Below are 60,948 nucleotides of genomic sequence, written 5' to 3' on the forward strand. Positions count from 1 at the left end.
AAGCTATGCTGTAGGTATCTGCTTTAAACCCTGAGTCCTGGAGACCAGCAGAGACAAAGCTCAGATTTCTGAAGTGTGACATCAATGCAGATAGCCACTGAGCACGGGCACCCACCCGACCCACGATGATGGGGGAGAGGGAGGAGTTCTTATTCACAGGTGAACAACTTCATGCTTGAACATAAGAAAGAGTTCTCTAGTGAACTTCCAGTGTCTTCTACATGAGCAGTTGATGCGGATTTCGGTCAGGACTCAGGGGACTTCTGTCCCTGGGGTCACCTCACTTGGTCCCTCTGTCCTGCCTCACATTCGGGCATCCTGTTCCACCCTCAACTTGTCCTCCCTCTTTCTTGGGGGGCTTTGCTCTTAGAGAGACTTTCTGACATGTTAGTGTCCTCACGTGATGGTTTTTGTGCTTTTCCCATTTATTGGAAGTCACTTTAGTTCTTTGCTGAGAATCAGGATTGGTCTTGCAGTTTAGCTCCTGGTCTGGGTTGTTAACAAACTGTGAAATCAAGACCTTACACACCTTGAAGAAGTGTAAATAAGAGTCAAGGAGGAAAGCCCCGTATGCCCTCCTCCTCCCCCACGGTTCCTTTACCCTCTGAAGGGGACAGGGTGAGGGTAAGGGGGATGCAGCACAGTGGGTGAGGGAGGCACCTGCTCACTGAGACACATCTGCATCCAAATGCTCCATTGGGAAGGGAGGTCTTCAGCTGAGGCCATCCCTGTGTGTGTGTGGGGTCCATCTGGAGGGTCCTGGGCTATGACTGCAGATGGGCACATGTGCATGACTGACCTGTGTTCTGGGGCCCTGCTTTACTGAGTCAGTGGCTAAAAGCCACAAGGTGGAGGAAGAGGGGGTTCAGCTCAACCACCACATCTAGACAGGGTCTCCCCTTGAGGCTGAAGGGGACAGGATCTGCCTGGACACCTCCAAGGAGCATCCTTTGGGCAATCAGCTCCCCCTTTGAGGGAAGGGACCAGCAGGAATGAATGCCTGACCTGCTCCTCATCTTCCACCTGAGTCCCAGTTTTGCCGCCTCCTGTGTAATACATCAGGTCCAACCTTCTCTCTCCCACAGGTGTCCCGTCTTCCACTGAGACTCCCACCCCAGGTGAGTCCATCTGCCTCCTCACTTCTAGGTGACCCTCCCTCCTTGCTCCTGTTCACAGCTCCAGCTGGGAGCTCTGAGAGGGTCTGTGGAGTGTTCTGGCAGCAGAGCCCACAGAGTGTCCATCCTCTTTCCTAGCCTGGAGGGACAGGGCAGTGCCAGCTCTGACCTGAGTGTTGAGCAGCAGTCAGGCAGCTCCTGGGCCACTGCTCCTGGACACCTCCTCTGCCAAGACTCACGTGGGAGGGAGCACAGGGATTTTTCATGTCATATACCTCAGGCATGTTCTGAGAAATTCTTTTAACCAGAGACCCATCCTTCAGAAAAGCCTGTAGCTTCCCCTGGGACTGTGTACCTCATTGCCATGGTGGAGGTGATTCAGGTCACGGCCTTGCTCACTGAGACTCTCTAGAACGGCCTTGTCCTCCCCCAGGCACAGAGCTTCTCTGACCACTTGTGCCTGATTCCAGCACCAGGTCCCTACCCAACCTCCACTCCACACCCCCTGCCTTCTAAGGTGGCTGTGTTTTCCTTCCCAGGTTGGTGGCCTAGAACAACTCCCATCTATGGTAAGCATTTTTAGATTAAGTTCAACCTTGACATCCCACCCCCTGCTTCCTAATCTGATCTTGTTTTCTTTTCCAGATTGGTGGACTACAACAACTCCTTACTATGGTAAGCATTTTTTAATCAGTGTAACCTTGGCTCCACACCCTTTGCCCTCTATCTGATTTTGTTTTCCATTTCCATTTCAGATTGGTGGCATCCAACAACTACTCCCCCTGGTAAGCACATTTGACTAAGTCAAGGCTTTGAACTCTAAGTGACAGCTCAGATTTGGGGGATTCTTGGACTTTGCATGAAGTCTCTGGCTGCTTACCACCTCTTCCACTGTGAAGGGCTCCCTTCACCCAGCTGTTGTGCATTGTGCTGTAAAAGGGACTGAGTCAGGATGCTTTTGCTGTCAAGTGACAGGAGCCCAAGTCAAAATCAGCTAGAAAGAATGTGTTGACTCATTGTGTAAGATGTGTGTTTATAGATCAGGGGTTTCAGGTAGAGCTAGATCTAGAAGTTTCTGAGGTGCCTGTTCCCCTCGAGTTTCTTAGGCACACTCTTTCCATGTGCGGGGTTCACTCTCAGCTTGCTTTTTGCGTGTAGGGGAACAATGGTTGTTTCAGGCCCAAATCTATATCCCACTAGGTGAACGAGCCCATCAGGCTCCATAGGTCTGACCAGTTTCTCCCAGGGGGATTCATATTGAACTTGGTGGCTCCAGATCCCTCTGCAGAGCCACCTCTTTGTGTTGGGATGGTCCGGGATATTATGTCCTCCTTCAGAGTTGTAGTTTCCTTGGGGAGATGTGGATAATGTGGGTACCAGACTCTTTTTGAAATCTGTAGTATGAAGCTTTGGGGATTTTTTTAGTAGTAAATTTCTTCTGTATGTAAATTTATTAAACAAACAAAAACAAACCCCAAAACCAGAGCAGCAGCAGAGAAAGCCCTCCCCAAGGAGAGCTCTGCTTTCCTCTAAGCTCTCTGCTGAGAGCCTGTTGTCATCCCCCTTCCTGTTGACACCTTTGCTCTCCCAGGTGTCCTCCCGTGTCTGTGCGCTGCTCCCCAGCTGTCCTCTGTCCCTGAGTGAGAGCCTGAGCTGTCAGTGGAGTGTCCATGGAGGAGTGCAGAGGCCTCCCCATGTCCTCCAAACCTGTTCACCTGTCTCCCCTAGGGACCTAGGAGCCCAGCTCCTCCTGCCTGTGGCTCTGTGATAAGACCGGGGTCCTGGACCCAGCAAGCCAGGGTCGGGAAAGCGCCCACACTTTCATCGCTCCTCCACCCTGACAGCTTGGCTTCCCCGGTCTTCTGAGAGGGTGACAAATAGTGGGCTCTCCTGTTCTCACACCAAACCCACATCAGCAAATTCACACCCTCCACGGGGACATTCCTGAGCTGTGTGAAGCTCCCTGAAGGTCCCCTTGGGCTCAGGGCCCAGGGCGCTGCACAGGTCCATGGGCCTGGAGATGACCACTGTTTGCCGTTAATGAAGCAGAGGGGCCATGTGGGCTCTGAGAACCAGGAAGCTTTTCTCCCTCAGAGGAGAGACTGGGAGACAGTTGATGGTGGCCTGAAGGACTCGTCCAGGGCCTGCTCCTCTTTTTTACATTTCCTAATACAGATATTTATATCTCTATAAACTAACAATTGACTCTGGATACAAGAATATGCATGTATTCACATATTGCATTGTATGTGTGTATGTGTAGGTATACCCACCTACATAGAGGTGTGTATATGGAGCTCACAATGACATTATTTCCCTGTTGTTACCTTATTTTGATAGTATCTATACATAAAGTAAAATTTGTGTTTTTCCTTTTATTTGCCTCCATATTTGGAATTGATTCCAGGGCTTTGCACATGATAGGTTATTCCTTTACCTTTAAAAAATATCACCAGCCCAAATTTACCATTTTAGATTGTATCCATTTAAAATTTTTTCATTTACCTTTTTTAAATTGTGCAATTCCGTGATATTGAGTACATCCACAGGATTGTGCAACCATTACCACTGTCTAGTTCCAGAACTTTCATCATCCCCAGCTAAAACCCCACCGACCTGCCCAGCTCTTGCTCTTTCCCACTTCTGGTAGCACAGCTCTGCTCTGGGTGTCTGGATTTGCCTCCCTGGTTATTTCCCGTGAATGGAAGCCCTGGCATTCTTGGCTGCCTTATTCCATTCAGCAGGTTTTCACTTGCGTTTGGCATGTAGGAGCATGTCTTTTCTTTTCACTGCCAGAAGCCACTCCGTGGTATGAATATGCCACCATTGTTGCCCCCACGTTCTGTTTACCCATTCACCTGTGGATGGACACAGGTCGTCTCTACCTGTTGGCTGTGTAAATAGTGCTGCCAGAGCAGGCACATACAATTTTTGTTGGGTTGCCTGTTCCTGGTTCCTGTGGGTATAGACCTAGAAGTGGGTTGTCTATGTGGGTCCTATGCTGATTCACTGTGTCTCTTGTGGGGACATTGAACCGTTTTCTGCAGCTGCTGGAGTGTTGCTGTTCCCACTGGCAGTGTCTGAGGGCTTGGTCTTTCCATATGTCCCCAACAGTGGCCATAACGTATCTTGTTCATCATGGTGTCCTGGATGGAGTGAGGTGGTATCTCATTGGGATTATTCCCCCCAGTACTGGGGTTTAAACCCAGGGCCTGATGCACGCCAGGCAGACAATTTACCACTGAGCCACATCCCCAGACCTCTCTTAGGGATTTTGACAGCACTTCCCTAATGACAAATGATGCCCATCTCTAGGAACAACTGATTTCGGGTTCGACCTGAGACTAGTGAATGGAGGTCACCGGTGTCAAGGCCGGGTGGAGGTCCTGTACAGAGGCTCCTGGGGCACCGTGTGCGATGATGGCTGGGACATCAATGATGCCAACATGGTGTGCAGGCAGCTGGGCTGTGGCTGGGCTGTGTCTGCCCCTGTGCGTGCCCAGTTTGGTCAGGGCTCAGGGCCAATTGTCCTGGATGACGTGGCCTGCTCTGGGCATGAGTCCTACCTGTGGAACTGCCGCCACCGAGGTTGGCTCTCCCATAAGTGTGTCCATGCTGAGGACGCCGGAGTCATCTGCTCCGGTGACAATTCTCTAGAGTCGTGTGTGGTTTTGCTGACGCAAAGGCTCCTTTGAACTGCGTCCTCTCACCCTGAGCTTCTCTGGGAGATAGTGGTTCCCCTGAGACCTGCCCAGGGTCACTGGTGTCTGGCCTTGGTTGGTGTTCTGTGGCTTCTTTCTTAGTTTGGTCCCTACAGCAGCCAGGGGTTGAAACTCCTGGAGCCTGTTAGCACAAATTCCCCCAGGGCTGCAGTTTGGAGACCGGCCCTGGGGGGGGGGGTGTTCAGGTCTCCCAAGGAGCATTTCTGAGAGAGAAGGAAGGAAATTGCTCCAGCATTTTTCTTGCTCATCATTGTGTGGCTCCTTGCAACACATCTGGTCCGTGGGATTGACTCACGTTCTCTTCTCTTTCCTGTGGGAACTACAAATTCTCCTACTAGTGTGTCCCCAGCCCCTCTTCTGGGATTGCATTTCCTCTGTGCAATTCTGGAAGGAGGAGGAGTGGGACAGAGGCGGTGCTCTCAGGAGGGGGTAGACAATTCCTCCCAGGTGGCTGAGCCAGGTGCTGCGGGCTCATCATTTTTCCTTCTTGTTCTGACAGTGTATTCCTGCGGAGGCTTCCTGGCCCAATCCTCAGGAAACTTTTCTAGCCCATTCTACCCAGGGAACTATCCAAACAATGCCAGGTGTGTGTGGGACATTGAGGTCCCGAACAACTATCTGGTGACTGTCATCTTCATAGATGTCCGGTGAGTGCGTGGGTGCCAGCAGAATGAGTTGGGGACCCCACAGACATTTAGAGAGAGAAGACATGGGCGATTCAGGGGCGAGGCTTGTCCAGGGATAGGTTTTATTACTAGTTGTTTTTGACCTAGAACAGCAGCAGCCCATGGGGAGGGGGGCCTGGAGCCAAGATCCCTGCAGTGACAAGGGCTCTGGTTTCAAGTCCCAGGTCTGTCACTAATTTGCTGTGTGACTATGAGAAATTACTCAACCTTCCCAAGGGTCAACCCAAGGAGGGGAATAATATATTTTCCTTTCCCTGGTGATTCCGGGACAGGTGCAAGAATATGTGTAAACACTTGGAAAATGTCACCCAGTGGGAGTAATGGGGAACAATGCAAATCCTCCCCTTAACAACTGCACCCCATTTGGGACCCTTCCCTGGCCTCTCCCCCTCTTCCCGTGATCAGGTGGAGGGGGGGAGCCCGCTGGGACGCCAGGTGGCCTCTTCCTCATCCAATTGCAAGTGGGAATCATTGTTCTAAGCAGAAGGGGACGTCACCAAAAGCATGTTAATATATGATCTATTCAGAGAGGGGGTGGCCAAGCTGACCAGGAGGAGGAACCCTTAATGTGCAGAATCCTGGACACGGGGAACCATGACTTCTCCTCCAGCAGCCATTGCAGAACAAAATAGTTCTCCCTCTTGAGTTCTACTTACAGAGAAGTTGGAAGTCTCTGCTTTAGAAATCCATTTGGGGTTTTGCAAAAGGTATATTATCTGGATCTCACTACAATACAAGGGCTGCATCTCAACCTGACTGGTTCTTTAGCCATCATCTCAATAGCATCGACGGCCACCATTCAGTGACATCTTAGAAAGCACTTGTCCTCAGGCTGTATCACTGGACCCTCACAACAGCCCCCTTCCATGTGCAGGGACAGGTTTACCCAATATTTATTTATTCAATTACTTGTTTCCATCACTATGAACTCACGGATATTTGTTTTTATTTATTTATTTACATTTAAAAAAATTGGTTCATGTTAGTTTTACACGACCGTAGAATGCATTTTGACATATTATACATACATGGAGTATAACTCCCCATTCTGGTGGTTGTACACGACGTGGGGTTACACTGGTCGTGCATTCATTCAGGAATATGTCCAATCCTTCTACTATCTTTCACATTTCCATCCCTGCTCCCTTCCCTTCATTCCTCTTTAATCCAATGAACTTCTGTTCTTCCCTCCCCCTATTGTGTGTTGGCACCTGCATATCAGAGAACATTTCGGCCTTTGATTTTTGGGATTGGCTTATTTCACTTAGCATAATAGTCTTTAGTTCCATCCATTCACCAGCAAATGCCTTAATTTCATTCTCCTTTATGGCTGAGTAATATTCCATTATGTATATATACCACATTTTATTTATCCATTCATCTGTTGAAGGGCACCTAGGCTGGTTTCATAGCTTAGCTATTGTGAATTAAGCTGCTGTAAACATTGATGTAGCTGTAAACATTGATGTAGCAGCAGCCCATTGATGTAGCTGCATCACTATATATAGTATGCTGATTTTAAGTCCTTTGAGTATATGCTGAGGAATGGGATAACTGTTAAATGGCGGTTCCCTTCCAAGTTTTCTGAGGAATCTCCATACTGCTTTTCAGAGTGGTCGCACCAATTTGCAGCCCCACCAGCCATGTATGAGTGTGCCTTTCCCCCAACATCCTTGCCAACATTCACTGTTACTTGTATTGGACGTTTGTTTTATTCTGGGGGAGCTGGGAATCCTTTGATGGAAGAAAGATGGTCTAAATTAGGATGTGAATCCTTCCTTTTACGATTTAGAGGGTTGCAGAGAGGCTGCAGATTTCATATGTGCCACCTCAAAAAGCTGAACACAGATCCAAGCAGAGTGGTCATGGGGAGACAGACCCCCTCGATTTAAGAAAATCAATGATGAGCTTTGTCAGAGTCCCTAGCGCACACCTCCCCTCCCGCCAGGCATGAACCCCTGTGTCCAGTTGCAGACGAGGTGGGGCTAACGTTGTGTGCTCTGTCCCCGTAGACTTGAAGGAGGCTGCAACTACGACTACATTGAGGTTTTCGACGGCCCCGCCAGCAGCTCCCCGCTCATCGCCAAGGTGTGTGATGGGGCCACGGGCTCCTTCACGTCCTCCTCCAACTTCTTGTCAGTCCGCTTCATCAGTGATGGCAGCGTCACGCGGAGGGGGTTCCAGGCTGCATTCTACTCCATCCCTTCCAACGACAGCACCAGTAAGTGCCCCGGGGAGTGCAGGGTGAGGAGGGGGGAGGTCCCTGGGAGCCTTCTGCGGCTCAGCTCCCCTCTGGTTGTGAAATAAGAAATTAGAGCAGCCCCAGCAGCCCCCCAGGCTCGATTTCCTGCGGGGAGAGGCCACGTGCAGGAGGTTTTGGGATTCTGGCTGCCTGAAATGAGGTCAGCAGTCAGCTCTGACTGACGAGAGGTGGACGGACCTTATGAAGTCAGCAGGGACTAAGTAGAAGGCACAAGAGGGTGCTCTCAGCAAATGAGAAGTCAGTGCCCAAGGCAGAGTGACCACTCCGCTGGAAGTTTTGTGACCATCCCGAGTATGAGACACTGGTCATGTCCTGAGACCTAACACATTTGGCTTCTATCTGAAGATGGATGCAGCTGCTCATAGGCACTTCCAGGAAAGGCCATATGGTGCTGATTTAGGATGTTATATGAACTACTGTAAACCTTGGCCAAGGACGGGGCAAGGTGACGTCCAAGGCTTTTTATGTAGTTAGGATTGAAAGCATTGGCTTTCTTCATATCTAAATGACTTTACTCCATGACTTCTCTGCAATTTGACTGTAGTTGCTTTACTTTGTGGGTAATTGGTAACTTGGCAATTCGTTTCGGTTATTTAAAATCCCGCCTGCAACACTCCGTTAGAGAAACCCCAAGTGTCCTCATGGAGCTTTACTGAGCTTGGGGCTGGGTGGAGCCCGAGGTTGCAGTGAAGCATATTCTGTGCAGGTATCCTACATACTGACCAACTGGGTCACCATCTTTATCTGTCCACCTGTATCTGGGAAGAGCACCCAGTAGGACTGGAGGGGTTTGGGGGAGCTGACCAAGTGCATGATCTTCCCTTGTCCCTCAGGTCTGTTCTGTCTGCCGAATCACATGCAAGCCAGTGTGAACAGGGACTACCTCCAGTCCCTGGGCTATTCTGCCAGGGACCTTGTCATTTCTGGATGGAATGGGAGCTACAGATGTCAGCCCCAGATAACTTGGAGCCACGTGATATTCACAATTCCCTACACAGGCTGTGGAACCCTCAAGCACGTAAGCCCGGGGCTGCCTCTGTTTCCTGTTTAGCTGCTTCCTTACAGCGATCAGTGCTAAGCGTCTTGAACACTGGGAATCCAGAATTGCTATCATAGTATAACCAGAACGTAATCAGAATAAAGGAAGATAGACATCTCTGGTACGTGATATAGCTGCAACTACCTCCAAGTAGGAGGAGGAAGCTCTGCAGGTTGTGCCTCCAGCTGTGTCCAACAGGGGGGCACCTGGCAGGCTGTCACTCACATTAGTGATCCCCAGAGCAGCTCCGAGGGGCAGTTCTGGGTTTTGTAGGGCCTGAAGCCTATACAGTGTAGGGTTGAGGTGAGCGAGAGCAGCAGGGTTGTCATTGAGCAAAGAATGCAAATGTATTTTACTTTCCTAAGTTTTACGAAAACTTAGGAAACACATTGCAAACCCATTGCTAAGCTTTGGCAGAGGCCTGTGAACTCATTGGCTTCACAATGAATCGATCTCTGGAGCTTTGGTTGTTGAGCTGTCACCATCTAGGGTGACCCGCCATCCTGGATTGTCCAAGACTTTACCGATTTTAGCATAAGATGTTCCTTGTTTCAGGAAACCCCTCAATCCTGGGCAAACTGGGATGATTGTCCTCCTACAGGTTTTAGATTCTGTGATTTGTCTCTTTCCCCAAATTTTCATTAAGTAGTTTCCTATTGTCATCCACTTTAAAAATGCTGAACATAATTCATATGGCTGATTGTGACAACTGTTGGTACTGAATTATAAAGTAAAAAAAAAATTTTCCTTTTAGAAAATGGAAAGAGAAAATATAATGTGCTTCTTGAGCAGATCGATCCATAGAGCTCTTTCCTATGGCTCTTCCCCAGGTCTGGGCCCAGAGTGAAGCCTCTCTGGCACCCCCTACTGGCTTAGATGACTTGCCCCAAGCTCTTGGTCTGGGGAAAAGGAAAGGAACTGATCAGAGAGGAGAGGAAGGGCCGAGAGGTGCCGAGAACCACAATAAGTATCTTCTTAAGCTTTTCTCTTTTCCCATGTTTCACCTGGAAGAGACATATTCAGAGTTCTGCAACTGCAGGCAGGACGTGGCAGATTTTCCAACACATTCCATTCTGAAGGACAATTAAATTTGAATATTTGAGCTGCACAGACGCTGGCTTCAGAAGGGACTTTGTTCAGTGTCCCAGCCAGCCAGGAATGGAGTTTTGGCCCTCGATAGGCTCATGACTAACACAGAAAATCTCTCTCTCTCTCTGCTTTAGACCTTCTGCTTAGACCATTATCATGTTATTTCCCCTGCCCTTTCATGCAAAAGCACTTGTGGCATGCTGGGAAGCGTAGCATAGGGGACCCAGAGAGATTTACTTCAGACCTGTTCCTCAGGCGGGGAGGAAGTCCTGCAGACTGCAGCCTAGTGATGGCACGTTTGTGCTCACCTGGCTGGGGCCAGATGATCTCGACCCTGGAGCTTCTTGGGGACCTTGTCCACCTGTGTCCTCTTGGCCATTCAGCTGCCCCATGCTCCACTCATTACAATACTTCTGCTGGGTCTCTGGCTCCTGTCTCTTCCATTCACTCCATAGGTCCCTAGAGATGCTGCTGAAGCTATTGGTGATACACTGCCAAGCCCTGGGGGGATATATATATATATATATATATATATATATATATATATATATATATATATACATGCCTCATCTTTTCCTTGAAATTCTCACAGGCCCCCAGGTGAAAGGCCACTCTCTGTAGATGGTGGGCACATGAAATGGCAGGAGGCACCAACATTCTTATGAACATGCTGCTTAGCTGCTTAGTGAAAGGCATGGTAGCAGACGGTCCTGTGGTACAGGTGGGCGGGACAGGAAGGAGTCCAGGGTTTCCAGGACCCACTTGGTTGTCCCTATGAGCCTCAAAGGAGTCCCAACCTCAGAGGTCAAGAGCTGCAGTTCTGGATCTCTGTGGCTTCCAGCTCCCACGGAATTCATCACCACGTGGTGGTAGTTACCAATCAACCAAAGCAGAAAGCAGTTAACACCGAGCTCACCGAAGTGTGCCCCTCCCCTCAACAAGTCTGTGACTATCTTCTCTGAGACCCCAGCAACAGTGGGCATGAAGCAGAACTTTCTGTTCTGAGCCCTAAGCCGTGGAATCCAAGCCGACTTGGCTAGTGGCATGGCAGGTCAAGGTACCACCCAGACACGCCCATTGTGCCATGAGGAGGAGCTCCAAGAGGTGCCAACCACTGGCCCACACTGAGGTCCCCATCGTGTGGCAGGGGAAGCAGGGATGGTGCAGGGAGGGGGTCTTGCTCGTTGAGCCGGGTATCCAGCCCTGGTGAAAATCACCATGGCACTATGCATGTGCCATCTCTGTGGCTGTGGAAGGGTTTGACATCTCATTGGCACTGCCTTCTCATTCTAACCCTGAAAATCAGCAGTGAGATGCCCTCAGCAGGTGACACATGCCTGACTCTGCTCTCCAACATGCCTCTCCTAGGTAGACAATGACACCATCAACTATTCCAACGTCCTCAAAGCAGCTGTGACAAATGGCATCATCAAAAGGAAGAAGGACCTCCTCATTCATGTCAGCTGCAAGATGCTGCAGAACACCTGGGTCCACACCATGTACATCACCAACGACACCATCCAGGTCAAGGAAGTGCAGTACGGCAACTTCGATGTGAACATTTCCTTCTACACATCCCCCTCTTTCTCCTACCCTGTGACCAGCAGCCCGTACTTAGTGGATCTGGACCAGAATCTGTACCTTCAGGCTGAGATCCTCCATTCGGACGCCTCGCTGGCCTTGTTTGTGGACACCTGTGTGGCTTCCCCAAACCCCAACGACTTCTCATCTCTGACTTACGTTCTCATCCGAAGTGGGTAAGGACTGTCTTTCTGGGCAAGATTTAACCCTTTGCCTGAAAAGTCAAACAATGAGTAGCCCTGAAGCTCTGAGGACTCCAGATTTTGGTTAACCAGAGTTCTTAGGAGTTCAAGTGCAGACAGATCTCATGCTGTATGCAGTCACATCATGTGGCTTTTACCCTTGAGGTGCTTTTGTGCTGTGTCCTGGGCCACATCCTGACCTACCCCATCTCCTGCTTACATGTTAGAATGGAAGAACCCACCAGTGGTCAGGTTGGCTGTCCACTGGGATTAAGCCCCAGGTGACCCAACTCTAGCCTGAGGGTTAGAAAGCCCTACAAGCAGTGGGGAAATCATTGGATGTGGAGCAGACCAAGGTGGAAGTATGTGCCTCTGGGCCAGTTTCCTCATCTGTCAACGGGGGACGGTGACGTTCACATCAGAAGGCTACTGGGTGGACTACATGGAAAAGAGTGGATGGGCTCCTAGCATAGAGTGGGCCCAGCAGGTGGTCCACAGAATTGTTACACCAGAGGCAGCGGGAGGTCCTCATGACCTCCCTCAGCCCAGGAAGTTCTGCGGTCCAGCTCAGGGAGATCTGCTCTCCCCTGCTCCAGCTTCCCTGCATGAGGTGTGCTGGAGCTGGGGGTTAACTCCTCTGCACTCCTGCAGGGCTCCCAACCAATCCCCATTCGGTAGTCTCTGCTGGCGGGTGGCATGGCACCTCTTGATTTACACCTTGTAGCCATTGCTTCCAAGAGAAGTTACGCTAACAGGGTAAGGGGTGCTGCTAGGCATCTCACTTCCCTGAGGTCCTAAGACACATCGCTTTCCAGGCACAATTTGAACATAGTTCAGTAGACAGAAATTGAAGCTCGTCTTTTCATAGCCACCCCCTCAGTAGCAAAGATGGGGAGAAGGCTTACCCAGAACCCCATTCCTCAAATAGTAACAAAGTGGCATTTCAAGTGGTGTAAAGTGGTCAAAATTAATGCAATTGATGAGTGATTTAGTTCCCCCTGGCCAAAGGATTCTTGTCTATGGTGACATTCTGCCATATACATGATTGATGGAGTATGCTTGGAGAATGGAGGGCTGCACTTGGGGGAAAGTGTCCCCAATGGGCCTGGAGCACAGGAGTCACCTGGCCCTCAACCACATTATCCACCTGTAGGCCCATGAGGATTAACTGGGCTCAGACTTTTCCTGTCCACACACATTCTCCTTATTTGGTCACACTTGGTATCTTGCATTTTTATTTTATTTTAAATTTTGTCCTTGTATTTTAAACAATTTCCCCAGGTGATTCTGAAGAGCAGCCTGGGCTATACAGCTCTGGCCCCCACAGAGCCCCAGACTGGCAGGGTTTTATGGGAAATGCAGTTATTGGCCTGGCAGCTCCCAGGTTACCCTGACCTTCCACAAATGTCCCACCTCTGAATGGACCCCTGGGTATTTTCTCTCACCCTGGTGGCTAAGACGGCTGCTATGGAAACAGAAATCTGGGTATCTGAGACCAGCTGAGTTGAAAACAGAGGTAGGAAGAAAGCTTTGGAAGTGGAAATAGGAGGGTAAGCAGACGCAGGGCCAGGACTTCAGGACAGCCTGGCTGCTCTGTCACCAGCCCAGGCCAGCTTTCCTTGCCTCTTCTCTCTTGCCCCATCACATGGTACCAGCGAGATGCTTCCTCACCCATTTCTTAGCAAAGTTCCTTAAGCAAAGACTCAGGTTGCTTTCCTTCTAGCACCAACCAGCTGGGAGGAGGCGCCTGTGGGATCAGGAAGTGCTTGATCCTGGGGGAGGGTCCTGGAGCTACTCGGGCCAGTGTGGAAAGCATAGCTACATGGGTCCCAGTGGCTCACGAGGGGCAGACCCTGGGAGTGGGAGGGCCAGGCAGGTCAGGGAATGTCAGCAGTACCCAGTGTGCAGCCCAGTGTCACCTTGCAGGGCCCTGCAACCAGAAGAGGAATGAAGTCATTTTCTTTCCTGGCCTATCTCTGACCTGCTTATGGGCTCCACATTTGAGCCATTTCCCTGACTTACCCAGCTTGTAGGGGGCCATGGAGCACATGGTCATTGGGACTGGGCTTTACCACATTGGGCACTGTGGGGCTTGCTTGTCTATCTGGAAACTCCAGGGGTATTTTCTAGTTAAAGATGCTGGAGATGTACCAGAGCCACCGGGATCTGTCAGCACGCCTCTGGAGGCCTGGGCTTCTGGGAGTTCTGCTCCCAGAGTCAGGATGAATCCTGGGCCCTGGTGAGAGCTAACAAGTTTCCTTTCTCTTCTCCCAGGTGTGTAAGGGATGAAACCTACCAAACCTACTACTCGCCATCATCCCGCATCGCCCGCTTTAAATTCAGTTCCTTCCACTTCCTGAACCGCTTCCCCACAGTGTACCTGCAGTGTAAACTGGTGGTGTGCAGAGCGTACGACTACTCTTCGCGCTGCTACAGAGGCTGTGTGGTGAGATCCAAGAGGGATGTGGGCTCCTACCAGGAAAAAGTGGATGTCGTCCTGGGACCCATCCAGCTGCAGCCCCCTACCAAAGAGAAGAATCAGCCACCCTCAGACTCCACTTCCAACCAGCGTCCAAGGCCATGACTCCCCAGGACTTGGGAAGCTTCTGCCGGTTCCCACTCAAATTGAGCACCTATTATGTGCCAGGCACTGTGCTATGCCTGGCCACACAGAGTAGAATTAGACCTGGTTGCTATCTTCCCCCAGGGCTCTAGGTCTTTGGGGCCCATGTGTAGGGCTTGGGCAGAGTTCTGACCTGGAAACAGACAGACCTGGTCCCTGTCTCCTCTGGGTCTGAACTGCCAGAACACACACTTCTCATCTGTAAGGTGAAAATGCTAGCACTTGTCTCTTAGGACTGTTGAGAGGGTTCAATAAAGTAATGTTAATCAAACTGCCTTGGCCCCTGCTTGGTGTGAGTCGCTGAGTGCTGGGTGAACAGTAGTTTTTGTGATGATCACCACTGTTACCCAGAGGAACAGCGTTAGTGACAATCTCATTCCTCCTGATGATAATAATGTAACACTGGGCGTGTTGAAATCAGGTCTGGGCAGCTGTGGAGACACAGCAGCAGCAGGGCTTCGTAGGGACTGCTGGCAGGGTGTGGCACTGCACAAGCCGGATCCTGTTCCCCCCTAGAGCAGGGAGTACAGTCTCTGCCCTGCTGTTTGGTCAGGGAGGTGGATGAAGCAGGGCTCGCTGCGGGCTTCTCAGGATATCTTCCCAGATTGGAGACAGGTCAGCAGATGTGCTGGCCATGGTGACAGGGGCAGGAATGGGGCAGTAGTGGCCACGAATCCTCTTCACGATCAAGGTGCCCACCTTGGGTGGGTGTCTGACAGCTCCTTCTCTTCCTGCCTTGGGTTAAGCCCATCCCCGTGGCCTGCTGGTTCTAGACTCTTTCCTTACTTATTCATTTAGTGCATTTATCTACTGAAGGCCTACTGTGCGCCAGGAGGCAAGAAAATAAACAGATAAAGATTAAAATGTTACACTCCAGTGGGGCAGGATGCAATCACCTGATGGGGTCGGAGCTACGGAGATGAGCGGGGCAGGAGGGGCTGGGCCGGGCCAGCTCTCCTCTTACTCGACTCCAGCAGCCACCGCAGTGGGGCAGGTTCTGTCCGCCTCTTGCCTGGGTTCTTGCAACCATTCCGAAAATACCCCACCCCCTCCCCTCCGGTCTTGTTCTCCCAAAGCCCAGCTCTCAGTTCCTACCCCAAACCCCTTCCCCGACTCCGTGGCTAACAAGACTGCGAAATAAATCTCTCAGCTTGAACTCAACGGCCATCTGGGGCGTGGCCTTCCCCTTGGCAACTTGCTTGATTTCTCTGCCCTTCCCACAGAACAGCTCTAGGGGGGTCACCGCCCTGCCTTGCCTGCCCTCTCGGGGTCCTCTAGGCTCCGTCCAGACCCCCACTCTCCCCAGACCTGGCAGAGGCGGATGTAGAGAAGCCGGCCACTCCCAGGGTGCTGTCACAGCACGGCCGTCCCGGAGGGGGTCTTCCTAGCTATGGTGCTGGCTGTGGCAGGTCGCGCTGGGGAGGTTGAAGTGACCTCAGAGCCACCCTTGGAGCACTAGGACGCAAGCCAGAGCTCGCTCAGACGAGGGCCCGTGACCTCAGGCACCCAGAGAGGCTGCAAGGAATGAGGTGCTGAGCTTGGCGCCCAGCAGCATTCTGACCCCGGGGGCAGGGTGAGGTGGCAGTGAAGAAAGGAAGGAGCCAGGGATTTCCCAGATCCTCAGGCTCAGGCTGGGCAGAATGTCACAGAAGAATGGTGCCAATGGCTACACCCACGTGCCGCTGTGAGCCAAAACCTAGCGGCAGCAGAACCCTCTCTAGACAGAAACCCTTGTCTGGTCTTTCACTAATCAGCTCCTTGGACGACAATACAGGTCTCAACTTTCCGCACGATAGGGCAAACTGAACAAAATATCCCTTTGAAAGCAAGTGAGGAAGATGGCGGCGGGAAGTGAGTAAGCCGCTCCGTGCTCCGCGCCGCCGCGTCTGAAAAGATGAGGTAAAGATCATTAAAGGAGATCTGTCGACAAAAACCCAGCACCGTGTCAAGAAAGGGGCCTAGGTGGAGTGAATCCGCCACAAATCCAGCCAAGGTGGAGGGAGTCCATCACGACTTCAGCACGAGCAGTAAGGCTGCAGCCCCAGCTGCACGGCTCTATCGGCCCCATCTCCTTCTCCTCTCCGCCTCTCTGCTTTGCTTCTCCCCAGCTGTCTCTCCTCCCAAGCTCAGTCTCTAAATCTAGATCTCAATTTCTTTCCCCCACCCCGCCCGCTCTCCTGCGGCGCCGCCTCCCCTCCCCCAACCCGCACCCCCTCCCCGGGGGTCCCGAAGGCCGCTGACGCCACCTCCCGCGGAGCACCATAGAGCAGACTCTTCACCACGCGAGTGACCTGCAGAGTTAAATGAAACAGCTGATAAGATGAGTGACAATTTAAAATCCAAGTGATCCGAGAACACGCACTGAGCCCTGATCGGCTGAATTCAAACTCCCGGTCACCTGCTTCCCGCAGACAAACAGCTATGACTCAGCATTAATCCATCCGGCTGAAACAACTGGTCAGCCCTTCTCATCATACGGAGGTAAATGCCTACCGAGCCTTCATAAGTAGTGGCCACAGGTTTGAAACGGGGCTTGGGAGAGACAGTAAGGACCCACCCGTTGCATTGGTCGCCCGGCAAAGGGAAACGAACTGTCGCCATTTGCAAGAGACACCACCATGGCAGAGAACTGACGTCATCAGACTGCTTCGGAGGAGATAACTTCTTGAAACCTGCAGCTACAGGTGTGTGATCCCCTAGCCTTCCCTCTCCACACATCGGGGAAACCTTAAGGGCCCCTCCCAGCTCTCCCGCAAGGGCCCCTCCCAGCTCTCCCGTGAGTGTGACAGCCAGCCCGAGGGAATCAGAGGTGGTGCGGGACCCGCGGCGCGGAACTACCGCTCCCACCAGGGCTGACTGCTGAGGTCTCTTGCACCAGCTACGGGGAAGTGGATACCGGAGGGCAAGTAAAATCCGCTGAGGATTCTCAGCCCCAAGCTCTACAAACTTAGGGTCTGAGGGAATTGCACACTGGAAGAGTGAGCCCAGTCGTTCATGAAAACAGGGCTCCCGGGAGCAGCAGACCTGGCGTGTAGCCAGTTTTGTGGTGAGCGGCACCCGTGAGAGGGGCCTGGCTAGAGGAAAAGTGGAAAGTGACTAGACACAAGAGGAGGCCCTAGACACTCAGGATTGGAGACTTGCCCAGTCTGGGAGGAGCTGCTGCACAGTGATTGGTTCCCGCATATTGACAGGAGAAACTTGACCTGGTGGGCACAGCGCCACCTACTGGAAGAGAAGTTAATCAAACTCTAAGACGGCATTTATTAGGTTTTTTTTTTTTCCTTTTCTCTTTTTTTTTGATTTGGATTTTTCTTTCATTTTCATTTTTCTTTCTTGTTGTTTTATTAATTTTTTTTACAAAATATTTTTTTTAATTTAATTTTTTTCCTACTAATTTTACTTTTAATTTTTTTAAATTATTATTATTTTTTTAAATTTTTTTCTTTTTTATTTCCTATTTTTTTCTTCTTTAGTCTTTTCATTTTTCTTATCACCCTTTCCTTGAATTCTACCTGCCTACTCTCATTCTCTTTAGTGACTTCTTCCCTTCCCTTCAAATACCTTTCCTCCCAAGCATCAAATTAATTTATAGGAGTAAATAGTAACTCAGCAGTCAAACAGAACAAGAAGTAACATTAGCAGCTTCAAAAAACAAGGAAGAAAAGGAGTACAAGCAATGCAGGACAGCCTAAATATTCAGGAGGACCTAGAGTCATCAGAAAAATGGTCATATAAAGAACTCAAGGAACACCTTAGACAGATGGAATGGAACCTTAAAGAGGATACAAGACAGCAAATTCAAGCAGCGAAAGATCACATTGAAAATGAATTACATAAACAGATAAAAGAAGAAGTTAAGCATCTTTATCAGGAGATAGAGATTATAAAAAATAATCAAACAATAATTCTAGAAATGAAGGAAATGATAAACCAAATTAAAAACTCAATTGAGAGTATCACTAACAGAGTGGAGCAAGTAGAAGCCAGAACGTCAGATAATGAAGACAAAATATACCATCTTGAAAAGAGTCTAGCCAACTCAGAAAGGCTGGTAAAAAATCACGAGAAAAACATCCAAGAGTTATGGGATAACATAAAAAAACCAAACTTACGAGTCATCGGGATAGAAGAAGGTACAGAGATTCAAACCAAGGGAATGAGTAACCTGCTGAATGAAATAATTACAGAAAACTTTCCAGAAATAAAAAAGGAAACAGATATACAAATTGAAGATGCATACAGGACACCGAGCACACAAAATCACAGTAGACCAACGCCAAGACACATTGTTATGAAGATATCCAATATACAGAACAAAGAGAAAATATTAAAAGCTACAAGAGAAAGGAGACAGATTACATTCAGGGGTAAACCAATAAGGTTAACAACGGATTTTTCATCACAGACACTGAAAGCAAGAAGGTCATGGAACAATGTATTTCAAACACTGAAAGACAATGGATGCCAACCAAGAATTCTGTATCCAGCAAAATTAAGCTTCACGTATGACAACGAAATAAAAATCTTTCATGATAAACAAAAGTTAAAAGAATTTGCAGCCAGAAAACCAGCATTGCAAAGCATTTTGAGCAAAACACTACACGAGGAAGAAATGAAAAACAATAACCAAAACCATCAGTGGGAAGTGCCTCAGTAAAGACAGAGGGCGAGGGGAAAGACAATCATGGAGAAACAAACTAAAATTTTTTTAAAAAAGGATAAACAATCAAACATGGATGGAAGTTCAAACCATATATCAATAGTAACTCTGAATGTTAATGGCTTAAACTCTCCAATAAAGCGACATAGGCTGGTATCATGGATTAAAAAAACAAATCCAACAATATGCTGCCTCCAGGAGACACATCTGATTGGAAAAGACATACACAGGCTGAAGGTGAAAGGATGGGAAAAAATATACCACGCACACGGTCCTCGTAAGCAAGCAGGGGTGGCCATCCTCATATCGAATAAAATCGACTTCAAGACTAAGTTAATCAAAAGGGATAAAGAAGGTCATTATATACTGTTAAAAGGAACCATTCACCAACAAGACATAACAATTATCAATATTTACGCACCAAATAATGGTGCTGCGACATTCATAAAACAAATTCTCTTCAAGTTCAAGAATCAAATAGACCACAACACAATAATTATGGGAGACTTCAACACACCTCTCTCACCATTGGACAGATCCTCTAAACAAAAGTTGAATAAAGAAACTATAGAACTCAATACCACAATCAATAACCTAGACTTAACTGACTTATATAGAATATATCAACCATCATCAAATGGATATACTTTTTTCTCAGCAGCACATGGATCCTTCTCAAAAATAGACCATATATTATGCCATAGGGCAACCCTCAGTAAATATAAAGGGGTGGAGATAATACCATGCATTTTATATGATCATAATGGAATGAAACTGGAAATCAATGATAAAAGAAGGAAGGAAAAATCCTACAGCACATGGAAAATGAACAATATGTTACTGAATGATCAATGGGTTACAGAAGACATGAAGGAGGAAATCAAAAAATTCTTAGAGATAAACAAAAATACAGACACAACATATCGGAATCTATGGGACACAATGAAAGCAGTTTTAAGAGGAAAATTCATCGCCTGGTGGTCATTCCTCAAAAAAAGAAAAAACCAACAAATAAATGAGCTCACACTCCAACTCAAAGCCCTAGAAAAGGAAGAGCAAAACAACAGCAAATGTAGCAGAAGGCAAGAAATAATTAAAATCAGAGTGGAAATCAATGAAATTGAAACAAAAGAAACTATTGAAAAAATTAACAAAACTAAAAGTTGGTTCTTCGAAAAAATAAATAAGATCGACAGACCTTTAGCCATGCTAACGAAGAGAAGAAGAGAGAGAACTCAAATTACTAACATACGGGATGAAAAAGGCAATATCACAACAGACACTTCAGAAATACAGAAGACAATTAGAAATTATTTTTGAAAACCTATATTCCAATAAAATAGAGGATAGTGAAGACATTGATAAATTTCTTAAGTCATATGATTTGCCCAGACTGAGTCAGGAGGATACACACAATCTGAACAGACCAATATCAATGGATGAAATTGAAGAAGCCATCAAAAGACTACCAACCAAGAAAAGCCCAGGACCGGATGGGTATACAGCGGAGTTTTACAAAACCTTTAAAGAAGAATTAATACCAATACTTTTCAAGTTATTTCAGGAAATAGAAAAAGAGGGAGCTCTTCCAAATTCATTCTATGAGGCCAACATCACCCTGATTCCGAAACCAGACAAAGATACCTCAAAGAAAGAAAACTACAGACCAATATCTCTAATGAACCTAGATGCAAAAATCCTCAGTAAAATTCTGGCGAATCGAATACAAAAACACATCAAAAAAATTGTGCACCATGATCAAGTAGGATTCATCCCTGGGATGCAAGGATGGTTCAACATACGGAAATCAATAAATGTTATTCACCACATCAATAGACTTAAAGATAAGAACCATATGATCATCTCGATAGATGCAGAGAAAGCATTCGACAAAGTACAGCATCCCTTTATGTTCAAAACATTAGAAAAACTAGGGATAACAGGAACTTACCTTGACATTGTAAAAGCTATCTATGCTAAGCCTCAGGCTAGCATCATTCTGAATGGAGAAAAGTTGAAGGCATTCCCTCTAAAATCCGGAACAAGACAGGGATGCCCTCTATCTCCACTTCTATTCAATATAGTTCTCGAAACACTGGCCAGAGCAATTAGACGAAAGAAATTAAAGGCATAAAAATTGGAAAAGAAGAACTTAAATTATCACTATTTGCAGATGACATGATTCTATACCTAGAAGACCCAAAAGGGTCTACAAAGAAACTACTAGAACTAATAAATGAATTCAGCAAAGTGGCAGGATATAAAATCAACACACATAAATCAAAGGCATTTCTGTATATTAGCGACAAAACTTCTGAAATGGAAATGAGGAAAAACACTCCATTCACAATATCCTCAAAAAAAATAAAATACTTGGGAATCAACCTAACAAAAGAGGTGAAAGATTTATACAATGAAAACTACAGAACCCTAAAGAGAGAAGTAGAACAAGATCTTAGAAGATGGAAAAATATACCCTGTTCATGGATAGGCAGAACTAACATCATCAAAAGGGCGATATTACCAAAAGTTCTCTATAGATTTAATGCAATGCCAATCAAAATCCCAATGGCATTTCTTGTAGAAATAGATAAAGCAATCATGAAATTCATATGGAAAAATAAAAGACCCAGAATAGCAAAAGCAATTCTAAGCAGGAAGTGTGAATCAGGTGGTATAGCGATTCCAGATTTCAAACTATATTACAGAGCAATAGTGACAAAAACAGCATGGTACTGGTACCAAAACAGGCGAGTGGACCAATGGTATAGAATAGAGGACACAGAGACTAATCCACAAAGTTACAACTATCTGATATTTGATAAAGGGGCTAAAAGCATGCAATGGAGGAAGGATAGCATCTTCAACAAATGGTGTTGGGAAAACTGGAAATCCATATGCAACAAAATGAAACTGAATCCCTTTCTCTCGCCATGCACAAAAGTTAACTCAAAATGGATCAAGGAGCTTGATATCAAATCAGAAACTCTGAGTCTGATAGAAGAAAAAGTTGGCTCCGATCTACAGATTGTGGGGTCGGGCTCCAAATTCCTTAATAGGACACCCATAGCATAAGAGTTAACAACTAGAATCAACAAATGGGACTTAATTAAACTTAAAAGTTTTTTCTCAGCAAGAGAAACAATAAGAGAGGTAAACAGGGAGCCTACATCCTGGGAACAAATTTTTACTCCTCACACTTCAGATAGAGCCCTAATATCCAGAGTATACAAAGAACTCAAAAAATTAGACAATAAGATAACAAATAACCCAATCAACAAATGGGCCAAGGACCTGAACAGACACTTCTCAGAGGAGGATATACAATCAATCAACAAGTACATGAAAAAATGCTCACCATCTCTAGCAGTCAGAGAAATGCAAATCAAAACCACCCTAAGATACCATCTCACTCCAGTAAGATTGGCAGCCACTATGAAGTCAAACAACAACAAGTGCTGGTGAGGATGTGGAGAAAAGGGTACACTTGTACATTGCTGGTGGGACTGCAAATTGGTGCGGCCAATTTGGAAAGCAGTTTGGAGATTCCTGGGAAAGATGGGAATGGAACCACCATTTGACCCTGCTATTGCCCTTCTCGGACTATTCCCTGAAGACCTTAAAAGAGCATGCTACAGGGATACTGCCACATCGATGTTCATAGCAGCACAATTCACAATAGCTAGACTGTGGAACCAACCCAGATGCCCTTCAATAGATGAATGGATAAAAAAAATGTGGCATCTATACACAATGGAGTACTATGCAGCAATAAAAAATGACAAAATCATAGAATTTGCAGGGAAATGGATGGCACTAGAGCAGATTATGCTTAGTGAAGCTAGCCAATCCCTAAAAAACAAATACCAAATGTCTTCTTTGATATAATGAGAGCAACTATGAACAGAGCAGGGAGGAAGAGCAGGAAGAAAAGATTAACATTAAACAGAGACATGAGATGGGAGGGAAAGGGAGAGAAAAGGGAAATTGCATGGAAATGAAGGGAGACCCTCATTGCTATACAAAATTACATATAAGAGGTTGTGAGGGGAATGGGAAAATAAACAAGGAGAGAAATGAATTACAGTAGATGGGGTAGAGAGAGAAGATGGGAGGGGAGGGGAGGGGGGATAATAGGGGATAGGAAAGGTAGCAGAATACAACAATTACTAATAGGGCATTATGTAAAATTGTGGATGTGTAACCGACGTGATTCTGCAATCTGCATTTGGGGTAAAATTTGGGGTTCATAACCCACTTCAATCTAATGTATGAAATATGATATGTCAAGAGCTTTGTAATGTTGTGAACAACCAATAAAAAGAAAATAAAGAAAAAAAAATAAAAATGTTAACATCATGGGCAAAGGAAAAGGCTTGTCATGACATCTTCATGGACTTTCCTTACTGTGACTCCAGAGTGGGGACATGGCACTTTGAATCACAAAAACGAGGAGAAAGCAGGAAATGAGCTGTTCTTTGGATGCTGAGAGCCCACCCTTGACTCTGGGTGACCCAGGGCTGCTCCAGAGATGGGGACTGTTGGGCGTCTCCCTGAGAACGCCCGGGCCTTTCAGACATGGCGGTGGGCAAATTGCCAGTGAACGGGTAGGACTCCCCGGGCCTTTCAGATAAGGAGCCCGTAATGCAACATGACGGCAGGCAAGTTGTTTTGAAAATTCTCTAATTGGCCCTCCCGTCTGCCGCGCTCATGGACAGTTCGTGCCCCCCATGAATCTTATGCAGGGCGGACGAGCGTGCACCGTAGGTGATGACCTGACCTTTACTATGATTGGCCCGGAGCTTCCTGGTTTAAGATAACTGACCCTCACTTTCTATATAAGCTAGCACCAGCTGGCAGTAAGGTGCTTCATCTTTGTCACTGTTATCTGTGTGTGCATTTTAATCTCCGACCACGAACCTTGGCCTTTCAGGGACCACTAGGCCCTCTCCTCTCTGCTCAGTGGCAGCCTCGGCACTGGGGTTCCACCTCTCCATGGGGTTCATGGTGCCTCCTCCAGCCTGGGCCGCTGAGTAGCTCCGACTTCTCATTTGTCTTTCTGTTTGTGTCTTTCAGTCAAGGATCTTTCCACTGAAGGAAAAAGTCCAGGTAAATGCAAACAGGTCATTCCCTCACCCTCTCCCCACACAGAACACATCTGCTCTAGATTGGACTCCTAACGGTAGGGGCTGCACTGGGGACTAATGTGGCCAAAACATGTAGTATTTCTGTAACTAAAAACATGCTTCAGCCTCCACCATCCCTCTCCATGCACCACAGGTGATTCCTCCACAGCCCCAGGGGACACCCCGTACCCTCCCCTCATCCCAACCTCACCATGCGGGGAAGGGATCCCTCTCCACAGAGCCTGTGCCACAGAGGAGTCTGGACACCTGGAGGCTGCAGAACTGAGGGCAGCTCCATGTGCAAGAGGGGAGAGGAGAACAGTGAGGGGAGAGGGCCTGAGGGCAGCAGAGGATGCAGGCTCAGCAGAGGACAGGTTGCCTGGTGATACAAGTGCTCAAATGACTGACCCATGCCCTCAGTGACCAAGAAAAGTGCAGAAAAGAAGTTCACAAACGTGAAGCCTTGTGGGCTTCCGTTTCCTTGGGTGAGTGTCCAGGGGGTCAGTTTCCTTTGCACGTGTGGCTGCAACTTCCAGGGAGGGGTCGGCCTGAGCCTCCTCTGGCTCAGCTTCCACCCACCGTGGCAGTGTTGGATGTAGGCCACGAACCCATCCCCACTCCCTGCTGAAACCTCCAGTGGTCCTTAGCCTGGCTTTACAAAACCCTTCATCATCTGACCTCCCCTCCACCCTCCTCTGCTCTGAGTCAGAACAGCTCCCCGCCATTGCTCAAGTCACCCCTCTGCCTGGAGGCCTCCTTCAGTTCCTACCTGACTCACCCGCCCCCGTCTTAGGCATGCATGTGTATGTGTATGTATTCAGTTTGAGGTTGAACTCTTCCAAAATGTCTTTATAACTCCTTCCTCAGATGGATCGATCTCTTTCTCCTTTATCACTTTCTCAGTTAACTTCATGGAAATCTGAAGGTGGAACATAGCCAAAAATGATCCTTGCTTCAGTTTTTAAAAAATCTACCTGAAGGGGAGCTGTAACTTTGGGGCCAAGGAATATTTTTTCAACAAGTGACTCAATAAATGAATGAAGGCCATGATCACACCTCAGACAATATTTCCCCGGGAAGCCTCCAGAGAGTGCTCTTCTGGTACATCCTCTCTGCAAGTGAGTGCCCAGGTCCCTGGTGTGTTGGCCCCTCTTTCCCTCCTCTGGCCTCCTCCAGTCTGCCTGCTACCCGGCCCCAGGGAACTGAAAACACATTCTGACTGTTTAAAAAATTGTTGAAATACCAATGACACAGAACTGACTGTTCAGAGCCTGTAGTTCAGTGGTGTTTATTATACTGGCAATGCCATGCTCCTACCACCTCTCTCTAGTTCCAAAAGTCTTTCATCACCCCAGGATAACACCTGCAACCACTAAGAAGCATTCTCAAACTCCCGTATCCCCACCACCTGGTAATATCAAATCTGCCGTTTTTCCTCTACAGATCTGCCTGTTGTTGTATTTCCTGCAAATGGAATCAGATAACATGTGGCTTGTGGTTTGTTTCCTTGGTGGAACAATGTTTTCAAGGCTCCTCCAGGCTGGGCCTACTTCTGTGTGCCTTTCACTTTTCCTGCCTGACTGATGCATACTATCATCTCATTATATGTATGTACCCTAATTTGTTGATGGGTTCATCTCTTGATAGACATATGAGTGTTTCCACCCCTAACTACTGAGAATGCTGCTATGAACCCAAGTTTAAGGCCTTGTTTTAAATTCTTTGTGTCGACACCTAGTGGTAGAATGGAGCATCCCATGGTAACTCTAACTATGGAATCCCTAAGCTCTTCTCTACGGCAGCTATACAGGTTCATGTTCACCTTAGCAATGTACGGGGTTCCACTTCTCTGCACGCTTGCCAACAAGTACTGTTTTGTTTTGATTTTTCTCAAATTACAGTTGCCCTAGTAGATGCTTAGTGGTGTGCCATATTGCCCGTGGTTTCCCTTTCCTGGTGTGTTTTGATCATTTTACTTTTTCATTAATGATATTTTTGATTGACACACAGTAGCTGCCCATGTTGATGGGTTCAGTGGGGTGCTTTATTACATGCATATGACATGTAATGATAGATCAGGACTATTGGATTTCTTTCACCTCAAACATTCATCATTTGTGTTTGTGTGTGTGTGTGTGTGTGTGTGTGTGTGTGTTGGAAGCATTAAAAATCCTCTCTGTTAGCTCTTTTGAAGTAGTCGATTAATTGCTGTAATCTAGAGTCACCCTTCAGTGCTGTTCAATATTAGAAGTTGTTCCTCCTACCCAGTAGCACCCCAGTGCTTGCTAACCACCCTCTCTGCATTCCTCCCTCCCTCACACCTCTCCAAAGCACTGGCAATCACTATTCTACTTTCTGCTTCTTTGAGATCAACTATGTTTCCACATATTCATGAAAACATGCAGGATTTGTCTTTCTGTTTCTGACTTATTTCACCCACCATAATGTCCCCCAGTTCTACCCATGTTGTTTTAAGTGACAAAACTTTTGTTCTTTTTATGGCTGAATAATATTCCATATGTGTACCCACAAAATTGCCTTTGTCCATTCATCCACCAGTGGATACCTTGTTTGACTCCATGTCTTGGCTATCATGAAGAGTGCTGCAATAAATATGCAAAAATACAGATGTCTCTTCGGCACACTATTTCATTTCCTTTGGGCAGACACGTAATAGTGGGATTAGTGATCATAAAGCAGTTCTTTTGAGGTCATTTGTAGTGTTTTTTCATAATGGCTCTTCTAATTTACATTGCCACCAATGGTGCACAAGAGTCCCCTTTCCTTATGTGCTCGACAGCACTTGTTAATTTTTGTCTTTTTGTTAATAGCCATTCTAGTTGATGTGAGATGATATTTCATTGTGGTTTTGATTTGCATTTCCCTGATGATTAGTGATGTCAAGCAATTTTTATTTACTTGTTGATCATTCATTTATTCTCTTTGGAGAAATGTCTACTCAGGTCATCAGCACATTGAAAAACATATTATGTATCATTTTGCTGTTGGGTTGCTTGAGACCCAATTTCCTTATATGTTCTGGAAATTAATTAATTGTTGGATGAATAGTTTGCAAATGTTTTTCCCCCATTCTGTAATTATTTTTCTTTGCTGTGCAGAGCTTTGGGTTTGATGAAATCCCATTTGTCAGTTTTCACTTCTATTGCCTGAACTTTGGAGTCATATAAAAAAAAAAATCTTTGTACAGATCCCTTATATTTATATTTTTCCCAGTTGTTTCAAAGTTTCTTATCTTTAAATCTTTGATCCATTTTGAATTGACTCTTTTTGCATATAATGAGAGAGTCTAGTTTCTTTCTTCTATAGATGAATATCCAGATTTCCCAGCACCAATTGTTGAAGAGACTTTCCTTTCTCCAAAGAATGTACTTATGCATTTGATCAAATTTGAGGAGTTTTCTTCTCTTATATCTTCAATATTTTTCTTTCCTTACTTCTTCTAGAACACCCATAAAGCATATGTCAGTATGCTTGATGGTTTCTCATAGATTCCTTAGGTTCTGCTCTCTATTCCTCATTTAAAAAACCTCATTCCACTCTTCCCTGGAATGGACGGTTCCAATTGCTTTACCTTCAGCTTCAGCAATTCTTCCGCCTGTTTGATTCTGCTGCTCTTCTCTCTAGTGAATTTCCATTTCAGGTGTTGTGCTTTTTGGCTCCAGATTATCTACTCTAGGTTTAATAATTCATACGTCTTTTGGGATATTCTAGGATTGTTTTTGCATTGTTCTCTTGATTCCCTTTATGTGTCTACCCGTGGTGCCCTCTATCTCTTTGATCATATCTAGGAAGTTTATTTTAAAATATTTGTTTAGTAACCGTTTGTCTGGGCTTCTTCAGGGATGGCTACTGTTCACTCTGTTTTTATTAAATTTATGGATGTGGATCATACTTTTCTTTCAAGTACACACACACACACACACACACTTCCAAATTTTGTTGAATAACGGACATTTGAATATTTTACTGTATTAACCATGGATATAGGTTTTCTCCCTTTTGGGGTGGGGGGGCTGAAATTGTTTCTGTTGAGGGCTACAGCAGTCAATATGTTCAGTGAGTTTTTCCAAACTGTACCTACAAAGACTCTATTCCTTTTTGTGTAAAGTTCCTGGAGTATCTGTTCCAGTTTTATTCGACTAGCCATAGTCCTGGCACAGGTTTCCTCCAATGCTAACCTCTTCTTTCCTCATCCAACACTCCCAGTATTTGCAGTTTGGAGGACTCCACGGGCCTAACGTGGTTACTCCTGAGCCATGTAGCAAGCTCAGCCGTTGTTGCACTGGAGGGACAACACCTGGGGCTCCAGGCCCGTCACCTTCCATTAGGTCACTCTCCTGACTCACTCTTTGACTCCCTGCCGAAGACCTTTCAATGACCACCTGCTTTTTGGATAAAGTTTACTCTTCTTTGGATGAATCACAGGATCCTTCATGACCCAGTTCCTGGATTCCCCCGTCCCCCAGTCTCCATCTTTGTAATAGGTCCATAGCTTGACTCATTCTATCCGTCTGCCTGGAATGCATCCTGTAGCCCTACCAGACTCATCATTCTATGTTTAGGGGCCTCTGTACCTTATGATTGAGGCTCAGTTTTCCAAAATAATTCCTGGTTCTCTTCTCCTTGTAGAATTTAAAGCATGCAATTGCCTGCTTATTTTTTTTGTCTCTATCAGAATAGATGATCTATCTTTGGGATTCAAGGAATACTTCTTGAATGATTGAAGGAAGGAAGATAGAAAGGCAAGTAAGAAGAAAGGAAGGAAGGAAGTACAGAGATGAAAGAAAGAAAAAAAAAGGAGAAATCCAGACAGTGGTTATGCAGCCACAAATGTCTTTCTCAAAGCAAGAATGATTTACAGCCTTTATATCCCAGGCAGTCTTCTTCATTTAATGCGTAATTCCCCTCTTCATCAATTATAATCAAAGCCAACTAGAGCCTGAAATGGTGGGCTACAAATGAGGTGAATTCTGTTTCAAAGGGCTCCTGCCCCTCTAGACTTGATGCAGGAGTAAAACCACCATTAGGTTACAGAGCTGCTTTGTAAGGACAACCTAGAGCTGTTGTATTAAACTGGGGGATTATGAAAAAAGGTGTAGTGGAGAAGACCAGGTGGGTACTTAAGAGGAGGAGATTTGTGAGAGGCTTAGAGATAAGTAGGCATTTCCTGCTTTACCCCCTTTCCAGATATCAGAGTGTGCACTGTTCTCAAAATGTCCTCATAGTTTAGCCTGCGACCCGCGCTGGCTTCATGAAAGAAGGTTCAATTCGTGAGAAACCGCTAGGGAGTTTTAAATTAAAGAGACAGACTCTAATTACCTTAAACCAGCTCCAGGACAGCTTCTCCAAGGAGGAACCCAGGCTTGGTCAAGAGTGTGACTAGTATAAAGGATGTCATAGATGTGCCCTGGAGGGATGTCACGCTGCTGTCCTGTTACACTACTGAAAGGCCCTGGCTTCTTTCCTGTGAGCAGGACACATGGAGGATACATGAGGGATGGAAGAGAGTTTGTAAAAGCAGAGGGTGAGAGGGACGTGAGGAGCCCTCCCACGTCCCACAGTGCCCCTGAGAAGTTCGTTTTTCCGGAGGTCGGGAGGAACACCTCTTTCCCAGATTCAGGAAGGGGAGCTTGGGCTGCTGGACCAGCCAGCTCTGCTCCATGCCCCACCTGCCAGGGAGAGAGAGTCACTTGAGGGGCTTCTCATCCTGCCGCGGACAGGACACACACCATCACTCTGCCTTTGTTGTGATGGACCAGGGGCCTGAAGCCCCACCTGGTCTCTAGAATGGAAATGCCGCTGTGAGAATCTCAGAGCCACAGCTGAGCTTCCTGGAAACCTTGAGATCTGGAAGCCAAGCCTGGTGGAAGGTTCCAGATGAAGGTCCTCTGTTCCTAAGAACCGAGGCTTTTCTTCCCTTGTCCACACCTGGCCTGCTCTTCTCATAAACAAGCCAGTGAGATCTGGGGTCCAGTCATTTGTGAACAGACTGCGGGGGGCGGGGGGGGGCGGGATGATTCCACATGCTGATGCCTATGCTTTCCTCTACCCCAACAGCCTCCCCTGGGTAAGTAAAGAGGCCAAAGACGTCTATGGACCTCCCGGGTGGGATTCCTTGAGTGACTTTGTGGCGGCATCTCTTTTACATAGACACCATTCTCCAGCTATATAAATATCTTGACTTTAGAGGTGAGGAAGCTGAGCTTTAGCAAGAGTCAATGACTTGTCCAAGGCCACACAATTAGTAGTGCCACTTAGATCTCGAACCCAGGGCCACCTTCATCTTAAACTGTGCAGAGTAGATAATGAGGAAAGTTCACCTCGTACCACACCTGTGCACACCTGTGCAGTTCTGGGCATCTCAGGTGCTGTACTTGGGTCTCACAAAGGGTATAACTTCCATAAATTGAGAATACTGATTTCTCCTCACTATAAAATTGAATTCGATCAGTTTATTTTTACATCAAATCGATAATTAATCTCATTACAGAATTTTAAACAGGAAATGTCCAGATCACAGTGCGTGTCACCAATGGTCTAGGTTTGCCTAGAACTGAGGGTTTTCTGAGACAGGAGGCTTTGAGGACAAGTGGGTCACCTCATCAGGGTGAGCTTTCTCACTGTGACTCCAGAGTGGTGACATTGCACTGGGAGTGAAATCACAAAAAGGGGAGAAAGCAATGAGCTGGAGTCTGATGCTGAGAGCCAGGCCTTCCTTCCCCCTTGCCTCATGTGGCCCAGGGCTGCTCCTGGGACACTCTGCCCTCTGCACTTGGGCCCCTCTCCACGGGAGGCCTATTGTCCATTCTCCTCCTTGAAACTTTTCAGTAACAACCAGTTTCTTCTCTCTCTCTTTTCCTGTCTAGACAGATTTTCGTCATCATTTTGTTTACCCAACAAGCAAAACGGTAAGTGTGGCCATGTTATTTCAGGCTTTCCATCGCCTCCCATGGAGGGCATGTGCTTTGGGATGGAGTCTAAATGGTCTCGGGAGATACATGCACCAGGGACACATCATGGCCAAATACAAAGTAGTAACCGCTACAGCTTTAACCATCCTTAAATCCTCCTTTCCAGTCTCAATTTTTAATTCCAAATATATCCATCCCACCCCACGGACAGCCTCAGGGAGCCCCCTCTGCCCTTCTGCCTGCTCAGCCTCAGGAGGCAGGGAAAGGCGCCATCTCTCCATAGAGCCTGTCTTGCAGCAGGACCTCTAGGGGCCTGGAGTGGGCAGAGCTGAGGGCAGCTCCATCTGCAAGAGCAGACACAAGAGCACGGAAGGAAGAGGGGACAGGGCAGCGTGAGGCGTGGGCTGGAGGGCGGGGAGCTGGTCTGGAGACGCAGTTACTTTAGGTGTGTTTATTGCTTCATGCTCAACTAGGCAGAAACAAGGAGCTAGGCACTGCACAACAAGAGCACAGCGGACCCCAGGCAACCCCAGGGTGGGCACCTTCATCTTGGCGATGCTGGACTTCACCAGAGTCCAGTGGTCCTGGGAAAGGGGAAGTGAAAGAAAGCCCCCAGCCCTTTGTGCTCAGGGAGAGGCTCTGGGTAAAGAACCACTCTTCCCTGACTTTGAGAAGCCTGGGCTGACCCCTCGCTTTCTAGGACAACCTAGACACTGTCTCCTGAGTTCATATTCTCTCTCTCTCTCTCTCTCTCTCTCTCTCTCTCTCTCTCTCTCTCTCTCTCTCCTTTTACTCATAAATGATTGTTCTCCCAGAATGAACCGCTCCTCAGTTGGCTTAACCACACTGCAGTTAAGCTTCTGTCCTCACACAGGATGGTGCGCTTGGACTCACCCCCGAGGGTAACACTGCGAAGCAGAACAACCCTCCTGAAGACCCTCTGGATCCTCCAGGAAATCTGCTGACCCCAAGGAAGTGCATTCCCAGTCAACCACCTGGTCACACTGCCTGTGTGACCTGGTCACCCAGCCCAGCCCAGCCCAGCCCTCACCCTCAGTCCTGCCAGCCTCTGTCCAGCACCCTGGAAACAAAGCTCCTTTCTCTCTGGCCCTCGAGACACTTAGTAGCCAATCCTGTGGTTGGAGCACCTGACTCGTTGCTATCTTCCTTTGGAGTAAAGTCTTTCTTTGGCTAAGTCAGGTTTGTCTTAGTTCCTGTCACTGAGTTGGAGCCCCAGGCATCACTGGGAGGGACCATGAAGTCCCTCTGATCTGTCTCAAGTGTAAGATGGATTTTCATGTGTCAAGGCTTCTCTTGGGGCCGTGGAGCCATCTACTTGCTGTTCGTCTCTCCTGCCCTAAGAAGGGACCTTCAAGCAACCGACGAGGTGGCGCTGGTCTCTGTTGCCATTCTGGTGGTGCGGTTGGCCATCGAGGTTTTGAAGAGGGCGTGCCGAGCTTCTCCTACTTCCCACGGGTCAAAATCAAATTGTATTTCATGATTATTACAAATTATATTATACGTGTATGGGTCCTGAGAAAAGCTCCAAGAAGACCCAAATTTAGAAGTTTGTGGGATAACACACTCCAGTTATCTATGCTGTTCAGCTGCCATGTTGCATTTTGATCAGACATTGGTTGACTGATCAGACCTTGGATCTAGCCAGCTAGGGTTTATCTCGGAAACGTAGAATGGGGACTGGAAATCTCTCCATCATTCCCAAATGTGCATGACCATGTACACAGTCAACTCTCCATAAAACCCACGATTTGCTTTGCTTAGGATAGTAGCTGACCCACAGATGTATTGAGTTCCTACTATGTAAAAACAAGACTTTCTACAATGTTTATGGAGATGAGAAGCCCCTGCCTGCTTTGAGTTCAAAGTTAGTTATAAATGTTGTCTTTAGTATTTTGAGGTGGGATCTAGCCTTCTCACTTGTCATTTGCAGGTCGGTTGGTTCTCTGATTTTTTTTTGATTCATGTTAACAGGTCCTAGGGCTCCTAGGACACGTCTGAGGAATCTCTGTGGAGATATCCTCCTCTGATGAGATGAAAAGTTAAGTGTTTCCAGTGAGCCAACTTAACGTACACTAATATGTTATGTTAGTTACCCAACCAACTGGCCAGTGGATTTGATTCAGGATTTTTCACATTGTTCTAAAGAACAATAATGAGTTAGGTAAGAAACATAATTAATATTTATTTCTATATAAAACAAAAGTATATATATGTAATTATATATATGTAATATATATATATATATATATGTAATTCCATATATTCTTCCAAATTGAATAAATGCTAAGAGAAATAATTTATTATCTTGGTAAATACTTTTGTTATAACATTGGTTTAAGTTCCACCCTTACAACCTTGTTTAACTTAATTATCTCTGTTAAAATCCTATTTCCAAATAAGGTTGCATTCTGAGATACTGGAGCTTAGAACTTTAGCCTATCTTTATGGAAAATCAAAACATAACAGTTTTTAAACTTGCTTTTTGTTGGTGATTTTCAATTATACCTAATTGCAGGATTCATTATGTCATATTTGTACATATGCATTACATAATTTCATAATCTGGTTGATCTCATTCCCCAGTACCTTCCTTTTCCCTTCCCTCCACCCTTCCCCTGATCCACTTGCTCTTTCTACTGATCTCCTTTCTATTATTATCATTATTTTAATTAATGAGCTATAATTATACATGTCCAAGCAGGATTTACTGTGCTCTGTCTGTACATGGACACACATAATTTGGTACCCTCCACTCCCAGCACTTCCCCATGACCTCCCCTCCCCCCGATCCTATTCCTCTACCCTGTTGGTCCCCCTTCTAGTTTTGTGAGACTCCCCCATTCTTTGACCCTCCCTTCTCTGGCTTCTGCATATGAGAGAAAAATTCAACCCTTGACTTTCTGAGCCTGGCTTATTTCACTTAGCACGGTGTTCTCCAATTCCATCCATTTACCAAAAAATGCCATGACTTCATTTCTCTTTGTGACTGAGTGAACTGCATTGTGCATATGTCCCACATTTTCTAGATGTGAGGATGATCTTACTGCAACACCTGTCACCCTGTTGATCACCAGGCTTGATTTGGCTGATCTGCCTGGCTAGGAGGGTGTCCCCTTCCTCTGTCTCTGCTCCATACGTGACCCTCTGAAGCTATGTTGAATAGGATGCCCTTCCCCGACAGAGGAGGACTGTTCTCAGTCAAGGGTACACCAGTAGCTGGGCTTCCCTGCTAGAATTTCCCACCAAGCTCTCAGCTCGTAACAGCTCTGTGTTTTCAATTGCCACTGGTTGATGGGTGGGCTGTGAGTTATAAGTGAATCTTTTGAGGAACATCTTGCCTTAGTTCAGGTGAGATATGGTGGAGGTTTGGACCAAAAGGTGGCTGTGAAGATAGACAGAAAGGTCTGTCTGGGGGTGGCCTTGACCTAAGAGAAAGGCATGGGCAGGGTATGAGGCAATGGATGGGAACAACCGGATTGAAGCCCATAAAAATAATGCAGATTCAGATAATTATAAACTCTTAGCTAATGTGAAGTAATTATGAAATGCTTATTGTGCCTCCTGCTTCATTATCTGTTCCTGACTTTCCCACAAATTATCTCACTCACTCCTCTCCTTCCTGTGAGGTAGACAGCATCATTGGCCCCACTTCCACAGGCAGAACCCAAGGCTGAGGAACTCTGGCTCCTGGCTGTGATCCCACAGCTCACCACATAATGGCACAGTCGTTCCCACCCAGGTCTGCCTGAGGCCTGTAGCTGGAACCAGAGGTTTATGGTGCCAAGAGGGAGATAAGGTTGGAGAGTTGGGGCTCCTAGGATTAGCATTATTGAGAATTTGTCTCATTCATTAACTATTTATTAGCTTGTCGAGGATAGAGGCCAAGACTTCTCTCTGCTTCTCTCCCTCTCTCTCTCCCCAAACTTTTTCCTGTTGTTTTACTTTCCAGCTTCTCTGCTTGCTCTTCCACCCACCCCAAAGTGGTCCAGTTTAAGTTTAATGCCTTCAAGTTTCTCAATAAAGATGTTCTGTGTGTCTTCAATGCAACACGACCACTTGCTTAAACAATAGCATCCTAGTGCTACGGGGGCTCCCTCCAAGAGCCAGAATTAGAAACCCATCCTGACCAGGAGGACAAGGTAGACTGGGACCAATCCCCCCTCTACCCCTGAGTCTTTCTGGAAAGAGAATATGGTAATAGAAAGTCACAGTTAGTTCCATGCTCTGTGTTCATGGTCAGCTGAGTAGGATGCTCAGCTGGGTGATACATAACCCATGCCTGACCCAGTAGTCCAACTGCCTTCATTTCTAAATACCTCTATTTTGTTCACCTATTCATTTATTCATCTGTAACCCAAAAGCCAGCTTGAGCTCAGTGCTCCTCAAAGTGCTATACAAGGCAAGATCAGCTTCCCGATTTTACCCTGATTGAAGACCCGTCTCCCTTGGACTTCCGCAGACGACCAGGGCACCAGCCTTCATGTTCCTCCATCCACACCTGCTCTCTCCCTTCTGACCTCTGCTGGAGGTGAACCTCTGCCCTTTCCTCAATTCCCAAACACCAGACCCCCAACCTCATTCAGACAAGGAACTCCTGAGTTTAATGTTTTTTTCCTGATCATGAGGGTTTCAGAGAGGATTCACTGTGCTCTGAAGAGCAAACAATTTAAAACGACATGTTAGGCATTCATGGTCTCAAAAGCCGGCAACCTCCTTGCCTCTCAGGGCTTTTTACGGTCCTTTATCCCACACAGTGGGATAAAGATTCTATCTCCCTAGCTCTTCTTTCGTCTCCCTTGTTCTTCCTTTCTTATCAAGGGAAACATGAAATCCCTCTCATTTCCACATGCAAAGAGTCTAACCATTCTTTCTTTGTTCATTGATTCCTCAAATTACACCCTATTGGTCCCAAATAAATTGTAAGATATTTTTCCCCAAGAAAGACCACTTACCCTAAGGTAAATCCAGGTGCCAGCTCTTAAGGAATATAACTTCCACCTCATGGAATTATGTGATCATTTACTAATTACATACGATGCCCTAGGTACTCGGAATGACTAAGCTGGGCAGTGGTTACAAAAGTCGCTCACATCTGTACACCGTGGTGGAGAGGTGATGTGTGGAGGGTGAGGTCCAGGGTGAGATGGAAGGAGCTAGGTCAGGCTGTCTAGGGTTACAGGGGAGGGCAGTGGGCGCAGCCTAGAAGCCGTGGGCTGGACACATCCAAAGTGCTGGTCACATGCTTCATCCCAGGACCCTTCAGCTTGTTGGACCCACCTGGTTCACCCACTTCAGGCCTCACATTATCAACCAGCCCTTTTGACTTCATGGGCCTCTCATGAGTCTTGGGTGAGGACATATTAAAACTAGAGGCTCTGAGTGTGAAAAAAGTGATGAGTTCTGTTTCCAAAAGCAATTCGAAATAAAACCAACACCAAACCTAAGTGTAAGGAGGTCCAAAGAAGTTCTGGGTTTTCCAATAATGAACATGTTCATTAATTAAGCTTAATGAACATAAATTATTTTTTCCTTCAAAACATCTACCATCTTTACCTATAATCTATCTATCCATCTATCTATATATCATCTACCTCATCTGTCAATTGGATAAACCAATACAGGGCCTTTGATAAAAAACTTAATGCATCTCTTGTTCCCCTAGTCTTCTTTGTTAATCTGAATTCTCAGGGAATAGGGATTGTTAGACAGTTCAGATTAAATGACTTCTCCCCAGAAGTCTCTTTTATTTTCAATTCTGAGTTCCAAAGGCTTTCTAAATTTCACATCATCGTTAGCATAATCTATAGAGCATAAGATTCTCACAGGGCCTTGTGGTCACTTATCTCTTGATCAGATATTACCATCTGGATGTTTTTATGTAAGTCAAGATAAGCAGATAGAATGAATATGTACTTACTATAGGGCATTTTCTAGAGCCTTTAAAAATTCAAATCTGGACCTAATTTTATTTTCATATATACTTCCCAAAAGCAGGCCCACACATACACACATGGGGTAACTGTGATTTATTTCTGGATGGCTCCAGGTTATCGCGTTTACTATAATTAGCATTACATTCGTCAACAAGTTAGTTTTTGACTACAGCCAGTGGGGCAAAACTTGACTTTCCTTCTTTTTCCAAAGGGGTGGGTTTATTCTCATAAGTGGTTTCAGGATCTCAGAGAATTTGACTTGGTGAAAACCTGTGTACGCCAGCACCACGTGCCTTTCCTGTAGCTCAGTACTCACTCAGGTCATAAGTGCCCACACTGGGTAGATGGTGGGGCGTGGGCAAGGATTTAGTCAACCACCAACTCCATCGAGAACAGCAAATTAAAGAATCATCGAAGCAAGCCGTGGTTCTAGTTTAGTGTACTCCTTTCACAGACAGGGGAGTTGAGTCACAGAGAGCCCCCCCTACCCTGCGCTTTCACAAACAACTGGTTGGCAGCAGAATTAGTTCTGATCTCATGTCTCATTCAAAGAACTTCCTGGGGCTGGGGATGTGGCTCAAGCGGTAGCGCGCTCGCCTGGCATGCGTGCGGCCCGGGTTCGATCCTCAGCACCACATACCAACAAAGATGTTGTGTCCGCCGAGAACTAAAAAAAATAAATATTAAAAATTCTCTCTCTCTCTCTCCTCTCTCACTCTCTCTTTAAAAAAAAAAAAAAAAAAAAAAAAAAAAAAAAAAAAAAAAAAAAAAAGAACTTCCTACTACATGGTATAGCTGATGCTAAGCAAATTTTAGGATCCAGTTTGTCTCTAGTGTTCTCAAACCAGTTTGAGTTTTCAGATGATGATTTGATACTCACGATTTCATTCATATTTAGGAAGTTAGAACAACACTGAAAATTTCTAACATTGCCTCTGGAAAATCTGGCCCATTCCTTTGGTTGATACTTGTTCTTGAATCAGAATCCAGGGATGATCTTGGAAACTACATTCCCAAGAATCATCGTCTTGGCCATTGTAGCCGTGGAAGGAATCCTTCCAGTGCTTTACCAGACTCGCAGCCGCGGCCCCTGTTGCTCTCCTGAGAAATGAGAGTCAGCTGAGCGTGGCTCTTCCTCTGCCTGGAGGGAGCCGTCAGTCCCTGGGAACAAGCTCAGTGTTTTCCCAGCTCTGTGAGGAGTTGCTGAGGACAGAATTGACTGAGGGATCCTCTTGCGCTTCGGATGAAGATGATAAGTGACTGTGTCATGCTCCTCAAGAACCCAGTGTGCGGCTGAGACTCAGCATCAGCTTTTTGTCTTTCAGAAAAAAAAAATCCTCATTTGTTCCAGATGCCCCCAAATGCTGCACCTCGTAAATATGCCTGGCACTCAGAACTGACCCAGAAGGTACATGGGGGGCTGAAGGTCCACCCCTGTGCGGTCCAGGTTCTGGCTGTCCCCCAGGTTCCACTGCACAGTCCAGGGTTCACTGGGCACTTCAGTTTCTCACTGGATAGCTCAGGATACGGAAAATGGCCTGATGTCGGGGACAGCCCACCATTTGGAACAGTTCCAAACAGGTCATGGACAGTGGCCAGCTGTCTTCCGTCTTGATCACTGGAAGGAAAGCGGAGTGTGGCTTTCACCTCCTAATGAAGGCAGTGCGAGACACGACTTTCTCACCGACAGTGGCTAGCGGGTGAGCCCCAGTCGTCAGCTGATCCTGCAGGGTCAGCAACAGCCACGCCTGGGAAACATTCCTTGCCCAAAGACAAGGCTGTGGACAGCCTTGACCCTGGCTCTGACCCAACAGTTACCAGACTTTCCAGTACAATGGGCTTCCTGGGTGCCGCAGGATAGCTGCAAAAATGTCTCTGGCTCTGTAACTTTTTAGTGCACAAAGAAGCCTCTTGATAACTCACAAGCCTCAACATTTACGATGCTCTGTAGTTAACTTCCTGGGTCACCGTTCCTCCATCAGAGTGCAGTGCCCCACCTGGCCCCAGCTTTACTTGACAATGTCTCTGTGTTTTCTATCTCTGTGTCTTTTTCCATCTCTGGTCGCCCCTACTCGAGACCCTTTGTAGATGGTGTGCAGGTCGCGGCAGACTGAGCTGGTGGCTACTTGTGAGCGTGGCTCAGTGCATCATTGGTGAGAAGCAGAGAGCTGTCTCAGGAACTGCACAATGATCAGGGTCCCATGGCAGTGTGTGTGTGTGTGTGTGTGTAACACACAGTGTACAGGGAAGTGGCTAGCCAACTTCTGCCTCCCCCTTCTTGTCTCCCTTAAGAATCCATTTTCATATCTCATAGCAGACCTGAAAGGGTCAGCCCTTCTTTGCGGTGCCCTCTTTATTGATGGCCAAACATCTGTGAAAATAAGAGCACAAGTCGAGAGTGTGGGTCACCTGGCTGCAGTGAAGAGGAGGATAGCCAAGAGGTGAGGTTGGAATGAGCTGGCTCTGCCTTCCAAGGCAGAAGCTGTGTGCCTAGGCCGTAAGACCCCCTTCCTTTATACTGTTCTTTTCTGCATCTGGATTACAGGCTGGTCCTGGTTGAAGGGACTCTGGGGTAGATTGTTTGCAATAATGATCCTAACTGTGCCTGCCTCCGTTTTGAATATGGCCTTTGTAATATGGCCACCCATCAAGACAAAGCCCACTTACCTATCCTTGCACCTGGGCTGGTCATCTTAATTTGGCCATCAGAATGTGGCAAAAGTGATGGCATACAGTTCTGCGCCTCAGCCTCAAGAGGTCTTGCCAACTTCCACTTACTCTCTGGAACCCCAAATGGACTGTGAACAACCTGAGCTAGGCCGCTGGAGGGAGGAGTTGTGTGGCCCAGGTGCCTCCACTGACCTAGCTGATCGTTTTTCAGCTGCCAGATGGACAGCCATGTAACTAGCCTGCAGTTGACTGCAGACTCAGAAGGAACCCAGCTGAGCCCAGCCTACTGTGTTGACCAACAAGATGATAAGCTAACGTAAAGGCTGTTGTTTGAAGCCACCAAATTTTGGATCAATTTGTTTTACAGAAAGAAATAGGTCATTGATACAAGCCCCAGAGGAGAAAGAGGTGGCAGAGAGCTGAGCCGGGCTGCTAGTGAGGTGAGAGCTAAGGGACCCGGGTTGCTAAAAACCGGGAAGTCTCAACAACTAGGTCTTCCAAGGATCCCCTGGAGATGGGGCAGGGGAAGCCAAGGCCCTGAAAAAAGGCCAGGTGAGAGGAAGCCTGGGGCCCAGTGTGCAGGAGAAATAAGGACCAGGACACGTGGTCACCCTAGGGAATAAATAAAACTTTAATACGGACAGGGAGCAGCGCTGTGTGTGTGCTCCTTGGGGTCTCTGAGGTCTCGGTCACTTTGCAGGGTGGGTTCCCTGGGATAGAAAATCCTGGGTCATGAGCATTAGGTCTCCCGGGAATTCAGCTAAGCTCAGGCGGTTTCGGTTCGTTTGGCCTGTGATGCATCGTTCCAGTTTTCTTATGGTGAGGAGAGGCTGACGGTCATGTCGATGGCAGGCTATGCATTTCTTGGGTTCTTCTGACTTGAAAATAACGTTCATTTTTATTTCATGTCTCTTTGTGGGGTTTTGCTCCTTGATATTGTCATGGTGGTAATAACTGTCATAGCTGTCCCCCTTTTTCCAGGCCTTATCTTTTGCCTGGGGACCCAGGCCTCCTCCGGATGGAAACATGGAGCCCCGGAACCTTTCCACGTAGGGTAAGAGGTGCTTGCTGCTGAGGGCTCGAGCCAGCTGCATCCGCTCTATGTGCTTGCTGATGTTGACCTTCTCCCGCTGGGGCATCTTAAACTCCTCAGAGGGTACGATCACCTTTGCCGTCCACACTCTTTCCAGGGGTGCGCGCACCTTGCCAGAGGTGTGTTTCTTACAGTGCGTGACCTGTATGTAGTCTGGAGACTGCAACTGTAGCTCCCTCAGCATCTTGTGTTCTTCCTCTTTTTTAAAAGCCAAAAGCCTTCTGGCTGCCATAGTGTGGATGCCACCTAGACGCTGACAATGGAAGGGGGCTGGTAAAATCTCTGGGCACAGGGCAGGCAGCCCCCACAGAGGGCACCCTGGCTTGTTCCCCCTGCACTCGGAAAGCGCCGGAGCCTCTGGAGAGTGGAGGACAAGCCGGGTTCCATCCTGACTCTGCTTTTAGCTCCTAGGAACTCAGAATCCGCAGAGGGGGTGGGAGGCCTCCAGAGGAGACGTACATGAACGCGACCATTGGGGGGCGAGAGGTCAAGAAGCATCAGTCCTCGTAGCCCTTACCACTCACGGTCACATTCCTCACTGGGATTTTTAAATCAGAGGGTACTTGGCTGGGTGAGTGCAGAATCCAAACCCACCTGTGGACTCCACCAGGTCAAGCACACTGTGGGAGAACTCTCTACTGAACCATGGGGTCCCCCAATCCCAACCGCTGGCTTCTGAGGGCCCCCCTCTGTGTGGACTTCAGGACACTTACTAGGATCTCTTTTTCCATGGGGGAGTATTTCCCCAAGGCGATGCGTGGGTCTAATTTGTAGAATTTGCTCCATATCCTGGAAGGCAGAGAGGCGGATGCATTAGAGCCCTGCAGAGCGACCTTCCAGTTTTCCCTCTCAGAGTGGGAAACCCCACAGAGGGCCACTCTCCATCAGCCAGGCTGAGCCCCCTGTGAAGGGGCTGGGAGTACTCACCCTGAGGGTGATGTGGGACATGGGTCCTCCTGACAAGGCGGGTGCTCCTGGCAACACTCTGGGAAGGAATAGGGGGCACTAAGGATTCTGACTGACTTTCCATTCCTCTTACGTGATGTCTCCTCTGTAGTCTTCTTTTCTTGGGCCCCTGATGTCCAGTCCTCTGTTTTCCCATCCTCTGACAGCTGATCTCCCATTCTTCAAGGATCCTCTAATAAGTGAGGATGGGAGGTGTTAACGCCTGGGGTTTGTCTCCATGAAAGTTTAATGGGAACCCAGGGACATTGCCAGCACCTATAGCATCATAACCACCACCTGGGAGCTATTGTGAGGTCTGTGTTTCAGGCATCAAGTGCCCCCTGGGGGGAAATGGGCACACCTTACCGCATCCTGGCATGCTGGTGCCCAGGGAGGAGAATGGCAAGGTGGTTAGGAGGTCATCTGGATGTAGAAGAGCCCAGCGGTCCTCTGCCAGTCTAATTTATCAACCTTCCCCCTTATGAGTGATGCTTTCCACGTGTGGTTTAAGAGGTGGCTTCTGCCCTACCCCATGTAGGAAAGACACTTTCCCAAATTCCACAAAAACACACACATTCATAAAACGATACTCCTACGTTACTCTAAAATCTTTTCTTTCGAGTTTTCTTAATTTCCTATCCTTATTTAAGTTTCCCCTTATTTAAGTAGGTTCATGACCGTCAAGAAGGGTGTGTTTGTGTGTGAACAAGTCATACACTTTCAGTAGAAAAAGGGGACAGCAGACAGGGCTTCCCCTCTCTGCCCACAGCTGCCCTGCCGCCACCCCCGGGCTCTGGCTCCCCCTGGTGGACTGTGTGGCCCATTACTAACCAAGACGCCCTTACTGAGACAAAAGACCTGAGAAGAACAACTTAAAAGGAGGGCAGGTCTTTTTGGCTCATGGTCTCAGGCCAGGGTCATTTGGCTCTGTTGCTTAGGGTCTGCGGTGGCACAGTGATGCAGAACAGGAACACAGGGTGGAGGAGGCTGGTTGGCCTCGTGGTAGTCAGAAAGCAAAAAGAGAAGGCAGGAGGGGGCTGGGGTCCAGTACCCCTTCAAGGGCACACCCGCAGTCACCTAAGGTCTTTCCACCAGGCTCCACCCCTCCCAGGAGCACCACGGCGGTGACCCCGCCTTCGCCTCAACGTGGGCCTTTGGGGTACACTCCAGCTCCACACTCCAGCAAAACTTAAAGGGAAGTTAAGGGTCTGGAAGAGAAACTTAATCAAATTTCAGGATCTCGTCCATATTGATTTTCTTCTACAAAATCGAGGTCTGGCTCCGGGCAGATCACACTCCAGGAAGCATCTTCCAGGCCAGTGATTCTGGAATGTTAACGTGCGTATAAATCTCCCAGGAGTCTTGTGCAAATGAAGGATCTAATTCTGTAGGTCTGGGGTGGGACCTAAGAATATGTCCCTCTAACAAGTTCCCAGGCGAGGCCCATGGTTGTCTGGTCCAAGAAAAACCAAGCTGTGACTCTATGGGCCGGAGCACTGGATCAGAAGTGCCAGGCAAATTATGTCCCTGGGCCACGGCAGCAGCATCTCCCAAGAAATGCTGACTCCCAGACCCTCCCCAGAACTTTCACGAATCCCCCCACACTCTCCCCATGAATCTCATGCTTAGGAATTTGGGACAGGAATCTGCCATGGGGAATCCTCTAGGCTGATACTTGTGAGGGATCAGAAGATGAGTGACCTCAACGTGGATGGCTGTGGGGTCACCCAGCAGAGGGCCTTGGCTGGGACTCGATCCTGCTTTGTCCAGTCTGCCTCTATCGACTGGTTTACGAGCCTAAGTCTCCTCTCTCTTTCCTTCCTGGCAATCAAAGTGTCCTGGCACTGAGCTTCCTCACCCACGCCCTTGTGTCATAGAGTTGAGGAGATGCAGGCTCAGGCAAGGTCACTCCAAAAGTTACCTAGGACCAAGGTCAGCTGTGCCCTTTGGGAGCTTCTTTGGGGAGGCCAACCCAGAAGGGCGGGACACCAGAGCAGAGGAGGCCACTCACCTGGAGACCTCTGGGAGAGTTCATTCCTACACGGAGGTGTCAGAAGCCACGTCTGATGTGGTTCTGTCTCTCTGCAGGGGCAGGTTATTATCTGAGGAAGTTAAAGGTCTGGAAGAGAAATAATCACACTTCAGGATCTAGTCCATATTGATATTGCTGCACACAGCACTTCTTCTTTTCCTCCACCAGAATTCTGCTGGGTTCTTGCCAGCCATTCTGATGAGCGCTGTCCCTCTAAGACAGAGTCTGTCCCTGTGGAGGGCCAGCTGATTTTAACAGGCATGAGGGTCAGGAATGGGGATCTCCTCCAGCCCCTTACTGACTGGTTAGTCGGAGACCTTTGTCTGGCCCCACACTCTCCTTCTCAAGAAAGCTGCCCCAGTCAATACCTTGGTTGACGCCTGAGAGCAGACTGTGAGAGCCCTGCATTGGTTGTCTGTGTTGCATTAATGATCCATCCCCAGAGCCTGAGAGATGCTTTTCTGAAGTATGGATGAGCTTGGGTTCCTGGATTTGGAGAAATAATATGCCAGACACTAACCTTCAGGTAAGGCCAACGGATGCACATTTTCAGTAGGATCCCCAAATAGGTCTCTAGATGCCTGAATTTAAGATCCTAAAGCATTGGTTGACTGCTCTGGTACATTTTGAGTAAGTGTTCATGACAAAGAGTTTAGTGGTTAGGAGCATGGCTGTGCGGTACACGTCAGCTGGCTCTCTGCGTGAGGTTGCCAGATTTGCAAAGCAAAATGCAGGACATCCAGCAAATTTGAATTTCAGCTGTTCCATTTGCTTATCATAAGGGATTACTGATTTTTATTGAAAATACAAGTTTTGCTGGGTGTCCTGAGTATCTTTGATACCTGTCTCTGGGCTGGTGAAGGGGTATAGTAAAGCCCTGCTGTGGAGCAGTTACCACTTTCCTTGGAGTAAATACTCCCACCATGGCTGACTGTAGCTGCCAACGTGAAGTCAGGGAATGTGGGGTTGGAAAGAGGTGCACACTATTGGCTCTCTTTCGGATAATTTGGATTTGGAATGACTTTCCAGTGACTGGTGGGTTGAAGGCTTGATCCCCAGTGGATGGTGCTGTCGGAGACTTGAGGAGGGAGGCTTAGCTGGAGAAAGCAGCTGAGGGGACCATGCCTTTGGAGGGTTTATTTTGTCCCCAGCTCCTTCCTCCCTCCCTGCTTCCAGGCCACCATGAGGTGAGCAGCTTTGCTCTGCTACAATCTCCCCACCATGATGCTCTGCCTCACCTCAAGCTCAAAGGGATAGGACCAAGCAATTAGGGACCCAACCTCTGAAATCATGATCCAAAATAAATCTTTCCTCCCTGCAGTTTGTTTTCTCAGGTATTTTGTCACAGTGACAGAAAGCCGAGTGGCATCCTACCTCTTGCCACTTGCCACTTTACCATCCCTACAGTCATTTATATTACAAAGTCTTGGTTTCACATAATAAACTAGGACCATAAGGCGGCCTGTGTTAGGAAGGTAATTGATTGAGAAGGCTAAGTGAGAAATGATCCGTCAAGACCTGTTGAGGGCCCTGGAGTGGGGAGAACACTAGTCTCCCTGTATTCATTGTGTGACTCCAATTGTCCGAACAATGGAGTCCACTATTGTCCTCTGAGAAAGTCTTGCTGAACTCCCATCTCGTGTGGGCACACTCTTGACAATGCTCTTGTGTTCGACCTGACAAACTAGGCAAGATTTGTCTTGGACCAGTCTTGCTTCTGGCAAGGCACTCTCTGCCTGGACCCTTGGATGAACTCTTAACTTTTATTTATCTAAAACGTCCCAGCTCCACAGTTGAACTCATCCACCCCTAGGACCTGGTAGACTGGACTTGCCATAGGTTCCTGGAGCCATTGATGAGTTTACTGGGTTATTTCTATTTTAGGAACAGATTTCTGATCTCTATGAATGCAATCAGTCCCCTTTATCTGTAGGTTCTGAATTCAAGGGTTCAGCAGACCATGGTTCTCACGAGTTTTATAAATGCTGATGCCTGAGAACCACCTGGAGGTTCTGGCCAGATCAGTGGGATGTGCTGGGCATCGTAACATCTGGCTGCTCCCCACGGCTTTCTGCTGGGCAGCCCAGTGGAGAGCAGCTGTCTTAGAGAAATCTCTAGGGATCTTGTCTATTGTGGTCTCACTCCTCCCATTTGAATGGAAGTTCCAGGAGGCCAGGAACTTCATTGCTCTTGATTGTTTTATTTTCCCTTCCCCCAGCATGGTTCTGGCACACAGAGGTTACTCAGGACATATTTGTGGAATGGAAAAAAAAATAAAAAAGGCTTAGAGAGCACTACAAAGTGAGCCAGGAGCTCAGGGCCATGGGTAGCAAGACTCTCTTCTGCCACCCAGAGGTGATGGGAGGGGTCGGCTCCTGCCATCCTGCACCCCTGGAGCCGGTTCTGCTCTGGTTGCCTGGTTGGACTGTTCAGGTGAGGCCATCACACTCCCATGAGGAGGACACCTGGCCTTCCTGGAGGCCTCAGGGGTGGGCCAGTCTTCAGGCAGGAAAAGGGAAGATGGCAAAGAGCTTTGTGCTAACAGGAGAGCGGACTGTTGCCACTCTGTGCCTTACTCCCTTTATCTGGATCAAAAGGGTTCTGCCATCCTTTCAAGTGGCCCTGGGGGTGAGGGAAAGGTGGAACCTGCCACGTGGGGCAGGCTGGGGGCCAAGTCAAGAGACAGGCACCAGATGGAGTGCCCCAGCGCAGGGCACAATCAGAAGTGAGCTGCTGGACCTGTGGACCAATGCTCCTCCTTGATGGTGCCACCTCCCTGCACGGTTCTGGTCTGGTCTTGGCCATGAAGCGGCATCTGGATTCCATGGAAGCCGTAGGGGAGGAAGGATGGACAGCGTCTCCAAGACCAGGACCCCACCTGGGAGGAACAGTGGTTAGCGAGCCCCGCCAAGGGAAGGTGCACCCAGGAAAGAGGGCTTCACTCACAGCCCACTCACAGCTGGCGAAGCCCCCCGGTGGCATCCGGGCCCTTTTCAGTTGCACTGCAGAGGACGTGACAAATGCACCAACTCATTCAGGAGGAGTCGGGAAGACCGGGAGGATGGGACTGCTTCCCATGGAAGCAGCGAAGGGAGAGAGAGCACGCGGGCGGCTGTGTGTGGGAGCTGAAAGCAGTTTGGTGAGCAGGAGGAGAGGGGGTGTGGGATGTGGTGGGGAGGAGGCCAGAAGAAGAGGCGGTCAAGACTGGAGCCTATTAGGCCACACTGAGGGGCACTTTACATGCCATAGCTTCACTCCTTTTAAGTGCATAATTCAGTGATTTGGGTACATTTCCGAAGATGCGCCGCTGGCCACGATTCAGTTTAGAACGTTTCTGTCATCCCCAGAGATCCCCAGGCAGCCGTCAGTCTATCTTCTGTGCTGTCCAGTCTTTCTGGTTGTTTTAAAATTGACCCCTTTCTTCCTTAGCTTCCTGCTGCAGAGTGAGTTGGCTATTTTATTATCCCTCTGTCACAGCAGGCCCCTTCTAGGTCCCTGCTCATGAACCTGCCCTCTTCCTGGGAAGCCAGAAGCACCGCCTGAGCCTGTAGCTGCCAGGTGCCTGAGCCCAGGTGCCTTCGGTTCTGGCAGCAGAGGCCCAACCCTCCACAGGCTAAAGCCGCTCCCAGACTCCACCAGATCACGGGGAAGGGAGTGGACTGCGGTTTCCCTTATCTTGAAATAACAACTTCCTGTATTAGCCTGGCATGAAGATGGCGCCAGGCAGGTTCGACCGTGATTCTGCTGGTCCCACCACAACCAGAGGAGGCAGGAGACAGGGGATGGGCTGCCTGACTGTATTTGGAAGGCTCCTTCCTGCTGTCGGTCATTATGAAATACGGACACAAATAAAATAGGAGGGAAGACCCTCCTTCCTAAGGCCACACCAGGTCAGAACTGTAGGCTGTTACCCCCGCCCCACCAACCATGACGCAGGGCACCTGAGGAAGGGTAGGGTTAGCAGGGTCCAGGCTCCACCCTGGTCTTATGGTGCCTGTGTCCCACTGACCATCCCATTCAGCTCTGCCCCCTATCACTTACTACATGTAGAAGAAAGGAACTGGCCGTCTTGGCAGGTACATCCCATGGACTTCGCCAGGCAGGTGTCTTACCTGATGGTTCATTCGGCCTGTGGAGGCTTAAAGAGAAAGGGCTGAAGGGGAATCACCCAAGGTCATGTGGTCTGGTGGCAGGTGGGGTCCCAGAATAATGAGGAACTACTAAATACAGAGGCAAAGACCCAGCAGATTTAGGGTTGGGATAGTGATGGGATGAGATCCGTATTTGACTGGTTTATGGACAGATTTTCACTTTTCCTCCTCTTCACAGAAACATGCTAGGAAGTGGATTAACCATTAAATGTCTGTTTTGCAAATATTAACATTACTGGAAAAACCTGTTAGCTTATTTTATGGGTTTAGAGTAGGGTGTATTAGGTATTTAAATGTTGTGTAGGGTCTGCTTTCATATGTGCACCCATGCATTCACCTGGTAGGCCATAGCTCAGCACCTCATACCAGCCACTGGGGAGACAGAGATGAATTAGATCAGGTCCTTCCCTTGCAGAAGATCTTGTGAAGTGGGATTAGACCAGCAGATGAAAGGTAAGTGCACAACATGATGCATATTATAGCAGATGCAAGAAATCAGACACTTTGGCCATTCTTAACAGCTAGGGGCTCAGAGGAACCTCCCATGGGACATTAATACTACGATGTTAGAGATAAAGTGTGGAAGTTTGGGCAAGTTTATTTACATCCTTTGTTTCCTACAAATGTTTGGCATGAAATTGACTCTACATTTGTCCCTGGCCTTGCATCAGAAGAGATGGGTAAAGGAATTGTCCTACTGGGTGACCTCTTTGGGAAGAGGCCTCTGCTTGACTGCTGAAGAGTATGTAAAGGAGGTTGGTCACTCACACACGACTCTCTATCCTGAGTGGAACAAAGGTATGAATGACATTTACCAACAGGGAACAAGGAAGTGACAATCTGCCATTGTCCCATGGAGGTTTTCCTCCTCCTGGGATCCCTGAGCCTCGCATCCCCTCTCCTGAGCAGCTCCACTGCCATCCAACCAGCAGCAAAGGGCTGTAGCTCGAGAGGCTGGCTCCGGCTACTTGGCTTCTCCCTGTCCTGACCTTCCAGGGGAGACCCTGGGGCCAGTGCTCTACCTTCAGGGGCAGGGAACTCACAACTGAACTTCCTGATTCCCAGACCTAGTTTGAAGGGGAACAGGTTTCACTCTTTTGTGTCTAGGATAGAACTTAATGCCGGAAACTGAAGACACAGATTTTGAGTAGGTCCAGGGAGCCTGGAACAAGTTGGGACCAGACAAAAAGATGTTCACAAGCAGCTCCCTGAGTCTCTACATTGTCTTTATTTTAGGATTCACTTATTCTGCATTTAATTCCAAAAATTTAATTTATGTGATTAGTGCTGTGTCAACACACTATGAATAAATTGCCATTTTGATTGTGAAAACTGGACTAATTTACAGTGCTGGCATTCAGATTTGAAAAGCACAGATTCATTCCTATGATGGGAGACATTTGAGAATTGTTTTGGGCTTGGAGTGAGGACAGATCAGCAGCTGGTCTGTCCAATTATGAAGGTAAAACAAGGCTTCAGTTCAAAGCAAACATCTTGAACATCTCTTTCTAGTGGAACTTGTAGTCTTTGTCCCTGTGGCTCAAGATGATGTGTGGTATTTAAAATGGATCCTTTGTATAGACACCACCCAGATGCACATTACAAAGTGGCCTAAAAAACAATGTGAAAGCTGGAGAGAAGCTAGACAGAAGAAATAGAAAAGTGTATATGTGCACTCATCAGATATTTGACTTCTGACTCTCAGGGAAAAGAGAGAAAGCTTTTAAGTAGTGCAAGAGATTCTGCCTGAGCCCCACTCCTGTTTTATTTTTTGTCAGTTCTCCAACCATGTTCTTTTTTTTATTACTGCTTTTTAGTTATAAAATTTTATTATTTTAGCAACAATAATGTGTATACATTTTAGGAATATGGAAAATACAAACAAGCAGAAGATTGTATTCATAATCCCATCTCTGAAACTGATTTTTTTTTTTTTTGGCAGCACTGAGAATTGAACAAAGGAGTTCAATTCTCCACTAAGCTACATCCCCAGCCTTTTTTATTTTATGGCCAGGGTCTTGCTAAGTTGCAGAAGCTGGTGTTGAACTTGTGGTCCTCCTCTCCTGCCTCAGCCTCACAAATTGCTAGGATTATAGGCCTGTGCCACCATGCCCAGCTTGCCTTAACTTTTTGTCTCTTATTCTTCCCAACTTGTAATGAGCATATATGTAATATACAAATGTACTTTTACCTTATTCAAAAATATGATATTCACATATTATTTAGTAACCTTTTCCCCCCATTTTATATGCTAACAGGAACCTCTTTTTTACAGTGAGTAAATCTCTCTTATTCAAAGACAGAGACTTGTAGATAGGTTCAAAATACAATAAACAATGAGATGCAGATAACAAGAGCTATATCTAAAACCACTAATAGCAACTGGTTAAAAGTAGAAAGATGGGCAAAAATATATCAGGAAAAATGCTAATAAAACGAAAGCTACATAGCAATGTTAATGTCAGATAAAACAGAAATCAAGGTAAACTACATCAAATAAGGGTAAGGATGGTTTCTATTGACCTTCCAACGCATCACTATAAGTTTGTTTCTTACTCTCCTTGTCTCATCTATTTCATCCACTTCCCTAAACATATCCTCATTGCTCGAATGCCTGTTATGTATATCTTCTTTAAAATAATGGAGAGATTGAATCAGCCTTTCTCTAAAAGTTTCTTCTGTGTTTTCCTCCTCCTCTGGTTCTTCCTCTTCTTCTGGCTTTTCCTGGGGCTTTGGCTCTTCCTCCAGCTTTGGTTCATTCTCATTGTCTGGTTTTTCTTCAATTTTCTGACACGGTTTCATCTTGTGCCTCTCTTTCTTCTTTCCTGCTTATTCCTCTTTGAATGCAATTACTGGTATTGATCTGGTCTGCTTCTTTCTCCTACTTTTATGGCCTTGGAAGGTTCTAACAGACCTGCAAAATTCCAGCAAGTTGAGTCCTTCCGCTGGTCTCCGGTGCTGCCGCCTGCACTGCCGAAGGGAGCTGGTACCCAGACGGGAACAAGGACCAGACTAGCAGGACTTCTGCACACGTCGACTCCCAACAGTGTTCTTTTTAAGAATTGCCTTGGTTATTCTTGTTTATTTACTTTTCTGAATAAATTTTAGAATGAAATTGTCAATTTCCATAAAAACCTTGCAAGGAGTTTTGGATGGGATGCATAGATTGCTTTTGGGGAATGATTGATAGCTTAATAGTATTGCATTTTCTAATCCATAAATGTGGCATATGTCTTTGCGTATTTAGATCTTTAATCTCTTTCAGCAATGTTTTATAGTTTCCAATGTATAATTCTGGTACATGTCTTGTTAAATTTACATATTTTTGATTCTTTATACTATAGTAGATGGAAATTTTATTTTCCAATTATTTTGGATATACAATAGTTTTTTTCTTTAAGTTTCTCTTACTCATTGCAAGAGTTCTAAAATTTCTTATTTATTCTGTAAGCTTTTTTGTGTAAATTTTATTATTCCCCACTTTTTTTGTTAATGTCATCTAAAATAAAGATAGTTTTAATTTTTCTTTCTAATCTACATGCTTTTTATTTCTTTTTCTTACCTTATTGCAATGGCTGGGATCTCTAATCAAATATTGAATAGAAGTGAGAATAAACATACTTGATCTATTCTCATCTTAGAAAAGCATTTAGTGCTTTGTCTTTATTAAATTGAAGTAGTTCCCTTTATGACAAATAGGTGTTGAATTTTGACAACATCTTTTTTTTGAGATGATGTGTTTTTCTGCTATATTCTGTTAATATGGTGAATTATATTTATTGACTGTCAAATGTGAATTCAAACTTTGTTCCCAGAATAACTTGCATCTTTACACTTGCTCATAATGTTTAATCCTTTTTTATATATTGATTTCAGTATATTTTTTCTCAGCACTTAATCTCTCTTTAGTGCTTTTTAAAATAATATAGTGATTTTCTTTCTCTTCCAAGAGCACAGGAGCATTTTCTTTCTTGTGAAAGTCTGTATTGTTTTGCATCTGGACACTAAATTAGTATTGATGAACTACTGAATACCATAAATGAATGATGGAATATACATTATTTGATACCTCTAAATTGCAAACCATTCTCCATCTTCATTTTAATAATCATGAGTTTAAAAGCAACATATGTTGGTGTTAAATGTTAGATTGTACTTGATGTTGTAGTGTTTCCTCTTCTGTAGTTTCATAGCCTGTCTTTTCTTCCTTTTTCCACTTTTGCATTCCAAGCTGCATTAAGTTTAGAGCACGGTCCTTTCAGGCTGAATATGGGCAATTCCTGTGGGAAATTCTCTACCTGTTTGTTAAGCATGCCTTAGCTCTGACCTTCAATCAAGATTTTCTGGCTTTTTCCCAGGAATCATTTAGGAATGTGGTCTCTTGCTTCAATTCACTGTATATAAATAAGGTTTCCTTGAGAGGAATGGAGATACAATTGCAAAAGAAAAGAAAAGTAATTATATCTGTAAATATAGACTGTGGCTTTAAGATAACCCCATCCTAGGCAACTAGTATGATGACTAAACATGAAAAAAATCAAAAGAAACATACTTTAGATGTTAAAGCCACCACATTACCACAACATTACCAGGACATTCCTCTGCTTTAGAAAGCTAACATTTATGGTTTATTTTTTGCAAACTTTTCCAAGGATATATACATCTCTGTACTATGTCCCGATGCAACAGTTACTAGGGAGAAATATTCATTTATTTTAAAAGATAAGAAAATAGAAAAGAATGTTGCTGTTTATATGCCAAGATATATGCAGAGGTGGTGTTCCATAAACGTTCACAAATCGGACAAATGTTTTTGTTTTGTAAAGTTTAGCAAATTTCTTCCAAAGATATTGAAAAGGTCACTTATAATTTGAAAGACATTGATCTTAAGCAAATTAAAACAATACAAGGTTTTTATAAGTACCTAGGGAAAATACACAGTGACTTCATCTGACTCTGTCAATTTATAGCCAGACTCAAAATATTTAATGTGCATGTTTTTGTTCAGGTTTTCATGTGCAGTCAATATGCTAAAAATCATGGCCCACTTTTGGGAGACGTTTCACCACTGATAAAAATTAAGAAAACTGTTCACTCTGTGATTTAGTTGGTCTGATTCTGCAAATCCTTTAGAAAGAGTTTTCACAACTCCATGTATACTTTTTAATGCTTGATGTTTGAATAAACTTTAAAATACAAGCAGTATAAAGCAGTTTGGAACCAGCTCATCAAATCAGGCTGGAGTATAAAAATAAGCCAGAGAGATATCCAACATAAATCACCACAGAAACACTTGAGATGTAGACTTTTTAAAAAATTTTGCCTCGACTTGATACTATGCTTTAGAATACACCATTCTTCTAATTCTTAAGACCTATAAATTTCTCTCTAGTGTCTACTTAAGATATTGCACTCCAGAAAATGAGAATAAGAGTTTGTCAGTTTTATAAACCAAACCAAACACTCAAACTAGCTTGAAAAATAATAATAAAGCTATTAATTTAAAGTACAAATAAGGAAAAGAAACCATCTCATCCCTTCTCTAGGCAGTGTGCCACCTAGTGGTAGAAAACCCACACTGCCAGTGTGACAACCTGACCATCTCCAAGGAGCCAGCTCAGAGCCAGGGAGTGGGGTGGGGGAGTGGGTTGTGTGTGTGGGGGACTGTTGGATACCCCAAGAATAATCCTCACAAATGAGGCACAACAGAGGAGGAAGGAAGAGAAAGATTCCAGGGTTTTTCATTTTGAGAAGAAGACTATCCTCCCAGGGAAGGGACTCCTGGGATCAAGTCCCAAAGCTGTTGCTCCCAATCAGTGGGAGCCTGAACCAGACCAAGAGAGCAGGTGACTGAGATGCGGTGGGAAGAAATGATGGGGAGGCTGTACCGAATCCAACGATGGGGAGAGAGGCTGCTCAAGTGCCAGCAAGTCCCCTGCCACCCCTGACCCCCTCGCCGTGCAAGGAGGAGGGACCGTACAGGGGAAGAGGGCTGTGCATGGGCAGCTCTGACCCCCAGGACAGCCCCGTGTTGACCTGGAAAAGGTGTTGGGGGTGAAGATGGGAGAGAAGGCCCTACAGAAGCTGGCACTACCAGGGACCTGGGTGAAGGGCAGCACCCAGCACCGCTGAGCCTGCACTGAAGCCAGGAGTGCCTCTCCCAGGAGGACCCCCTGTCAGGGCCAGGGGAGGCAGCCCTCTTATGAATTCTCTCACAGGAAGTCTAGTTTTGCAGACAAAGACGCCCAAGGTCATGCTATTTAAATTAGAAAAAGCAAAACAAAACACCCCACCAATATCAATATAATCTGAGGTCAGATTTCGCAGGAAATGGTGTGGGGACTGAAAGATGCAAATCAGCCTGATAAGGAGATTGAAACTGAATATGAAGCTGAGGAAATTCACAGAAGAAAATATCAACAGACCAGGTCCGATTGTCACCACCCTTATATGACAGGTTTGGTCTAAAATACGGAACACCGTCACAATCGACAATAGCAATAGCTAATATCCACTGAGCATATTAACAATTTAGATATGTGTATATATATATATATATATATATATATATATATATATATATATATATAAAATAATATAGATTGAAGTTCTTAGAAGATATCTGCTTCCAAAACAAACCAGATTAACAGTTTTGATGACCCGTCATGATAGGCAAAGGACATTAGAAATATTGGAGCAGGTGCAAGGCAAGGCATGGGGCTCTGGCCACAAGAATGCTGTGCCTCTGCTTTATGTTGGAGAGATTTGGGGCTCCTGGGGTCAAGAAGGGGTGCTCAGGGACTCACCCTTTCATAATGGGACAACTCCATCTATCTGTACTGGTTGAATACACCCCCTGAGGGCAAGTGTCAATCCTGATTCACCTTCACCCTTTCAGGACACTTTGTCAGGAATCACCATCATCTTGGGATGCAGCCTTCTATATGCCTCCATTATCCCCTTCTTTCTGCCTGGAAATGGGACATATCCTCTGGAAGTACCCTTGCTTGCCTTCCCAGGTTTTGAAACTTCCCACCTGAGATCCTGGCTTTTTCCATAAATGGAGGCAGGGCCTAAGAGTTGTCTGTAAGAATCCGATTCTCACTGTCTCAGGTAGATATGGTGCTAAGAACTGGTCTCTCTCTGAATTCCATCCCTGACTCCTTACCCCACAAGGGGCTTGCCCAGGGAAGGAGTTACATTTTTCAAGAAGGCTAAATCTAATCAAGCATGCATAGAAAGATGGTGTGAGTTACACTATACAAACATGAAACCATCTTATCTTAAAACCTTGATTGGCGAGGTCTCTCCTCAGGACACAGGATGAGAGCGAGGGAGTATATCTTATTTGGGATCTAACCCCAAGGAGAGTACACATTCATGACCTTTCAGCTGTGCCTTGAAATAGAGCCTTGGGAAGATCCGGAATGGTCGCCGCTAAGAATTTTGAAATGGCCCACTGAATTCTTGCATGGATTGGACCACGCTTTGACAGGCGGTCCATTGCTAACTATTTTAATAGAGGAGGTCAAAACAAAAAGAGCTACTGGTGGCCACTGGGCTCACCGTCTGCCACCTGGCCGTGCCTCCACCCACAGTCACAGGTGAGGCTGTGGTCTGTGAACCCGCAGCTTCCTCAGCTGCTTTCACCATTGTGGTTCCCTGTGGCAACCTCTACCACGGCCACCAGCAGCAGCTCCATGCCCTGGGCACTGTTCCCACACACCCAATGCAGTGACGAGATAATGGAAACATTTAACCAGGAAACTGTTTAGTGGTGGGGCATAATCTATAAGAACAGAATGGGACTGTTGAGAAGGGTGACGTGTCAAGAGACATGTCAAGAGACACGTGTCAACGCTGAAGTGGGCGAGATGATCCTAATGATCCTGCAGAGGCCCAACCCCCCCTTGGGAGAGACGTGGGCATGAGACGGTGGGAACAGGGATGAGGAGCCTGCACACGGTGACCCAGGAGTTCTCTGTTTTGCCCCTGATGGCTTAACTTTGGAACCGGGGTCTTCCTGTTTGCAATCACGCATGCAGCCTTGTCACTGAAGAGGAACCTTCCCGTGGTGCTCCTGCCTGTGGTGGTCGAGCATGTTTATGTCATGCTCACTGGTGGTGAGGAAGCCCTAACTCCTGGGACCTCAGAAGGTGACTAAAGTTAGGTCATGAGGGTGACATGACAAGTGAGTGCCTTTATAAAAAGAGGACATTTGGAGGCTGAGTGTAGCTCAGTGCACAGGGCATGCCAAATGTGCACGAGGCCCTGGGCTCAATCCCAGCACCAAAAAATGAATAAGTAAACAAAGCAGAAATCTGAAGGCAGACACACACACACACACACACACACACACACACACACCACCACCACCACCAAGTACAAATGAAAGGGGATGTGGAGGTGATACTTCAGCCTGCCGGGGAAGGCCAGAGAGACCCAACACGTCACCAGAATCTGGGGGACCTCAGAGGGAACCGACTTTCTGACAACTGAATCTCAGACTTCTCTCCTGTGGAACTCAGAGACAATGAATTTCTGCACTTAAGTCACCCAGTTTGGTGGTACATGGTCACCGCAGCCCTAGAAAATGAGAATGTCTTCAACATCCTTCAAGCAGAATGTGCCCAAATCAACAGTACATAAAGACATTTCTGATCTTGAATAAGATACATGCTGCTGTCTACTGGGCCCTGTGACATAAGTGGCATGAAGTCTTCACGGGAGCAGGAGAGCCTGAAGAAGATGAAGCAAAAAGACACCAGGGGTCAAAGAGGGAACGCTTGAAGGAATGAAAAAGAAGGCAAGGGAGAGAGGGAAGGGAGAGAGGACCCAGAGGCAGGCTGCTCAGTTTCGGTTGCCCTGGATTTGCCTGGGAAGGGGGCGTGGGGGAGACTGTTTTCAGATCCAGATGCTCACGTGACAACCTGCACTGGTTCAATCAGAACCACAGGTTATGGGACCGGGTGTCAGCGTATTGCAAAGGTCCCCAGATGATCCCATCTTGTAGCCAAGGTTGTCAACCATGGCATAGAGAGCCCCTGATTTTTGGTGAACTGTGTTTAAAAATGATAACTTTCTCCTAAATCCAGTTCTGAAGCATTTTGAACCATTTTGGAGCTTGTAAAACATTCCAGAGTCAAATCATCAGTGGTTGGTGAGCCTGTGAGTTCCACAGGGAGATTTCTTTCTGGGCTGGATGATATTTCACAAATGAAGCATTGGTCTGTGGAATGAGAGCATCCCCAGATAATCCTGGGCCCTCTTCTCCCATGGGCCAGGCGCAATAAACTGAGGAGTGTGTCATCGGGCACCCCCAGGAGGACACAGGAGTGTTTGGCAGTGGGCAGCCTGGCTTCCCGGGTCTCTCCTCGGTTACTCTTGAGAGTTGCATGCTTCTGCTGGGGCTCTGTGCCACTGCTCCCTGACTTATGACTGCACAGGCCCAGAGTCGAGAGTGACTTCACAGGAGGAGATAACAACTAACTGCGATGCAGCAGCTCAAGATGCAGATGAGGACGAGGCCGGAAGTGTCCCTCAGGAGAAAGCAGGGAAAAGAAAAAATACTGAAAAATGTACCCATCCCCAGCAACGTGAAAGCCACAGTGAGTGAGAGCTTGTGTGTATCCTTGAGGAAAAACTTAAATACTAAAAACACACCTAACTCTCCACGGCTTAAAACCACATACGCTAGATTTTTCTTGTTTAAGGAAAGAAAGGGTTTTGTTGTTGTTATTTTAAAAATGAGTTTTTTTGGTTTTGCTGTTTTTTAAGAGCAAGCCATCCAAGTTCATCTTTTTATCACCAGAGAATTAAAATTGCTAATTTGTTATTGAAAAAAAATAGATACAGAGCCATCCTTGATACAGCTGGTCCAGAGTCAGAGTTGGCATCTCCCTCTCAGTGCAGGCAGGCCTAGGACGTGGGCTAGTGGCTGGGCTGGTGGAGCCCTGTAACGAGACCCCACTCTGTCCTCTTCCTGACCTAACTTCCCCAATGACCAGCGAAATTTTGCAAGTTGGGCACAAACCTAGTGGGATCAATGGGGCTTTGGCCTGAAATAGGAACCCATGAAACTAATATTTTCTTTTGCACATTTATGAAGAACAGGAAGTCTTGATTTCTATAAAATTAACATAATGCAACCAACTGTGTTTTACTCCAATGAAAGAACCGATTGTTTCTGTACAAGGTAAATCAGAAACTAGGGGTTTCCTGTTCATTCTTATCACTTTGCAGGAGGCTTCTCCTCCACTGACCCTTCCTCCACCCTTCATCAGCACGTAATGCAACCTCTTCCTGGGGCCATGGGCTCCAGCAGAGACGGGAGAAGGTAGGAGGAGAAGGAGATGAGCAGGAATCTGCAGTCCAGGGCCCGGGGCAGGCAGAAGATGCCACGAGCAATTTGGAAACAATTTGCTGACAAACTCTTGTTTTAAATCACATCTAATTTAGCCACCTGTTGGAAACAGGGAGGACAGACATCAAGAGGAGGAGAGGGGGACTCCTTGCTTTTCAGAATCACAATCATATAATTTTAAACTGGAAACTTGTGACATAATGAAAAGCTAAAAAAAAAAAAAAAAGCAGAAAGTGATATACACAACCACACCACCCTATGAAGTGTGCGAACTCAAAATTGGGGCTGAGATAGCTAACAACAATGAAGAAAGCATGTGCATGCCTCAGAAAACAGCTGTAGAGGAGGGGCACTATTAACACATATCTTGGGAGTACTGGCTTTATTTTCTTCAGTATATATTTTTTTCTGGTACTGGTGATTGAACCCCCAGGGGTGCTTAACCACTGAGCCACATCCCCAATCCTTTTTTATATTTTATTTATAGACAAGGTCTTTTTGAGTTGCTCGGGGCCTCACTAAGTTGCTGAAGCTGGCTTTGAACCAGCAATCCTCCTCCCTCGACCTCCCTAGCTGCTTGGATTACAGACGTGCACCACTGTGCCTGGCTGTTTGGTAAATTTTTATATACTTTAGACAGTTTTTCTTTAGTAAATATGTGTTATTTTGATCATGCTAACAAATACAAGTTACGAAATAAATTTTCACCTATTAATGGACTTCAACCCTCATTTTCTTTTTTTCTTTCTCTCTCTTTTAATCTGTGTCTCATTATGACATTTCACAGTGTCATATAAAAGGACCCTGAAGAGGGTCCCAGGTATGTATTTGGTGCCCCCTCTGCCTCAGGTAGATACGATATTATTGTCCTCTTTTTTCAAAAGGGGCCATGAGCTGAGCGAGGTGAGGTCCTGTGCCAACGTCTGTGGGGAATCAGTCACAGGGTGGTGAGAGCTCAGGCTTCCTTACTCTGTTAAGTCAGCCCTCCCCACAGCTTAGGGCAATAAAGTGTTCTCCCTGAGTTAGCGCAATATCTAAGATGACAACATTGTTAGTTTTTCAACATCCTATTAAAATCAGCATTTCATTTTCAGTATCAGAGAGAATGCTAGAACCTGCTGTGGCGATGGGCAAAGGTGCGACTTATGCAGTCGAGGGGAGAAATAAAGAATGTCCACGCACTTCTGTCCTCATCAATGTTTTATTCACTAAAATCACTCAATACAATTCACTCAATAGTTTCTGAATCAAGAAAATGACAGTCCTTGATGCTGGGCACTGCCATAGACATAATCAATTCAAAGCAAACAATTCTAAGTTAACTCTAAGCACTGCAAACACACTTAATCCTGACAGACTCATGACAGACATTCCCTCTGTAGGCTAAACTAGAGTCTCCAGCCTTAGGCCTTAAGTCCAGCAGAGGCACACTCACTCAGACCACAGTGATCAGGTCAGGAACTGATGGAGGCTTTTCCTGGTGCGGAGTTGACAGTTGAAGAGACGGTCGTAAGGAGAAGTTGCTGTTCTCATCGAGGTCAGGAGGCTGCTGAAGAGTTTGAGAGTGGTGAGGACGATACAGAGGGTCAGGCAGATGATGAGAGGAGTTGAGATGTCAGTCCAGGTCCTCACCAGGCTCTCCAGCAGGGGGCATCAGTGTCGGCTGGCTGAATGTGGGTCCATTTGCTCCATCATTTATACTAAATTTTGGGGGCTTCTGACTGCCCTTTGGGTCCCTATCAGCTGTTACCAGGGTTCTCAGTGATGTTTTACATTATAGAGTCAGGACGTACGGTTTGGTGATTTCTGCCCTGATCTTACACCTCTGACTCTTATCAGGGTGAAGGCAAATGACATGTGACTTCACCCTGACTCTTATCAGGGTTGTGGAAAGTGACTTGTCTTTATCAGGCTATGCCTGATTGACATAGTGGAGTGCTCTGTAGGCTGCTGCCTGGTGGGACTGCAGGTTTATATAAAATGGAGTTGCTTAGGCTAAGGTCATCCTTACACCTGCCCCTTCAGATCCCTGGAGGCCTGCTGGGGCCATTTCCAGATCCAGGAGCCCAGGCTGGTGCAGTGGCATCCAGGGCCCAGCCAGACCTGGCCCCAGGTGTGATCAGAGCACTGGCACCCGGGTTCGGGCCAGTTCTGTGGGATTGCTGCCCCCTCCAGCCCAGAGGCACGCCCATTCACCAGATCCAAATGTGTCTGCTCAAAAGTCGCCTGCTCAGGGAGGCCTCCCCTGGGGCCCTTGCTTCTGGCAGCTTCCTCCTGCCCACATTTCGTCCCCTCTCCCCTGGCTTATTGGGCTCCAGGGCCCTTCCCACCAATGAAATGCTGTGTGCCCATTTGTATTAGCTGTCCCCAACCAGAAAGCATGTTCTGTTCATTGATGTGTCCCCAGGGCCTGGGACAGGGGTTGGCATGTGGCAGGTGCCAGTAGGCATTTAGTGAAGAGAAGAAAGGAGGGAGGGAGCCTGAAGATCCTGCCTTCCCAGAGCTGCTGCCAGGGACTGCGGAGCCTTCCCAGATGGCTACACGTGTCCTTCCTGCACTCCCCTAAGCCCCTGCTTCTCTGTCCTTCCTGCAGTGTCCTCAGTCCCCGTGTGGCACACAACAAACAGCAGCGCCAGGTGAAGATGCAGACACCTAAATGCCACCTTGGGAGGCAGCTGCCTTCCTTCCATGGTGACCCAGGAGGAACCAGGTCTCAGTCAAA

The 60,948-nt window shown here is 46.7% G+C and overlaps 3 protein-coding genes across 3 annotated transcripts in view; 1 reads left to right on the forward strand and 2 right to left on the reverse strand.

Moving 5' to 3' along the window:
* The window catches only part of DMBT1 (deleted in malignant brain tumors 1), a gene marked incomplete at both ends in the record, with an annotated part of 21,879 nt that extends 7,618 nt beyond the window's left edge, over positions 1 to 14,261 (forward strand). Inside the window, 6 exon segments of the mRNA XM_081268257.1 lie at positions 4,433 to 4,757; positions 5,337 to 5,484; positions 7,536 to 7,744; positions 8,620 to 8,804; positions 11,283 to 11,671; positions 13,952 to 14,261. Of these exon segments, the coding sequence (XP_081124383.1) occupies positions 4,433 to 4,757; positions 5,337 to 5,484; positions 7,536 to 7,744; positions 8,620 to 8,804; positions 11,283 to 11,671; positions 13,952 to 14,261 (1,566 nt within the window).
* Positions 14,262 to 40,331: 26,070 nt separating this feature from the next.
* Positions 40,332 to 42,051, reverse strand: LOC308634441 (uncharacterized protein C10orf120; the record flags this gene model as incomplete). Its single annotated transcript, XM_081268258.1, has 3 exons — positions 40,332 to 40,988; positions 41,449 to 41,524; positions 42,047 to 42,051. 3 exons carry the CDS (start codon positions 42,049 to 42,051, stop codon positions 40,332 to 40,334), a joined length of 738 nt encoding a protein of 245 aa, XP_081124384.1.
* Positions 42,052 to 50,350: 8,299 nt separating this feature from the next.
* On the reverse strand, positions 50,351 to 50,665 carry LOC308634169 (transcription elongation factor A protein-like 9; the record flags this gene model as incomplete). Its single annotated transcript, XM_081267795.1, has 1 exon — positions 50,351 to 50,665. One exon carries the CDS (start codon positions 50,663 to 50,665, stop codon positions 50,351 to 50,353), a length of 315 nt encoding a protein of 104 aa, XP_081123921.1.
* Positions 50,666 to 60,948: the final 10,283 nt, after the last annotated feature.

This window comes from Spermophilus citellus, assembly GCF_964194105.1.
Source record: "Spermophilus citellus genome assembly, chromosome: 15".
NCBI classification, from domain to species: domain Eukaryota; kingdom Metazoa; phylum Chordata; class Mammalia; order Rodentia; family Sciuridae; genus Spermophilus; species Spermophilus citellus.